At 40.8% G+C, this 72,089-nt stretch overlaps 1 protein-coding gene across 2 annotated transcripts; it reads left to right on the top strand.

Moving 5' to 3' along the window:
- Positions 1-26,254: 26,254 nt before the first annotated feature.
- Positions 26,255-48,784, top strand: samhd1 (SAM domain and HD domain 1). Of its 2 annotated transcripts, none has more exons than XM_024412348.2 (16): positions 26,255-27,185; positions 28,150-28,216; positions 28,388-28,457; positions 29,254-29,414; positions 30,752-30,867; positions 32,612-32,682; positions 32,837-33,016; positions 33,442-33,542; positions 42,673-42,781; positions 42,917-43,008; positions 46,157-46,272; positions 46,535-46,674; positions 46,786-46,881; positions 47,042-47,146; positions 47,243-47,380; positions 47,555-48,784. In XM_024412348.2, exons 1-16 carry the CDS (start codon positions 27,008-27,010, stop codon positions 47,699-47,701), a joined length of 1,887 nt encoding a protein of 628 aa, XP_024268116.1. In that variant the 5' UTR covers positions 26,255-27,007; the 3' UTR covers positions 47,702-48,784. The 2 variants fall into 2 exon arrangements, with proteins under 2 accessions (XP_024268116.1, XP_024268117.1); XM_024412349.2 differs by lacking the exon at positions 28,150-28,216 and adding an exon at positions 28,031-28,087 and having other exon boundaries at positions 27,060-27,185.
- Positions 48,785-72,089: the final 23,305 nt, after the last annotated feature.

The following is a 72,089-nucleotide window of genomic DNA, read 5'->3' on the forward strand; positions in this document are numbered from 1 at the left end:
TTGAGTGTGAGGTTATTTTCCTGACACCACACTCCGAGGGCCCTCACCTCCTCCCTGTAGGCCGTCTCGTCGTTGTTGGTAATCAAGCCTACCACTGTTGTGTCGTCCGCAAACTTGATGATTGAGTTGGAGGCGTGCGTGGCCACGCAGTCGTGGGTGAACAGGGAGTACAGGAGAGGGCTCAGAACGCACCCTTGTCGGGCCCCAGTGTTGAGGATCAGCGGGGAGGAGATGTTGTTGCCTACCCTCACCACCTGGGGGCGGCCCGTCAGGAAGTCCAGTACCCAGTTGCACAGGGTGGGGTCGAGACCCAGGGTCTCGAGCTTGATGACGAGCTTGGAGGGCACTATGGTGTTAAATGCCGAGCTGTAGTCGATGAACAGCATTCTCACATAGGTATTCCTCTTGTCCAGATGGGTTAGGGCTGTGTGCAGTGTGGTTGAGATTGCATCGTCTGTGGACCTATTTGGGCGGTAAGCAAATTGGAGTGGGTCTAGGGTGTCAGGTAGGGTGGAGGTGATATGGTCCTTGACTAGTCTCTCAAAGCACTTCATGATGACGGAAGTGAGTGCTACGGGGCGGTAGTCGTTTAGCTCAGTTACCTTAGCTTTCTTGGGAACAGGAACAATGGTGGCCCTCTTGAAGCATGTGGGAACAACAGACTGGGATAGGGATTGATTGAATATGTCCGTAAACACACCAGCCAGCTGGTCTGCGCATGCTCTGAGGGTGCGGCTGGGGATGCCGTCTGGGCCTGCAGCCTTGCGAGGGTTGACACGTTTAAATGTTTTCCTCACGTTGGCTGCAGTGAAGGTAAGCCCGCATCTTTCAGTTGCGGGCTGTGTCAGTGGCACTGTATTGTCCTCAAAGCGGGCAAAAAAGTTATCTAGTCTGCCTGGGAGCAAGACATCCTGGTCCGTGACTGGGCTGGTTTTCTTTTTGTACTCCGTGATTGACTGTAGACCCTGCCACATACCTCTTGTGTCTGAGCCGTTGAATTGAGATTCTACTTTGTCTCTATACTGACGCTTAGCTTGTTTGATTGCCTTGCGGAGGGAATAGTTACACTGTTTGTATTCAGTCATGTTTCCAGTCACCTTGCCCTGATTAAAAGCAGTGGTTCGGGCTTTCAGTTTCATGCGAATGCTGCCATCAATCCACGGTTTCTGGTTTGGGAATGTTTTAATCGTTGCTATGGGAACGACATCTTCAACGCACGTTCTAATGAACTCGCTCACCGAATCAGCGTATTCGTCAATGTTGTTGTCTGACGCAATACGAAACATATCCCAGTCCACGTGATGGAAGCAGTCTTGGAGTGTGGAATCAGATTGGTCGGACCAGCGTTGAACAGACCTCAGCGCGGGAGCTTCTTGTTTTAGTTTCTGTCTGTAGGCAGGGATCAACAAAATGGAGTCGTGGTCAGCTTTTACGAAAGGAGGGCGGGGCAGGGCCTTATATGCATCGCGGAAGTTAGAATAGCAGTGATCCAAGGTTTTTCCAGCCCTGGTTGCGCAATCGATATGCTGATAAAATTTAGGGAGTCTTGTTTTCAGATTAGCCTTGTTAAAATCCCCAGCTACAATGAATGCAGCCTCCGGATAAATGGATTCCAGTTTGCAAAGAGTCAAATAAAGTTCGTTCAGAGCCATCGATGTGTCTGCATGGGGGGGAATATATACGGCTGTGATTATAATCGAAGAGAATTCCCTTGGTAGATAATGCGGTCGACATTTGATTGTGAGGAATTCTAAATCAGGTGAACAGAAGGACTTGAGTACCTGTATGTTGTCATGATCACACCACGTCACGTTAGCCATGAAGCATACGCCCCCGCTCTTCTTACCAGAAAGATGTTTGTTTCTGTCTGCGCGATGCGTGGAGAAACCAGCTGGCTGCACCGATTCCGATAGCGTCTCTCCAGTGAGCCATGTTTCCGTGAAGCAAAGAACGTTACAGTCTCTGATGTCCCTCTGGAATGCTACCCTTGCTCGGATTTCATCAACCTTGTTGTCAAGAGACTGGACATTGGCGAGAAGAATGCTAGGGAGTGGTGCACGATGTGCCCGTCTCCGGAGTCTGACCAGAAGAACGCTCCGTTTCCCCCTTTTACGAAGTCGTTTTTTTGGGTCGCCGGCTGGGATCCATTCCGTTGTCCTGGGTGAAAGGCAGAAACCAGGATCCGCTTCGCGAAAGTCATATTCTTGGTCGTACTGATGGTGAGTTGACGCTGCTCTTATGTTCAGTAGTTCTTCTCGACTGTATGTAATGAAACCTAAGATGACCTGGGGTACTAATGTAAGAAATAACACGTAAAAAAAAACTAAAAACTGCATAGATTCCTAGGAACGCGAAGCGAGGCGGCCATCTCTGTCGGCGCCGGAAGTAAGATGTTGTCCTGTGTAGGGTGCTGTTTTTCAGATGGGATGTTAAACATGTTTCCTTACTCTCTGTGGTCCCCAAAGATCCCATAGCACTTATAGTAAGAGTAGGGGTGTTAACCCTGGTGTCTGCTCTCACACCATCATGGCCACCTAATCATCTCCAGCTTACAATTGGCTCATTTGTCCCTCTCTTCTCCCCTGTAACTATTCCCCAGGTTGGTGCTGTAAATTATAATGTGTTCTTAGTCAACTTACCTAATAAAAATGAAATGCTTATTTACCAACCTGAATGTATGATTATTGCTTTAAAATTGAAATCGCAATACAGCATGGATCATCAGCGCTGCAGATCTAGCCCAAAGTCTAACCCTGACTCTGACCCTGACTCTGACCCTGACTCTGACTCTGACTCTGACCCTAACTCTGACCCTGACTCTGACCCTGACTCTGACTCTGACCCTGACTCTGACCCTGACTCTGACCCTGACTCTGACCCTGACTCTGACCCTGATGAACTCAAATCAGTTCTATATCTTCTTGCCTAGTGTAATGCAATCAATTAAAATACATTGTTGCTCAGATCGACTACCTACCATGATGTCTGCAATGTGAATATTTCTCCAAAAAAAAAGAGATATCACATTTTGAAATGTGTGCTGTTCCTAGATGAAGTATGACCACAAGACCTTAGTATTACTTTCTGATACTGCATTTTTGCCTCAGGTCATGAGTAGAGAGTATTAAATGTGTCTCTTTGCTGTGGAAGGGTATGTCTGCTCTCCGGTGGATCTCAGCGGTACTCCTACTAAAACTGAGTACATCCTGAGTGAGTAAAAATATGTAAAAAAAAAAATATGTTAACATTTCAGTGTTACGGATTCCCCTGTGTTGGGGAATGGAGAGAAATGAAGAGGAACAATGCCACACCAGGCGCCATCAGTGGTACCAGCCCCCAGATTCACTCAACTAATTTCAGCAGAGGCTCCTCCAAGCCGTCGAGAGGGATGCAGCCAATCCTGATACTCACAGGAAGGAGGATGAAGAGACCCTCTTTGGCCTGAAGAGGTTGCCTCAGCAAAGAAGCAGTCAAGGTTAAAATTCATCAGATGCTTTTCAATGCCGAGTTCAATGGTATGTTTTTTTCTCCACAACACAGGTAGTGTCATAAGTATTGCGATAGTGAAGTAGGTAATTTTTACAGTATACTCATGTAGGCTAATTGATATTTCAGATCAAAGGATTAATATGAGGCCAATGTATAGCTGTTGTTTCTGGGTTAGAAAATATCCTAAAACAGTTTGCTTGTCTAAATATTTGCCTATATTCATAGAGTCATATTCATCTTTTGATCTGAAATACAAATTCCATGAGTAAACAGGAAAAATTACCAACTTTACCACACTGTTCCAATATTTACACCACTAACTACACTATACAAGCAGTATTTAGCTAACATAAATCTCACCTTCTATGGTGTTATATTATGTAATACTTGTATGTGTTGTTTTTCTCTTCCCTTCCAGAGATGGAGTGAATTTAGCCAACCAGCTCACAGGAAGGACAGGAAGAGGAGAGTAGTCTGGTTGTTATTTTGACCTTCTCCAATGGGTTTTGAGCGGGAGGTGAGGAGAGAGGACGCCAGAAATCAAGGAAATGCAACTGAGATTTTACAACCTTACTTATTCCGCGTCCTTGTTAGCAGATTCTCAATACTTAGGATAGCATTCATTAATAGCTGTACTTAGATTGCATGAAAATTGACTGAATTAAAACTGACACACTGGAAAATTCTGATGCGCTTGTTGTTCTTTTACAAGACTAAAGGTGAAATGTGTGTTTACCTGTATTGTGGCTACACATTTATTTTTAGTTTTTTCAGACACACACACCTCTCTTCCACTCCTCTCTGTACCTCAGATCTCCAGTGCACTGCCGTCTCTCTCGTTATGGCCATGTCTGAAGTTCCCCTACTATGTCTAGGCTTTATGAGTAGTCCCTGTATCTGTCTGCAGTTGTGACAAAAATACATGCTCTTGTTGTTCTCCTACAGATTACAGGTTACACATAAATGTTTGTATTTTCACATGCACATACACACACACACACACACACACACACACACACACACACACACACACACACACACACACACACACACACACACACACACACACACACGCCTTTCAATTGTTTTTATTTTTGTAACATTTTTACAACACACATAACTGCCATGTTCTGTCCTGTACTTGAATACCTTATTAAATTATGTTTTCATAGTCAGTTGTTTATTAATATCTCATTTAGAAATTAATCTGCGTATTTATTCCCTACACCTTTGCAGATCTAAGACAAGATCAAAGTAAAAACACATTCTCTTCCTAATAGTTTTTTTTCCCACCTGCATTTTGTCAGACCAGTGAAGATGGTGGTAAACTGCTCTGTTTGAATGGACCCTAGGTTTCCTTTTCCCATGTTATCATAGTATGTCGTATAACCTTAATTAGAGGTCCTGCTCACCTGATGTACCATGCCAGGTGTGTATAATACTGAAGTTAATGGGAGAGGTAAGGTGTGGTCTTTACTCCCAAATTTCACTTAAATATAACTTCCAAATGAAGAGAGACAAGGAGAAAAATGCTCTTTCACTCCACAGCATACTGCCATGGGATGAGAAGTAGGTGCTCAGCTTCTCCCTCACCTGGAGTGCCTGTCTGGGGGACTGGTTGGCACCTGCCCTGGTGACATCAGGTAGGTGACCATTTGGCGTGCCAGTCTCCATCCTGAGCAGCTCCTGGAATTGCCTCTGCAGTAGATGTGGAGAACACATGTGTCACGCAGGTGAAACAGTTTTTCTTCCTTCCCTCTCGCCCCTACCTGGGCTCGAACCAGGGACCCTCTGCACACATTGACAACAGCCACCCTCGAAGCATCGTTACCCATCTCTTCACAAATCCCACGGCCCTTGCAGAGCAAGGGAAAAAAACTACTTCAAGGTCTCAGAGCGAGTGAATCCCAAAGGCGCATTCAAAAACTAACCTTGCCCCGAATAAGGATTTAAAACCAACTTTGGGAAAAGTTATAGTCCAAATGAACATTCTGTAAAAGTACATCTCATGTCACATTGGGTCTATTAACTAGAGAACCCTTTAGCTAGCTAGGTTGCACATAAAATATATCTAATATCAATCAATTACGGTATCAAAGGCTTTACAAATTCACTAGAATTTAGCTTACCGGAGACAAATCACCAGGCGTTCAACAGGGTTAACTCCACTGCATGCTTTCTAGACTTCAACCATCTCTGGACCCACACAGACCTGCGCTTTCGGTGGTGCTGTACCCGGCCCAACAGCGCGATCAAAACCACTTTCCTCAACTGTTGGTCTCATTGTTGAAAGAGCCTACTCTGCTATCTTGACTATTTATTATTGCATTTCACTCCAAAACTATGCATTTTGGAGAGAAATTATATTATAGGCTCTCATAATACATTTTTAGATATCATCGACTAAATAGTATGTATTCAACTTGGCTAATAAATGAATAAAATATGTAAAGAACTTATGCAATCAAACTGTTTTTATTATGTAATTCCAGTTTGTTTACTGGATATGTGTGCAACAAAAATTCAACATTCACAATTTGCTGCTTTCTGTCAAGTGTACGTGTACAATTTGATGCATATGTAACAGGTGTAAAATATACTTTATGTATTTCACCGAAAATCCCTCATTTATTTTAATTTTATTTTAAGACGTATTAGATTACTTCCAAGAGTGAAATATTTGATTGTATTTATTTTCTAAATTGTGTTAATGCTGTGAAGTCATCAACCGGGAGCCATGCGTTTACTCCTCAGTTTGCTCAAAGCGTGATGAGGGGTTATGTATGCACATGTTCACAAGAAAGGACAAGCAAAAGTTATATCGTCACTGATTTAGTGTTGCATTACAGTTTCTAGGAATATATATTAATGTGAATGGGGATAATGTTCGAGTGCAACAACTAGACCAACTACCGTTAGTTTTGTTGCGGGAGAGTGTCTCTTTCAGGTGCAGACATCGTGAGTTTAAAAAATATATATTTTCTCACAGGTTTTCTGCACTGTCCTTTGTCTGGCAAATATACTTGTATGGAGTCCAGACGGCAGCATTGACTTTTGCCTTGTATTTGTATCCATTCCATGCAGGCATTAAAAGAGAGACAACCAGCAGAATTGTGTCCAGAACCTTGTCTTCCACCTACACCTTTCCAGAACACAATGCAGAAAGGTACCGGTACAGAACCTGTTACACATACATTTGATTTATCAAACGTATGCACCACACAGAACGCACTGTAACTCAACTCTGAAACCCCAGCGTTCCATTGGAAATTAATGTACTTCTGGTGTACCAAAACGCAAATAACACGGTGTGTTCGAAGCGTGGCGTAAAATAGAGGTCGCTTATATTTGTGACGCAGATCGCGCTGCAAGTCCTGCCTCTCCCATCTCCTCATTGGTTTAGAGAAGCAGGTACCCACGTGGCATCTCATTGGTTATACCCACGTGGGTGATTGAAAGACGAACTGTGTTGTCGGTCGTCGTGGTAATACCATGAACGTTTAGATGCCAATCACCATATAAGTTCAAAGAAGAAAGTACCCTGTTGACTCATCTGTAGGAAAGATGTGTTTCTCTTTTGGTCCATTCAACAACAGAGTGATACGAACATTGTTTCAGCAGGATGTTGTATCTATACCTTATGTCATGCCTTATTGGAATGGATTTATTTATAATATCTGTTGGAAAAAAGTTTGGATGTGGCCACACACATACCTACTTGTTAACAAAATTAAGGAAGTTTCCTTTAAAATGATTCATAAATATTATCCTGCCAACCACTATATGAAGAAGTTTAAGGAAAACATCAACTCAAATTGCTCATTTTGTAATGACCACCCAGAAACAGTGTTGCATTTTTTTGGCATTGTATTCATGTAAGAAAACTGTGGCAAGACATCAGTAGATTTATAATTGAACACATTTATGAAGATTTTACACTATTGTGGAGAGATTTACTGCTTGGATTCTTTACATACGATAGAAATAAGCTGAAACATTTTTATGTAATTAATTTCATTATTCTTTTGACCAAATTTCATATACACAAATGTAAATTTACTAACAAAAAAACACATTTTCTTACCCTACAAAAAGAAATTGAACTGTATTTTAAGACATTTGAAATACTCTACTAACAAAAAAGCTGTTAGAACTGTAAGTGTATGTATGTCCCTTATGGTCCTTGTGTAATTGTAATGTGATATTGTACCCCCTAGCTCGATTGTCCATTGTATGTAGTCTATATGTATTTGTGTTCCCTCGTGTACTTTCTGTGTTGATTTGTTGTTAATAAATAAAAAACTTTTTTTTTTAAAGTTCAAAGAAGAAAACGCCTGGAAGGAGGAGAGATGACTGGAAACGATTCGTTTGACTGTTTTATGTGTAGACGAATTGTCTGAGTGTAGGACCTTGTGCATTTCAGGTAAAATAACAACTCAATGTTTTATATCCCAGGACAAATTAGCTAGCATGTGCAAGCTATCTAGCTAAATTGCCACAAGTGTTTAATGTTTTTCGACCAGTCCCCAAGTTAAGGTTCAGAGTTTGTTTTGATATTTTAACCTGCGTGTTGTGATTGTGTTTGGTGTGGGGGGACAAAATAAATGTATGCACGAATGCAGCCGGTTTGGGTTCCATGTGAACAGTTTTCCATGTATGTCAATGTGGTTTGTAAACCAACCCGGATGTAATATAATTCTGGCCACATGTTGACTAAGTGTCGCCTCTCCACGCAGGACGTGGAGGGATGCTCACTCTCTCATCAGTAGCTCCCCACAATCAAAAACAGGACTAGGTGCATCACCTGTCACTGAGCTAACAAGCTAAAGTTAGCCACAGAAATGTTCGTTCAGCCTGTTAATTATTTCAGTCCGATTTGACTTATTTTACGAAGTCAGCATGGCATTAGCATAGTTTCTTTCGGCTTTTGATCTTAACATTGTTGCTGGATAGATACTTTGATAGCTAAAATGCTGGCACTGCTAGTTAGTTCATGCTAACGACGCTAACCTCACTCTAGTTCCCGAGAGAGAGCAGCGTATTGGTAAGTCAACTTTGCTTTCAAAGTTTGTAATCATCTGTAAAGTTTTTTACATGCAATCATACTAGCTAGTGTTAAAAAGCCTGTTGTCACATTCATTGGTTGTTTCTTTGGAGCTAGCTAACTAAGCTAACTAGGTGGATAATAAGGTGATGTACAGTAGGCTACAGTACCGTTACAGTGGGTGGGTATAATTTGTGGAACTTTCCAACAGGAATCTGTTCCAAAAACTTCGTAAATAACAAGGTTTCCAACAAACAACGCATACAAAGTTGTATTGCGGCCGAATAAGATACCGGGTAGGGAGTGGGCTATTTCATTAAGTGTTTAACTCACCACGTTTATTCCGAAAAATGTCTGTCCTCACTCTGGTAGCCTATGGACAAAATTAAGAATAAACTACGTGGTGAGTTGATGCCTATTCGTTCGCAAGGTTAATTGATCGTGCTACATTGTATGCATTATTTGTTGGCAACGGAAGTTTTTGGAACAGATCCCTGTTGGATCGTTCCACAAATTATACCCACCCTTACAGTATTACTGAATAATAAGCCTTGTCACTGCTAGTAGGCAAGTTGGTTGACATGGGGTGCAGTAGGCTACAGTACAACATTACTAAATGATAACAACGTAGCCTTGAAACCAGCCAGTAGTATGTTGATGGGGTAGGCTACTGTATACAGCAACAATAGCCTTCCAACTGTTTTCTTATTCGTTGGGTCCCTTGACAAAAGTATGTTATTTTTGACTTGGTAAAATAACCAAATGATTGTGTGCACTCTCACTAGATAGAATTGTGTGGATTGGTGGCAGATTTTCAAAAGAAAATAGACATAATCAATTCTCAATCAGATAAGATACACAGCGAACCCATATTGAATTTCATTCATAAATGTGGACACTAATTATTGTTAATATTCCAGTTTTCTAGGCCCTCCATTCCCAACCCTGAAGCCCCCTGTCCCCAGCCGGAAAGACCAGGAAAAGTGTTGGCTTCAGGTAAAACTTCCTATTTAGGAAATGTAAGACAACTCAATGTCATATTTAGATTTAGAGTTACTGACATGAATAGAAGCATATACACGCAATCTATCAAATGTATTTTATAAAGCCCCCTTTACATCAGTAGCTGTCACAAAGTGCTTATACAGATAGCCAGCCTAAAACCCCAAAGAGCAAGCAATGCAGATGTAGAAGCACCGTGGCTAGGAAAAACTCCATAGAAAGGCTCCTGCCTCTAGGAAGAAACTTAGAGAGGAGCCAGGCTCTGAGGGTGGCCAGTCCTCTTCTGGCAGTGCTGGTGGAGATTATAAAAGAGTACAGCCCTTTAGGCCAGATTGTTCTTCAAGATGTTTAAATGTTCATAGATGACCAGCAGTGTCAAATAATAATAATTACAGTGGTTATAGAGGGTGCAATAGTTCCATGTAGTCATGGCTGTTCCAGGACTGGAGTGGCACGCTGGAACTTCCAGAGGCTTGTAGACCTGAAGCAGTGTGATGTGGTCCAGGTAATTATCACACACACATATACACACTCAATCACTCACTCTGTTTTGTTGTATAATTATTTTAACTTAAGAAAATTGTTCCTCTCTTTTAGATCTTACACCCTATTAGCTCAACCATAGTCCTCACAGCTGCAGTCATCTGCCCCTGCATCTGCTACCCCGGCCACAACAGGTGATACAGGTAATTATCACATATATGTATACACACATGCACGCTCTCCCTCACTTGGGGCTCTATTCAATCACGTCTGCTTTAGTTGACCTCCACATAGCAGTTGTTTTGGCGGTGTCTGAGGTGAAACTGTGTTAGAGCATGTTAGAGTCCTTGTAAATAACAATTTGTTCTTAACTGGTTCCATATGTGTTATTTCACAGTTTTGATGTCTTCACTATTATTCTACAATGTAGAAAATAGTAAAAATAAAGAAAACCCCTGGAATAAGTAGGTGTGTCCAAACTTTTGACTGGTACTTATTTATTTTGATCCAAAGCCATGAATGAGTGAGTCACTCAGTTTTATGTAGGTGCCGGCTAAATGGCTGTGCCATCAACTTGATAATATATAACGGTATTTTGGAGGTTATTTAGTTTAAAAAAAACAACAACGAAAGTGAGCAATTGTAATCTGATTAAAGGCCAAAATAATATTTGTAAAGGCCAAAACATTTATTTCTGTTTTTAGAGGGAGAGAAACGCTGGGCCAATTGTGCGCCGCCCTATGGGACTACTAATCACGGTCGGATATGATGCATTATAATTATACTTAACTTAAAACCTAACTTAGAAATACATTTGACAATAGAATTCTCCCCCTACCCTCCATCTAGGCAAGTATATTGTCCAGCTACCTGCTAGAACAGCGGGAACGTTTCCCTAGTCATAGCCATTATTAGTGCAATGCCCCTTAGTGTTGCTCTGTGCTACCCAGTGTGGCGGGGTGGGGGTCCACCCCCCCTCCTCCCTTCCCCATGGGCTAGGTCTATCTTCTGTGCGCTGCTCTGTGGCCCATCCCGTGCCCCCTGCTCTCGTGCCTTGAACCTTGTGCTCTTTCAGTGGATACAGCTGGAGAACTGCAAGGCAATCAATCCCATTGTGCGTTTTTAAAATTTTTATAATCGCTTTGTTTAAATAATTACAATACTTTGGAGATTATTTTGTTTTTCAAATCATGTAAAATGAGCGAGGAAAAAGGCCATTCTTGAACATGGGGTGAAACATTGTTACTAATTTGTAAATAAAGCCAGTTTGTTATTTTGAATGATTTATTTCTGTTTTTAGAGGGAGAGAAACCAAACACCTACAGTCATCTCATGGGTCTCCCAGTCGAGGCCCGCACGGGTATTGAACCAGCCTCTGTAGCAACACAGCTTGTCTTAGACTGTTGCGCCACCCAGGCGCTGAACAACGTGACCGATCGGGAGTGGGCTACAGTAATATAGTGAGAGCAAAATTATCCTAATAAAATAATAAAAACCTGTGTAACAACAGTTTTAGTAAGTAATACTGAAGTCGTGCACAATTATCAGTTTCTATTTAGGTTTATGTTGCCCTTTCATTGTCAGTTAGAGACACAGTAGGACCCAAAAGCATAATCAGTGCTCTAACTCCCCCTTGTGGTGGTCTGGAGCAATGAAGTGGTGATGCAGGGTATCGTACTAAACCACACATTACCTCTAAGTACCACAGCATAATCACAAAACTTTTAGTGGAGCAACCACTGTATGCTCACTCTCACCAACAGATGTACACACAGACATGTTGTTGAGCTGTATATTTACTGTCACTCTTTCAGATCTGCCATGCACTCCACCCCTGCCTGACAGCCTCACCCAGAAGACACTGGGCCTATCAGGACTGACAAAGCAGAGATGGCAACAAGGTAAAACAATATGCACACACACACACACACATTCTACACAATGTAAATCATTTGGTGTTACTTGTTTTTTTAATGTTTACTCCGTTTTATTTTAGGATTGTAGATATCTACTCCTTCATATCCATTCTCAATATCTACATAATTACTCTAAATATCTATCAAATAAAAGTGTGATTGATAATATTGTAAAAGACTATGGCTTAATGTGTACAGTGAGGAAATTCTGTGTGCTTTTTTCTGAGTTGAAAAACATGCCTCCCTCACACACACACATTGGACACAATGTAAATACATTGTTTATTTTATGTATGTCCATTTTATTTGAGGATTGTGCGCATTAAAGTACCTTCACAGTTAAAGCAACAGTTTGGTTTATTGGATATTTCTCTGATTAAATATGTACAGGGTTCCCAGGAGTTGCAGGAAAATATGTTTATTGTCTTGCAAAAGTATTTATGTGCCAAGGCCATTCCCTGGCTACCCATCCACATCACTCAGGCCAAACAGATGTTTGTTCAACACAATGAATGTACACTACCGTTCAAAAGTTTAGGGTCACTTAGAAATGTCAGTTTTTGAAAGAAAAGCACATTTTATGTCCATTAAAATAACAAAATTGATCAGAAATACAGCGTAGACATTGTTAATGTTGTAAATGACTATTGTAGCTGGAAACAGCTGAATTTTTATGGAACCATCACTACTGTGTTCCAATGGCATGTTGTGTTAGCTAATCCAGGTTTATCATTTTAAAAGGCTAATTGATCATTAGAAAACCCTGTTGCAATTATGTTAGCACAGCTGAAAACTGATCTGATTAAAGAAGCAATACAACTGGCCTTTAGACTAGTTGAATATATACAGTTGAAGTCGGAAGTTTACATACACTTAGGTTGGAGTCATTAAAACTCATTTTTCAACCACTCCACAAATGTATTTTTAACCTCTTGGATCTACCCATCCCGGATCGGGAGAATTGTCATCAACTGACACTAATTAGCATAACGTAACGGACAAAACATCTTACTAGAAAATATTCATATTCATGAAATCACAAGTGAAATATATTCAAACACAGCTTAGCCTTTTGTTAATTACCCTGTCATCTCAGATTTTGAAAATATGCTTTACAGCCAAAGCAAGACAAGCATTTGTGTAAGTTTATCAATAGCCTAGCATAGCATTATGGCTAGCTAGCAGCAGGCAATCTGGTCATGAAAATCAGAAAAGCAATCAAATTAAATTGTTTACCTTTGATGAGCTTCGGATGTTTTCACTCACGAGACTCCCAGTTAGATAGCAAATGTTCCTTTTTTCCAGAAAAATTATTTTTGTAGCCAAAAATAGCTCCATTAGTTCTTCACTTTGGCTGAGAAAACGCCCGGAAATTGCGGTCACGACAACGCCAAAAAATATTCAAAATTAGCTCCATAATATCGACAGAAACATGGCAAATGTTGTTTATAATCAATCCTCAAGGTGTTTTTCAAATATCTATTCAATAATATATCAACCGGGACAGAGCTTTTTTCAGTAAGACCGGGTGGAAAAATGGCTACCTCTGTCTTTTGCGTGAGAAATACACAAAGAGCCATCAGGTGGACACTGACGAAATGTTGTTGTACACGCTCATTTTTCAAAATAAAAGCCTGAAACTATGTCTTGTGATACTAGACACATTAAGGAATCCATAGAAAAAGGAATCTCGTTGATATCCCATTCACTGCTCAATAGGGAGGGACTCTTATTTAGAAACCGCTGCGTTCCTGCTTGGATTTTTCTCATTCTTTTGCCAGCAATATCAGTTCTGTTATACTCACAGACAATATCTTTACAGTTTTGGAAACGTTAGAGTGTTTTCTATCCTAAGCTGTCAGTTATATGCATATTCTATTTTCTGGTCCTGAAAAATAGCCCGTTTACTTTGGGAACGTTATTTTTCCCCCCCAAATAATGACCCCTAGATTCAACAAGTTTTTAACAAACTATAGTTTTGGCAAGTCGGTTAGGACATTACTTTGTGCATGACCCCCATTCATTTTTCCAACAATTGTTTACAGACAGATTATTTCACTTAATCACAATTCCAGTGGTTCAGAAGTTTACATACACTAAGTTGACCGTGCCTTTAAACAGCTTGTAAAATTCCAGAAAATGATGTAATGGCTTTAGAAGCTTCTGATAGGCTAATTGACATAATTTGAGTCAATTGGAGGTGTAACCTGTGGGTGTATTTTAAGGCCTACCTTCAAACTCAATGCCCCTGCTTGACATCATGGGAAAATCAAAAGAAATCAGCCAAGACCTCAGAATAAAAATTGTAGACCTCCACAAGTCTGGTTTATCCTTGGGAGCAATTTCCAAATGCCTGGAGGTACCACGTTCATCTGTACAAGCAATAGTACGCAAGTATAAACACCATGGGACCATGCAGCCATCATACCGCTCAGGAAGGAGATGCGTTCTGTCTCCTAGAGATGAAAGTACTTTGGTGTTAAAAATGCAAGTCAATCCCAGAACAACAGCAAAGGACCTTGTGTAGATGCTGGAGGAACAGGTACAAACGTATCTATATCCACAGTAAAACGTGTCCTATATCGACATAACCTGAAAGGCCGTTCAGCAAGGAAGAAGCCATTGCTCCAAAACTGCCATAAAAAAGCCAGACTACAGTTTGCAACTGCACATGGGGACAAAGATCTTACTTTTTGGAGAAATGTCCTCTGGTCTGATGAAGCAAAAATATAACTGTTTGGCCATAATGACCATCGTTATGTTTGGAGGAAAAAGGGAAGGCTTGCAAGCCGACGTACACCATCCCAACCGCTTGGTCGCAAATGGGTCTTCCAAATGGACAATGACCCCAGGCATACTTCCAAAGTTGTGGCAAAATGGCTTAAGGGCAACAAAGTCAAGCTATTGGAGTGGTCATCACAAAGCCCTGACCTCAATCCCATAGAAATTTTGTGGGCGGAACTGAAAAAGCGTGTGCGAGCAAGGAGGCCTACAAACCTGACTCAGTTACACCAGCTCTGTCAGGAGGAATGTGCCCAAATTCACCCAACTTATTGTGGGAAGCTTGTGGAAGGCTACCCAAAATGTTTGACCCGAGTTAAACAATTTAAAGGCAATGCTACCAAATACTAATTGAGTGTATGTAATCTTCTGACCCACGGGGAATGTGATGAAAGAAATAAAAGCTGAAATAAATCATTCTCTCTACTATTATTCTGACATTTCACATTCTTAAAATAAAGTGGTGATTCTACCTGTCCTAAGACAGGAAATTGTTACTAGGATTAAATGTCAGGAATTGTGAAAAACTGAGTTGAAATGTATTTGGCTAAGGTGTATGTAAACTTCCGACTTCAACTGTATATCTGGAGCATCAGCATTTGTGGGTTCGATTTCAGGCTCAAAATGGCTAGACACAAATACATTTCTTCTGAAACTCAGCGGTCTGTTCTTGTTCTGAGAAATGGGAGGCCCCGGTGCACAACTGAGCAAGAGGACGATTACACTAGAGTGTCTAGTTTGAGAAACAGACGCCTCGCTAGTCCTCAACTGGCAGCTTAATTTAATATTACCCGCTAAACACCAGTCAACATCAACAGTGAAGAGGCGACTCTGGGATGCTGGCCTTCTAGGCAGAGTTCCTCTGTCCAGTGTTTGTTCTTTTGCCCATTTATTCTTTCATTTGTATTGGCCAGTCTGAGATATGGCTTTTTCTTTGCAACTCTGCCCACCCTGACTGGGTCCAGCACCCCACAGTATGACTTGTTATATTGTTATATAAAGACCTAACTGGGTCCAACACCCCACAGTATGACTTGTTATATTGTTATATAAAGACCTGACTGGGTCCAACACCCCACAGTATGACTTGTTATATAAAGACCTGACTGGGTCCAACACCCCACAGTATGACTTGTTATATAAAGACCTGACTGGTTCCAGCACCCCACAGTATGACTTGTTATATAAAGACCTGACTGGGTCCATCACCCCACAGTATGACTTGTTATATAAAGACCTGACTGGGTCCATCACCCCACAGTATGACTTGTTCACCCCACAGTATGACTTGTTCCATATTGTTATATAAAGACCTGACTGGGTCCAACACCCCACAGTATGACTTGTTATATAAAGACCTGACTGGGTCCATCACCCCACAGTATGACTTGTTATATAAAGACCTGACTGGGTCCATCACCCCACAGTATGACTTGTTATATTGTTATATAAAGACCTGACTGGGTCCATCACCCCACAGTATGACTTGTTATATAAAGACCTGACTGGGTCCATCACCCCACAGTATGACTTGTTATATAAAGACCTGACTGGGTCCAGCACCCCACAGTATGACTTGTTATATAAAGACCTGACTGGGTCCAACACCCCACAGTATGACTTGTTATATAAAGACCTGACTGGGTCCATCACCCCACAGTATGACTTGTTATATAAAGACCTGACTGGGTCCAACACCCCACAGTATGACTTGTTATATAAAGACCTGACTGGGTCCAGCACCCCACAGTATGACTTGTTATATAAAGACCTGACTGGGTCCAGCACCCCACAGTATGACTTGTTATATAAAGACCTGACTGGGTCCAGCACCCCACAGTATGACTTGTTATATAAAGACCTGACTGGGTCCAGCACCCCACAGTATGACTTGTTATATTGTTATATAAAGACCTGACTGGGTCCAACACCCCACAGTATGACTTGTTATATAAAGACCTGACTGGGTCCAGCACCCCACAGTATGACTTGTTATATTGTTATATAAAGACCTGACTGGGTCCAGCACCCCACAGTATGACTTGTTATATAAAGACCTGACTGGGTCCAGCACCCCACAGTATGACTTGTTATATAAAGACCTGACTGGGTCCAGCACCCCACAGTATGACTTGTTATATTGTTATATAAAGACCTGACTGGGTCCAACACCCCACAGTATGACTTGTTATATAAAGACCTGACTGGGTCCAGCACCCCACAGTATGACTTGTTATATAAAGACCTGACTGGGTCCAGCACCCCACAGTATGACTTGTTATATTGTTATATAAGACCTGACTGGGTCCAGCACCCCACAGTATGACTTGTTATATAAAGACCTGACTGGGTCCAGCACCCCACAGTATGACTTGTTATATAAAGACCTGACTGGGTCCAGCACCCCACAGTATGACTTGTTATATAAAGACCTGACTGGGTCCAGCACCCCACAGTATGACTTGTTATATTGTTATATAAATACCTGACTGGGTCCTACACACCACGGTATGACTTGTTATATAATGACCTGACTAGGTCCAGCACCCCACAGTATGACTTGTTATATAAAGACCTGACTGAGTCCAGCACCCCACGGTATACTTGTTGGGCTGCATGATGAGTAACCTTGCTTGAGACCTTGTGGTAGACCGGGTTAGAGAGACCTGGGTTACAATCCAGTCTCTGCCCAGATGGGGCTAAAAGTGTAACAGAGGCTGGTTTGGTAATTTGGTGAACCGCGCTTGTATGTTGTGTAATTTTGTGTGGGACCTGAAGATTGCATTGCTCCCCGAGATAAAGACGAAGATTACATCTTGGAATTGTTTTGCAGTTGTGCCTTGCTCAAGGGCACAACAGCAGGAGATGTAATCTAGAATTAGATACCAGCAACCCTCCATTTGCCAGTTCACATCCACCAGATTTGTCCAAATAGACCCAGGATTCAAACCAGCAACCCTCGGGTATTTGGGCCGCCCGTCTAACTTCTAGGCTACATAGTTCACTAGGGTAAAAATAGTCTCCGGTCCATTACTCCCTGTATATACTGTAGCTTCATTCTTGTGTATTTTTTCTTTTTGTGTTACTATTTATTTGTATTAATTTTTTACTCTGCTTCATTAGGAAGTGCTCGTCAGCAAGCATTTAGCGGTGAAGTCGAGACGCGCTGTATTCGGCGCATGTGAGAAATAAAATGCGATGTGATTTGAACTAAGTTGATTACACCAGCAACTTTCTAGCTCACACCCGCCAGATTTTTCCTGTCAGTCCTTGGATTCAAAATGGCAACGCTCCATTTACTGGCCTGCCACTTTAACCTCTTTAGGTAAAAAAGGTTTATAAACACATAAGCATGGTTTACAGAACCACCCATTTCACTTCCTCACACATACCTATCCAGGTCACGGCACCAACGGGACAAACTAGTTTCTAACCTAGGTCTCCTGCAGGCCACAAAATGCTGTTACCCTACTAAGTTTAAGCATATGCATTAGATCAGGGATTACTTTCATACACCAGCAATCTTATATAATCCCTGATCGAAAAAAAAGAAGGAAAATAATAACATTGTGTGCAGGATTCAATCCTCACAATCCAATTCCATGTATTCAAAATAAATACTGGTCTGCTCATAGTTTTTTAGACTTTCCATCGACAAGCATAAACACAATCCCTAATATAAATAAGGAATGGTGAATACAGCGGAGGAACACAACAGATATGAATGTATCGGCCTCAACCACACCAAAGCAAAGCTCTGTAATGGAAGGCCACAATGTTGGAAGATGAAGACTTAGAGATGCTCTATCTCTTCCTGCATGCATTTGAAATTCAAACTTATAGTGTATTCATGGTTAAAAAATACTTCTAAAATGTTTAATTTCCACTTTAAAATGTCCGACTTGATTTGCCCTAACAAAAAATGTATCAACCCCTAAAGAATGTCCATGAATTATAATCGAATAGAGCAAGAAGGCCCTCACACTGTTAAAGGGATCATCGTTTCGGATCAAAACGTTGTCAATAAAGCGGTGCATTGGGAGTTTTAAGGGAAGTGATACCGAGGTGGGGCTTATTTCGGACATTAGATTCCTTTCAAGGAACCATTTCACATCTAAAGTGCTACAAGCAGTATGTAAGGCTTTGAGAACGCCATGACAGCGGAAGTGGAGCTAAAGAGAGAGAGGGAGAGTAGAGTCCACTGTAGACAAGCAGTTGGGTCTGGGAGTTATTTTAACCGGCACAGTTTTAGTGTCGGTTGCTTTGATGGTTACTGAACCATGTAAAGACGATAGATTGACTATTAGCATAGAATGGGTTGCTAAATATGAAGACACGAGAATGCATTGGGGTAAAGTCAATGCTAATGCCTCGGATAATAGACAGGTCACTAATGACAGAGGTATCAAATCAAATCAAATTTATTTATATAGCCCTTCGTACATCAGCTGATATCTCAAAGTGCTGTACAGAAACCCAGCCTAAAACCCCAAACAGCAAGCAATGCAGGTGTAGAAGCACGGTGGCTAGGAAAAACTCCCTAGAAAGGTATGGCGATATGGGTTGAGCCAATTGATAACAGAACTAGCACATTGGATGTAGGTTGTTCTGAACAGGGTGTGGTTTTATTACAGACAGGAGTGTGGAAAGAACATAATAATACTGAGAGTTTAGAGAACAAAACTAGATTTACTCTGTTGCCACAGATGGACGCCATGTGCCAGGATTATAGATCAGCTGATGCACAGTCGATAACTTTCAGACTAATGCTACCAGAACTCAAAACATTTCAGGAAGTTGATAGCATAGACAAATCAAATCAAATCAAATTTTATTTGTCACATACACATGGTTAGCAGATGTTAATGCGAGTGTAGCGAAATGCTTGTGCTTCCAGTTCCGACAATGCAGTAATAACGAACAAGTAATCTAACTAACAACTCCAAAAAACTACTGTCTTATACACAGTGTAAGGGGATAAAGAATATGTACATAAGGATATATGAATGAGTGATGGTACAGAGCAGCATAGGCAAGATACAGTAGATGATATCGAGTACAGTATATACATATGAGATGAGTATGTAAACCAAGTGGCATAGTTAAAGTGGCTAGTGATACATGTATTACATAAGGATGCAGTCGATGATATAGAGTACAGTATCTACGTATGCATATGAGATGAATAATGTAGGGTAAGTAACATTATATAAGGTAGCATTGTTTAAAGTGGCTAGTGATATATTTACATCATTTCCCATCAATTCCCATTATTAAAGTGGCTGGAGTAGAGTCAGTGTCATTGACAGTGTGTTGGCAGTAGCCACTCAATGTTAGTGGTGGCTGTTTAACAGTCTGATGGCCTTGAGATAGAAGCTGTTTTTCAGTCTCTCGGTCCCAGCTTTGATGCACCTGTACTGACCTCGCCTTCTGGATGACAGCGGGGTGAACAGGCAGTGGCTCGGGTGGTTGATGTCCTTGATGATCTTTATGGCCTTCCTGTAGCATCGGGTGGTGTAGGTGTCCTGGAGGGTAGGTAGTTTGCCCCCGGTGATGCGTTGTGCAGACCTCACTACCCTCTGGAGAGCCTTACGGTTGGGGGCGGTGCAGTTGCCATACCAGGCGGTGATACAGCCCGCCAGGATGCTCTCGATTGTGCATCTGTAGAAGTTTGTGAGTGCTTTTGGTGACAAGCCGAATTTCTTCAGCCTCCTGAGGTTGAAGAGGCGCTGCTGCGCCTTCCTCACGATGCTGTCTGTGTGAGTGGACCAATTCAGTTTGTCTGTGATGTGTATGCCGAGGAACTTAAAACTTTCTACCCTCTCCACTACTGTTCCATCGATGTGGATGGGGGGGTGTTCCCTCTGCTGTTTCCTGAAGTCCACAATCATCTCCTTAGTTTTGTTGACGTTGAGTGTGAGGTTATTTTCCTGACAACACAATCATTGCTGACGATGGAGCAGCAAAGGATAGTGTGGGGGAAGTGCTATCTCGTAAAATAAGGTTTTATTCACCAGTAATGCCCTTTAGTACAGCAACTAGGGGAGTGAAGCTGTCAGGGAGAGTTTTAGACACCAGTAGAACACGAACCTGGGGAAAGATAGCTTGTTGGGGTAATTATATTCAGGACAACATCCTAAGAGGGGAATATGAGAACCAAAGGTCTAGGTCATTTGACACCATTCGACATGCACATGGTTATTCTTGTAACTGTTATGGCCAACTATGGTTACACCTCTTGGGTCTTTTCCAGAACAGGGGTGTCCCTTTAAGAGGAGTCAGCAGGATGACATGTATTGGTTAGCAGCATACCACCCTGCATACCACTGCTGGCTTGCTTCTGAAGCTAAGCAGGGTTGGTCCTGGTCAGTCCCTGGATGGGAGACCAGATGCTGCTGGAAGTGGTGTTGGAGGGCCAGTAGGAGGCACTCTTTCCTTTGGTCTAAAAAATATCCCAATGCCCTAGGGCAGTGATTGGAGACACTTCCCTGTGTAAGGTGCTGTCTTTCGGATGGGACGTTAAATGGGTGTCCTGACTCTCTGAGGTCATTAAAGATCCCATGTCACTTATTGTAAGAGTAGGGGTGTTAACCCTGGTGTCCTGGCTAAATTCCCAATCTGGCCCTCAAACCATCATGGTCACCTAATAATCCCCAGTTTACAATTGGATCATTCATCCCGCTCCTCACCTGTAACTATTCCCCAGGCCGTTGCTGCAAATGAGAATGTGTTCTCAGTCAACATACCTGGTAAAATAAAATAAAAAGGTCTGCCAAGGTCTGTTGCTATGGTCCTACATGCATGAAACTATTGACTCTACAGGTTGCATGTCCTAATATGAAGGCAATATGATAACGGTGGCTAAATGCCAGAGGTGATGAGCCATTAAGAGGAGTTACTATGAGTATGACGTAAGGAGGATAAATGTATAGACTAGACTATAGACTGGAAGGCAGTTGTATTCATGATCCAGCTCAGCTTTTATTATGAAGTAATACAGTCTATTTGAACTTGCTCCGGTATTTGTGAAATATGATTGACTGAATATTTCCACGACAGTACTAGAGTCTCTGGGGAACGATACCACTCCTCTATGTATGTTGGTACAGGAAATAGCTCGTAAGAAAGGGAAGACAGCAAGTTGTGTTCAATATAGAGACTATTATGAAGATTAATTGAACGTTACACCTACCCAGAGCATGGTGAAAGTAGCAGAGATAGTGTTGTATTTTCAGACACTGTTGTCAACTTTCAGTAATGACTTTGTCACAGAAGACATAACACTTGAAAGAATAGCCACAGATCCCTGTATACAGGAGGCCACATCACCAGAAGGACTAGCTGTGATAATAGCATCACATCTCCTGCAGAGTGTGATTAAGAAACACATGACTCAGAGTTTTGGATACTCTTCCAAAGCCACTAATCTCTCCCCCATTTCTGACAGCTAGTAAACACCACTAATCTCTTCCCCATTTCTGATACACTTCCTGCAGAGTGTGATTAAGATACATGTGACTCAGAGTTTTGTACGGTTGTACAGCTAGTGAACACCACTAATCTCTCCCATTTCTAACAGCTAGTAAACACCACTAATCTCTCCTCCATTTCTAACAGCTAGTAAACACCACTAATCTCTCCTCCATTTCTAACAGCTAGTAAACACCACTAATCTCTCCTCCATTTCTAACAGCTAGTAAACATCACTAATCTCTCCTCCATTTCTAACAGCTAGTAAACACCACTAATCTCTCCTCCATTTCTAACAGCTAGTAAACACCACTAATCTCTCCTCCATTTCTGACAGCTAGTAAACACCACTTATCTCTCCCATTTCTGATAGCTAGTAAACACCACTAATCTCTCCTCTATTTCTGACAGCTAGTAAACACCACTAATCTCTCCTCCATTTCTGACAGCTAGTAAACACCACTAATCTCTCCTCCATTTCTGACAGCTAGTAAACACCACTTATCTCTCCCATTTCTGATAGCTAGTAAACACCACTAATCTCTCCTCTATTTCTAACAGCTAGTAAACACTTGTCATACCTCCCAGAAGATTGGGACTGTGTGACAATAAACGGAAAGTGTCTGAAGGTGGCTGCTTACCAACCGTTGGGACACACAGTCTACACCGTAACAAGGGTGTTCACAAACGGGTGGGGGGTAGATCTGCCTTGGGATGAGAGATTTGTACCTAACTTGATGACAGGAAGTATTATCCACAGGTTCCAACTGTGGCAGAACACAGGAGGCCATTGGAGGTGGCTAAGGACCAGGGAATGAACTGGGAGACAGGTAGGGAGTATCTGACAGGTTCAGTCCTAGACCAGAAATCCACAGAGATAATAGAGCAGGAGACAGGTAGGGAGTATCTGACAGGTTCAGTCCTAGACCAGAAAACCACGGAGATAATAGAGCAGGAGACAGCTAGGGAGTATCTGACAGGTTCAGTCCTAGACCAGTAAACCACGGAGATAATAGAGCAGGAAAGCTATTCTCACGGCAGTCGCTGTAGGGACAGTAACAGAAGGAGCAGTGCTAGTAGCAAAGGATGCTCTATTAACTGCAATGAACTGGACTACAGTGCAAATGAGGGGTATTGTGAAATATGGGTCAGGAGCCGTGTTAGTAATAGCGGGGGTTACTTTGGTGATATTGTTGGGATAGCATGTACATTGATGTTAAAACAAATACACAGTGTTGAGTTACCTCAAGATGAGGTAAAACTGATTAAAGCTACTGCACGAATATATCGGGTGGCTATGGAGGAAGATGATGGGGAGCAAAGGGAGAATGACATGGCTTGGGAACACCTCTTGGATCCTGTAGTCTGACGGGGAAGACTGGGTGAAAGCATGAGGAGGCGTTTAAGGGCATTCATTTTTGCCAACTTCGGCAGAAAAGTATCCTGAAGGCAAAGTCAGGCTAAGAGAGCGTGGGAATTGTCATGTTATCAAACTTTGCGTTGTCATCCATATATAATTGTGCATATATTTTAATATATATATATTAAGGGTAGCAAGTTTTAAGTTCCTCGGCATACACATCACAGACAAACTGAATTGGTCCACTCACACAGACAGCATCGTGAGGAAGGCGCAGCAGCGCCTCTTCAACCTCAGGAGGCTAAAGAAATTCACCAAAAGCACTCTCAAACTTCTACAGATGCACAATCGAGAGCATCCTGGCGGGCTGTATCACCGCCTGGTATGGCAACTGCACCGCCCTCAACCGTAAGGCTCTCCAGAGGGTAGTGAGGTCTGCACAACGCATCACCGGGGGCAAACTACCTGCCCTCCAGGACACCTACACCACCCGATGCTACAGGAAGGCCATAAAGATCATCAAGGACATCAACCACCCGAGCCACTGCCTGTTCACCCCGCTGTCATCCAGAAGGCGAGGTCAGTACAGGTGCATCAAAGCTGGGACCGAGAGACTGAAAAACAGCTTCTATCTCAAGGCCATCAGACTGTTAAACAGCCACCACTAACATTGAGTGGCTACTGCCAACACACTGTCAATGACACTGACTCTACTCCAGCCACTTTAATAATGGGAATTGATGGGAAATGATGTAAATATATCACTAGCCACTTTAAACAATGCTACCTTATATAATGTTACTTACCCTACATTATTCATCTCATATGCATACGTAGATACTGTACTCTATATCATCGACTGCATCCTTATGTAATACATGTATCACTAGCCACTTTAACTATGCCACTTGGTTTACATACTCATCTCATATGTATATACTGTACTCGATATCATCTACTGTATCTTGCCTATGCTGCTCTGTACCATCACTCATTCATATATCCTTATGTACATATTCTTTATCCCCTTACACTGTGTATAAGACAGTAGTTTTTTGGAATTGTTAGTTAGATTACTTGTTCGTTATTACTGCATTGTCGGAACTAGAAGCACAAGCATTTCGCTACACTCGCATTAACATCTGCTAACCATGTGTATGTGACAAATAAAATTAGATTTGATTTGATATATATTTTAATTCTCCTTTTTTCTCCCCAATTTCATGGTATCCAATTGTTAGTAGTTACTGTCTTGTCTCATCGCTACAACTCCCGCACGGCTTCGGGAGAGGCGAAGGTCGAGAGCCATGCATCCTCCAAAACACAACCCAACCAAGCCGCACTGCTTCTTAACACAGCGCGCATCCCACCTGGAAGCCAGCCGCACCAATGTGTAGGAGGAAACACCGTACACCTGGCGACCTGGTCAGCGTGCACTGCGCCCGGCCCATCACAGGAGTCGCTAGTGCGCGATGAGACAAGGATATCCCTGCCGGCCAAACCCTCCCTAACCCGGACGCCGCTAGGCCAATTGTGCGGCGCCCATGGGCCTCCCGGTCGCGGCCGGCTGCGACAGAGCCTGGGCTCGAACCCAGAGATAATTGTGCATATCTTAACACGGTATTAATGCTGTTATGTTTGTGTCTTTTCTGTTGCTTTCCAAATCTTGTGCTATTACTCTCTTAGGAACCAGGAGGAGAAATTGGAGAAACTAAAAGCCTCTCCAGCTGACATGGAGCAAGCCAGCAGATTCAGCTGGAATGGCATTTTGTTGTATGATGAGATGGAAATACATTTGTGTATGGTGTGATAATAGAACAGATTCCATAAGTCTCTGAGTTTGTAAACCTAACCTTGTTATCATTGTTAGTTCATTTATTATTTTTTATTTTTTTGTGCATGTCTTGTTATCATTGTTAGTTCATTTATAAGTAATTTCCAAGTTTATGTACGTTGAACATTAGGAAGCTATTGTTCCAGGCTGTGGCCTGTTAGATTCTGGTTTAAACTTGAACATTGTTATACTCAGAAGCGTAGTATATAAAGGAGTAAAAGAGAGTGGTTTTTACATCAGAAGTTAATGGTATCTGTAGAAGACAGATGCCTGTGAAATTGGGAGATGGGTGGAGATCTTTAGTCAGGTCAGTTTCCCTTAACTAGCTAATGTTAGCTGGCTGGCTCGTTATGTGACGTGTGTAATACTACACGTTGTTTACCTAGCTAGCTACATGTCTTAAACTAAAGTGTACAGCACCCATTGAATATGGCTGGTGTCAGTAAACATCTGCAAAAAAGCGTAATGAAATTGTTGCCAGCAGAGCTGGTTAGGCAGTGTTCATGTTATCCAGAGGTAAATAAATCATCAGTCAGAGCTCAAATGTGCACTCCGAGAGCGAAACGAAATGGGTGGGGCTAAAGCTTAAGAGGTTGTGAACAATGCTGAATGGATACTCCCTAGCTGCATTGTCGGAACTAGAAGCACAAGCATTTCGCTACACTCGCATTAACATCTGCTAACCATGTGTATGTGACAAATAAAATTATTTGATTTGATTTGATGTAGACAAAGAAGTGCTCTTCACTAGATACCAAAACATTCAAAGGTCATTTTATCAAATGTGAGTTTACAAGTTGATCAACTTTCAAAGCAGAATTATCCAATATAAAAAACACAATTAAAAAATTTGCTACATAAGACCGAATCCAGGTCGTGAGTCACAAATGACTCAAATTGAGTAACAATAAATCATTTTGGAGAAATAATATGAATTGGCATATTAGGCATAACACAATTTTACCTTTTAAGATACCCAAATATAGTTTTCGTTATCCTAATTTTGTTTTGTTTTCTGATTGTTTCAGTGCATGCATTCAACAAGGGCATGAGACGAAGGAATGTGGTGTATCAGTGGAGAAAGTTTTGTGTATATGCTTTGGGGGTGCTCATGGGGCTGGAGATCGGAGGTGTCCGGTGAGAGAAAGGCAGGTTGATGTTGCCAGGGTCAGAGTAGTACAGAAAGTGCCATATGCTGAAGCAGTGAAGAGAGTGGTAGAGGAAGATGGGTACAGGGTGAGGGATCATGATAGGATAAGGAGGCAGAGATCAATAGAGTGGGAGAGGAATACATATGTGCTTCAGTAAAGTGGGTTTCTTAGCATTCATAGTCATGGTTAACTGTATTACAAGGTTTTACTGCATAATATTTATTTTAAATAGTAAAATGGGGAGAGTTTAGTGAGGGCTAATAGTTGGCAGCGTCATTTTCCTTTTTCCCAATTTTGTATTAGCGGAAGTTCATCTCGGTAGGCTGTGACTGGCCCCACACTCCAATGCAGTAGGTGGCAGTGTATGCGCCTTAAAGTTGGCTACGATCCGCCAACCCAATCCCAAAGAAGAAGGTGTGGTTTACTACGAGAGCGCTGTTTTATTGTGTTACCGGCATTCTTCTATTACCGATCAATATGGATAGGCGAAAGCGCTCCAGAGAAGATTTACCGACAGCGGACCATTTCAATACCCCGGAGGAGAGAGTTTATGCCGGGCTGTCGCTGGACGGGGACTTAAGGCAGTGGAGTGTCGAGGACACTTGCAGATACCTGCGTCTGGAAGGGCTCGGGATATGGGAGGAGAAATTCAGAGGTTCGATTGTTGTGATCACTGTTTTGCATGTCTTCACTAACTAGCTACATATACATGATCTTTGACTGACCAAGCCAATGTGGCTTGTAACAGTAAACTAAACTGCAGAGAAAGTGACTGGGTCAGCAGCAGAGGAATTGCTAGCCCACTAGATCAGCTGTTGTTGGTTAAAATCAAATTGTATTAGTCACATGCGCCGAAGACAACAGGTGTAGTAGACCTTACAGTGAAATGCTGAATACAACAGGTGTAGTAGACCTTACAGTGAAATGCTGAATACAACAGGTGTAGTACATCTTACAGTGAAATGCTGAATACAACAGGTGTAGGTCTTACAGTGAAATGCTGAATACAACAGGTGTAGGTCTTACAGTGAAATTCTGAATACAACAGGTGTAGTAGATCTTACAGTGAAATGCTGAGTACAACAGGTGTAGTAGACCTTACAGTGAAATGCTGAATACAACAGGTGTAGTAGATCTTAGTGAAATTCTGAATACAACAGGTGTAGTAGACCTTATAGTGAAATGCTGAATACAACAGGTGTAGGTCTTACAGTGAAATTCTGAATACAACAGGTGTAGTAGATCTTACAGTGAAATGCTGAGTACAACAGGTGTAGTAGACCTTACAGTGAAATGCTGAATACAACAGGTGTAGTAGATCTTAGTGAAATTCTGAATACAACAGGTGTAGTAGATCTTACAGTGAAATGCTGAGTACAACAGGTGTAGTAGATCTTACAGTGAAATGCTGAGTACAACAGGTGTAGGTCTTACAGTGAAATGCTGAATACAACAGGTGTCCACTAACCCTCTCCTTACTTTCTCTCTGGTATCTGTTAGTGCCCAGCATCAAGGTTGTTCCAGCCAAATAACTGATTCTATCTAATGAAGAGGAAGGTTGGTAGACTTGCACACAGGAAAGATGATCTGTCCTTTTTGTTTGGTTTTTCCCCACACAGAGCATCAGATAACAGGAGTGGGGTTACGATACCTTACAGAGACACATCTGGAGAATATGGGCATAGGGTATGTGTGGTGTGGTTTCGGTATGGGGTGTGGTCATTTCGGTGTGTCAATCTAATGTGCACTTTCTAATTTTGGTGTATTTGTTGTGACAGATTTCTCTTAGTCAATTTCTTGAGGATTGTGATGTTCTGATTTTGGTGTCATGATTATGAACGGACTCTCTCTCCTCAGGCCTCTTGGCACACGGCTGCAGATTCTGCACTGCCTGAGGAAGCTGTGGCAGATTGCAGCAGAGACCAAGGTAACGCAATAGAGGTTTTAGAGGCCCTCTTGGCTGCAGAGACCAAGTGTTGCTCTTTTAAACTGAATTTTCTGAAATTCTACACATTTTACTATGGGGCAGAAATACAATTTTAAAGTTTAAAGCTAGTTTCCAGCTATTCTATGTATTTGTCATTGGGCTGAGAGAAAAGTTGCAGTTTCAAGGTTAATATCCTGCAATTCTACACATTTTGCCATGGGGCTGAGTTAACATTATGCCTTGTTCTTATGCTATCTGAGTGACTCAAACATTATAACAAAATCAATGGAGGCCCCATGACGTCTTAGATTCTCCCTGATTTGTCTAGTTTTTATTTTGGTGATTGTTTGTTCTTAAATGTGATCTTATTAAAAAACAATATGGCTCCACTGTCTTTTCTACTTACTTTATATCTGGTTTTAGTCCTTTAGGTTTACACTGAAAACGTTTGACCCGGAAATGATTTAGCAAAAGGGGAAACATTGACTTTGAGCTCACGTTGAGAGGCTGATGGACAGGGAGACAATGCATGGGAGAGAAAATCACCTCAACCACATTGTACTTCATTTTTATTTTATTTATTTATTATTGTGAAAGAAGTAAAACACCAGTAATAGCTGTTTTTTTTTCATGTTCTCTATTCCCTGTTTTATAATGTTTTTAAATTTTATTGCAAGAGTAATGACCCTACTCTAACCACGGCCACATAACTAGAGCTGCACCCTTTTCTATTCCAGAGAGGGAAAAATAGAGGAAGAGGAGTATCAACAATAAGATATATTATTGTCTCCTGTAGGTGTTTAATGACCCCATCCATGGCCATGTAGAGATGCATCCTCTGCTGGTCCGTATCATCGACACCCCTCAGTTCCAGAGGCTCCGCCACATTAAGCAGCTGGGAGGAACATACTTTGTCTTCCCTGGAGCCTCCCACAACCGCTTCGAACACTCCATAGGGTATGTAGGAGTTTGTAAGTATGCACTAGCATAGAGTACAAGTGTGGGTGCCTGAGCACTTCATAGGTTAAAGGTGTGTGGGCTTGACCTATATAGGGTGTGTACACCTTTTTAAATCCAAGATGTGGAGTGTACATGCGCAAATTGGCATTTAGTCTTTGTGGTTTTAGAGGACCTACCCTGCATTCAAAGTGTGTGTGGTGTCAGGAAAATAACCTCACACTCAACGTCAGCAAAACAAAGGAGATGATTGTGGACTTCAGGAAACAGCAGAGGGAGCAGCCCCCTATCCACATCGACGGGACAATAGTGGAGAAGGTGGAAAGTTTTTTTAAGTTCCTCGGCGTACACATCATGGACAAACTGAATTGGTCCACCCACACAGACAGCTTGGTGAAGAAGGTGCAACAGTGCCTCTTCAACCTCAGGAGGCTGAAGATATTTGGCTTATCCCCAAAAACACTCACAAACATTTACAGATGCACAATCGAGAGCATCGTGTCGGGCTGTATCACCGCAACTGCTTCGCCCACAACCGTAAGGCTCTCCAGAGGGTAGTGAGGTCTGCACAACGCATCACCAGGGGCAAACTACCTGCCCTCCAGGACACCTACACCACCCGATGTCACAGGAAGGCCATAAAGATCATCAAGGACAACAACCACCCGAGCCACTGCCTGTTCACCCCGCTATTACTGCATTGTCGGAACTAGAAGCACAAGCATTTCGCTACACTCGCATTAACATCTGCTAACCATGTGTATGTGACAAATAAAATTTGATTTGATTTGAAGGCGAGGTCAGTACAGGTGCATCAAAGCTGGGACCGAGAGACTGAAAAACAGCTTCTATCTCAAGGCCATCAGACTTAACCAGCCACCACTAACATTGAGTGGCTGCTGCCACTTTAAACAATGCCACTTTATAGAATGTTTACATACCCTACATTACTCATCTCATATGTATATACTGTACTCTATACCATCTACTGCATCTTGCCTATGCCGCACGGCCATCGCTCATCCATATATTTATATGTACATATTCTTATTAATTCCTTTACACTTGAGTTTAAAAGGTAGTAGTTGTGAAATTGTTAGATTACTTGTTAGATATTACTGAATGGTCGGAACTAGAAGCACAAGCATTTTGCTACACTCGCATTAAAATCTGTTAACCATGTGTATGTGACAAATAAGATTTGATTTCAAAAGCCACAATAGAAACTGTCCTGGTTCTTTTTCAGCCCCTAGCCCCTTCCTTAAGCTCCCAGTTCCCAGTGGTTACCTAGCAGGTTTCCTGAGTTGTAAAATGGTTGTTGTGGTCGTGTGTTTTAGGGTAGGCTACCTGGCAGGTTCGCTGGTCCAGGAGTTGAATGAGAGACAACCAGAGCTCTTCATCTCTCGTAGAGACATATTGTGTGTCCAGATCGCCGGTCTCTGTCACGACCTGGGTGAGTCTCTCACACACACCACACACACATTATATATATATATATATATACACACACACACACAGTGCCTTGCGAAAGTATTTGAACTTTGCGACCTTTTGCCACATTTCAGGCTTCAAACATAAAGATATAAAACTGTATTTTTTTTGTGAAGAATCAACAACAAGTGGGACACAGTCATGAAGTGGAACGACATTTATTGGATATTTCAAACTTTTTTTAACAAATCAAAAACTGAAAAATTGGGCGTGCAAAATTATTCAGCCCCCTTAAGTTAATATTTTGTAGCGCCACCTTTTGCTGCGATTACAGCTTTAAGTCGCTTGGGGTATGTCTCTATCAGTTTTGCACATCGAGAGACTGAAATTTTTTCCCATTCCTCCTCGCAAAGCAGCTCGAGCTCAGTGAGGTTGGATGGAGAGCATTTGTGAACAGCAGTTTTCAGTTCTTTCCACAGATTCTCGATTGGATTCAGGTCTGGACTTTGACTTGGCCATTCTAACACCTGGATATGTTTATTTTTTAACCATTCCATTGTAGATTTTGCTTTATGTTTTGGATCATTGTCTTGTTGGAAGACATCTCCGTCCCAGTCTTAGGTCTTTTGCAGACTCCATCAGGTTTTCTTCCAGAATGGTCCTGTATTTGGCTCCATCCATCTTCCCATTAATTTTAACCATCTTCCCTGTCCCTGCTGAAGAAAAGCAGGCCCAAACCATGATGCTGCCACCACCATGTTTGACAGTGAGGATGGTGTGTTCAGGGTGATGAGCTGTGTTGCTTTTACACCAAACATAACGTTTTGCATTGTTGCCAAAAAGTTCAATTTTGGTTTCATCTGACCAGAGCACCGTCTTCCACATGTTTGGTGTGTCTCTCAGGTGGCTTGTGGCAAACCTTAAACTACACTTTTTATGGATATCTTTAAGAAATGGCTTTCTTCTTGCCACTCTTCCATAAAGGCCAGATTTGTGCAATATACGACTGATTGTTGTCCTATGGACAGAGTCTCCCACCTCAGCTGTAGATCTCTGCAGTTCATCCAGAGTGATCATGGGCGTCTTGGCTGCATCTCTGATCAGTCTTCTCCTTGTATGAGCTGAAAGTTTAGAGGGACGGGCAGGTCTTGGTAGATTTGCAGTGGTCTGATACTCCTTCCATTTCAATATTATCGCTTGCACAGTGCTCCTTGGGATGTTTAAAGCTTGGGAAATCTTTTTGTATCCAAATCCGGCTTTAAACTTCTTCACAACAGTATCTCGGACCTGCCTGGTGTGTTCCTTGTTCTTCATGATGCTCTCTGCGCTTTTAACGGACCTCTGAGACTATCACAGTGCAGGTGCATTTATACGGAGACTTGATTACACACAGGTGGATTGTATTTATCATCATTAGTCATTTAGGTCAACATTGGATCATTCAGAGATCCTCACTGAACTTCTGGAGAGAGTTTGCTGCACTGAAAGTAAAGGGGCTGAATAATTTTGCACGCCCAATTTTTCAGTTTTTGATTTCTTAAAAAAGTTTAAAATAGCCAATAAATGTCGTTCCACTTCATGATTGTGTCCCACTTGTTGTTGATTCTTCTCAAAAAAATACAGTTTTATATCTTTATGTTTGAAGCCTGAAATGTGGCAAAAGGTCGCAAAGTTCAAGGGGGCCGAATACTTTCGCAAGGCACTGTATATACACACTTTTTTTACAATCTTACTTTCTCATAAATGTGATATCTCTCACTCTCCAGGTCATGGTCCTTTCTCCCATATGTTTGATGGGATGTTCATCCCCAAAGTGCGTCCAGAATCTAAGTGGAATGTAAGACCTTTCTTTCCTCATCCTCACTCGTTTCCTCCTTTTTCGCTCTGTTTACATGTCTGTGCTGTTGTTTGTGTCAATATCTTCCTGTGTGTGCTCAAACATGTGCAGGTCACCTGTATTTGTGTGTACGCTCACTTTGTGTGTGTTACAGCACGAGGAGGCGTCCCTGGCCATGTTTGACCACCTGGTGTGTGAGAATGCCTTGGAGCCGGCGATGAAGGAGCATGGCCTGGTCCTTCCTGATGACCTGGTCTTCATCAAGGAGCAGATTGCTGGACCACAGAACACTGTCCCCCTCAGCCAGGGACTAAGTCAGCCAGCCAGTGAGCCGGTTAGTCAGTCAATCAACCAATTTAAGAATCATGGAGGTGTGGGTTCGTTTCCCACTTCTGACACCAATGGTAACGGAGACCACCCTAGTGGTGGAAGTTTCGGTGAAGAAGCCCAAACATGACGGTAACAAAACAGAAAATATAAATTGGGGGTAAACTGAATAAATCAACACCTGAAAGCCACTCTGACCCTTGTTGCCTCCTCAATGAAACCTTCACCGCTAGGGCGGTAAATGTTACAATCATCAATCAACATTAATCAGTCAACAAACATCAATCAATATTACTTCATGAATATTATTTATTTATGCTTTCTAGCATTTCATTGTCTATGGGTTGAATTTAAACTAATTTGATCTAATTTGGAGTTTCATGCCCGGATGTCTGTCTGTCTAGTCTGAGTCTGTTCTTTTTCCCTCCACAGTGGCCATATAAGGGCCGACCAGAGGAGAAGTCCTTCCTCTATGAGATTGTGGCCAACAAAAGGAACGGCATCGATGTAGACAAGTGGGACTACTTCGCCAGGTGAGTCCCCCAGTTGGAGTTTATCCCTTTTAGAAACTATGATCAATTACTGGAGTAATCTATATTAGAGATCTAACAATACATAGGAACATTGGAGTATATTAGGAAAATAGTATGGGTAACTTTTCTTAAATAATCTTCAGGGCCTAAAATGAACACCTGCCAAATACGGGTATATTTTGGCATTGGCAGGTAAGATGTTTATTTCACCAGCCACATTGGTGGGTGGTCAGGGCTTCACAGTGAGAGCATTTCACTTGCATTTGTGAATAAAAAGTATGATCACATTTATAGCAAAATAAATGCTGCTGTTTTGTAGCCAAATAACTAAGAATCCTATATAGCCTATTCCACCTTGCGCTTCAAATCAAATCAAATTTTATTTGTCACATACACATGGTTAGCAGATGTTAATGCGAGTGTAGCGAAATGCTTGTGCTTCTAGTTCCGACAATGCAGTAATAACGAGCAAGTAGTCTAACTAACAATTCCAAAAAAAACTACTGTCATACACAGTGTAAGGGGATAAAGAATATGTACATAAGGATATATGAATGAGTGATGGTACAGAGCGGCATAGGCAAGATACAGTAGATGATATCGAGTACAGTATATACATATGAGATAAGTATGTAAACCAAGTGGCATAGTTAAAGTGGCTAGTGATACATGTATTACATAAGGATGCAGTCGATGATATAGAGTACAGTATCAACGTATGCATATGAGATGAACAATGTAGGGTAAGTAACATTATATAAGGTAGCATTGTTTAAAGTGGCTAGTGATATATTTACATCATTTCCCATCGATTCCCATGATTAAAGTGGCTGGAGTAGAGTCAGTGTCATTGACAGTGTGTTGGCAGTAGCCACTCAATGTTAGTGGTGGCTGTTTAACAGTCTGATGGCCTTGAGATAGAAGCTGTTTTTCAGTCTCTCGGTCCCAGCTTTGATGCACCTGTACTGACCTCGCCTTCTGGATGGCAGCGGGGTGAACAGGCAGTGGCTCGGGTGGTTGATGTCCTTGATGATCTTTATGGCCTTCCTGTAGCATCGGGTGGTGTAGGTGTCCTGGAGGGCAGGTAGTTTGCCCCCGGTGATGCGTTGTGCAGACCTCACTACCCTCTGGAGAGCCTTACGGTTGAGGGCGGTGCAGTTGCCATACCAGGCGGTGATACAGCCCGCCAGGATGCTCTCGATTGTGCATCTGTAGAAGTTTGTGAGTGCTTTTGGAGACAAGCCGAATTTCTTCAGCCTCCTGAGGTTGAAGAGGCGCTGCTGCGCCTTCCTCACGATGCTGTCTGTGTGAGTGGACCAATTCAGTTTGTCTGTGATGTGTATGCCGAGGAACTTAAAACTTGCTACCCTCTCCACTACTGTTCCATCGATGTGGATGGGGGTGTTCCCTCTGCTGTTTCCTGAAGTCCACAATCATCTCCTTAGTTTTGTTGACGTTGAGTGTGAGGTTATTTTCCTGACACCACACTCCGAGGGCCCTCACCTCCTCCCTGTAGGCCGTCTCGTCGTTGTTGGTAATCAAGCCTACCACTGTTGTGTCGTCCGCAAACTTGATGATTGAGTTGGAGGCGTGCATGGCCACGCAGTCGTGGGTGAACAGGGAGTACAGGAGAGGGCTCAGAACGCACCCTTGTGGGGCCCCAGTGTTGAGGATCAGCGGGGAGGAGATGTTGTTGCCTACCCTCACCACCTGGGGGCGGCCCGTCAGGAAGTCCAGTACCCAGTTGCACAGGGCGGGGTCGAGACCCAGGGTCTCGAGCTTGATGACGAGCTTGGAGGGTACTATGGTGTTGAATGCCGAGCTGTAGTCGATGAACAGCATTCTCACATAGTTATTCCTCTTGTCCAGATGGGTTAGGGCAGTGTGCAGTGTGGTTGAGATTGCATCGTCTGTGGACCTATTTGGGCGGTAAGCAAATTGGAGTGGGTCAAGGGTGTCAGGTAGGGTGGAGGTGATATGGTCCTTGACTAGTCTCTCAAAGCACTTCATGATGACGGATGTGAGTGCTACGGGCGGTAGTCGTTTAGCTCAGTTACCTTAGCTTTCTTGGGAACAGGAACAATGGTGGCCCTCTTGAAGCATGTGGGAACAGCAGACTGGTATAGGGATTGATTGAATATGTCCGTAAACACACCGGCCAGCTGGTCTGCGCATGCTCTGAGGGCGCGGCTGGGGATGCCGTCTGGGCCTGCAGCCTTGCGAGGGTTAACACGTTTAAATGTCTTACTCACTTCGGCTGCAGTGAAGGAGAGACCGCATGTTTCCGTTGCAGGCCGTGTCAGTGGCACTGTATTGTCCTCAAAGCGGGCAAAAAGTTAATTAGTCTGCCTGGGAGCAAGACATCCTGGTCCGTGACTGGGCTGGGTTTCTTCCTGTAGTCCGTGATTGACTGTAGACCCTGCCACATACCTCTTGTGTCTGAGCCGTTGAATTGAGATTCTACTTTGTCTCTGTACTGGCGCTTAGCTTGTTTGATAGCCTTGCGGAGGGAATAGCTGCACTGTTTGTATTCAGCCATGTTACCAGACACCTTGCCCTGATTAAAAGCAGTGGTTTGTGCCTTCAGTTTCACACGAATGCTGCCATCAATCCACGGTTTCTGGTTAGGGAATGTTTTAATCGTTGCTATGGGAACGACATCTTCAACGCACGTTCTAATGAACTCGCACACCGTATCAGCGTATTCGTCAATGTTGTTGTCTGACGCAATACGAAACATCTCCCAGTCCACGTGATGGAAGCAGTCTTGGAGTGTGGAGTCAGCTTGGTTGGACCAGCGTTGGACAGACCTCAGCGTGGGAGCTTCTTGTTTTAGTTTCTGTCTGTAGGCAGGGATCAACAAAATGGAGTCGTGGTCAGCTTTTCCGAAAGGGGGGCGGGGCAGGGCCTTATATGCGTCGCGGAAGTTAGAGTAACAATGATCCAGGGTCTTTCCACCCCTGGTTGCGCAATCGATATGCTGATAAAATTTAGGGAGTCTTGTTTTCAGATTAGCCTTGTTAAAATCCCCAGCTACAATGAATGCAGCCTCCGGATAAATCGTTTCCAGTTTGCAGAGAGTTAAATAAAGTTCGTTCAGAGCCATCGATGTGTCTGCTTGGGGGATATATACGGCTGTGATTATAATCGAAGAGAATTCTCTTGGTAGATAATGCGGTCTACATTTGATTGTGAGGAATTCTAAATCAGGTGAACAGAAGGATTTGAGTTCCTGTATGTTTCTTTCATCACACCATGTCACGTTGGCCATAAGACATACGCCCCCGCCCCTCTTCTTACCAGAAAGATGTTTGTTTCTGTCGGCGCGATGCGTGGAGAAACCCGCTGGCTGCACCGCTTCGGATTGCGTCTCTCCAGTTAGCCATGTTTCCGTGAAGCAGAGAACGTTACAGTCTCTGATGTCCCTCTGGAATGCTACCCTTGCTCGGATTTCATCAACCTTGTTGTCAAGAGACTGGACATTGGCAAGAAGAATGCTAGGGAGTGGTGCACGATGTGCCCGTCTCCGGAGTCTGACCAGAAGACCGCTTCGTTTCCCTCTTTTTCTGAGTCGTTTTTTTTTTTGGTCGCTGCATGTGATCCACTCGGTTACACTGGTTGTAAGGCAGAACACAGGATCCGCGTCGCGAAAAACATATTCTTGGTCGTACTGATGGTGAGTTGACGCTGATCTTATATTCAGTAGTTCTTGTCGGCTGTATGTAAAGAAACCTAAGATGACCTGGGGTACTAGTGTAAGAAATAACACGTAAAAAAACAAAAAACTATAGTTTCCCACTGTCTGGCTATAATGTGCGCATTTGAATAGCTGAGTGAAATATATATTTTCAGAAGCGCTGCTCACAGGCATAAAACTATAAAAGTTGGTCTAATTTACTTGAAACTAAAGTCTCCTGAAGTGAGACTTTGTCCTTGTGTTTCTTGTCTATTTACATTGTTTTGTTCACAAGCTAGGTTGTTTCTCTATGTTTGACTTTCAACTGCTAGGGAAGAGAAGACAAATCTTCTACTCGTCAGACTCAATCTCATAGGCACTAACATGACTCGAGTCATGCTACCACGGTAACCTCCCGCCCTTAAAGGGGCAGGTGAATTTTTTTGTCTCATCGGTGATATTTTGGTTAAAAGATTCAGGTCACAAAAAAAATGAAATTAACTTGTTGACGCACCCCATCCCGGTAGCGGGATAATTGTCATCAGCAACGCTGAATAGCATAGCACAGTCAAATAATATTACTGAAAAATATTCATATTCATGAAATCACAAGTGCAATATTGCAAAACACAGCTTAGCCTTTTGTTAATCCACCTGTCGGCTCAGATTTAGAAATTATGCTTTACAGTGAAAGCAATCCAAGCGTTTGTAAGTTTATCGTTCGCATGACAAAACATGAAGTACACTTAGTATCAGGTAGCTTGGTCATGAAAATCAGAAAAGCAACCAAATTATTTGTTTACCTTTGATCTTCGGATGTTTTCACTCACGAGACTCCCAGTTACACAACAAATGTTCCTTTTGTTCCATAAAGATTATTTTTATATACCTCCGTTTGTTTGTCGCGTTATGTTCAGAAATCCACAACGCAGACGAAAATTCCAAATAATATCCATAATGTCCACAGAAACATGTCAAACGTTTTTTATAATCAATCCTCAGGTTGTTTTTAAAATATATATTCGATAATATATTAACCGGGAGTGTAGGTTTTTGAAAAGGACCGGGAGTAACAATGGCCTCTTTACTCTGTTACGCAAAACTCATTCTGAGAGCCCCCACCTATCCACTTACGAAATGTGATCTCTCTCGCTAATTTTTCAAAATAAAAGCCTGAAACTATGTCTAAAGACTGTGGACACCTTAGGGAAGCCATGGAAAAAGGAATCTGGTTGATATCCCTTTAAATGGAGGATAGGCATGTATAGGAACAGAGAGGTTTCAAAATAAGAGGCACTTCCTGATTGGATTTTCCTCAGGTTTTCACCTGCAATATCAGTTCTGTTATACTCACAGACAATATTTTGACAGTTTTGGAAACTTTAGAGTATTTTCTATACTAATCGGAAAATTATATGCATATTCTAGTTTCTGGGGCTGAGAAATAGGCTGTTTCAAATGGGTACGTTTTTGCCAAAAACGAAAATACTCAGAATACTTCAGAAACATTACAAAGCATGCTCATCTCTTTTGTTGGTGTAATTGGTGTAATTTTAGCGTAAAAAAATATTTTTGCTGGTAAAAACGTTTTTTTTTGTCAAATGCGCCAAATAGACCTTATAGTGAAATGCTTACTTACAAGCCCTTAACCAACAATACTTTAAGAAGTTGACATGAATGACATGAAGTCTTAGGTAAAAAATAGATAAGTAGAAAATAAAAGTAACAAATAAACAGCAGCAGTAAAATAACAAGCAATGCTTTTTACAGGGGGTGCCGGTACAATGTGTGGGGGCACCGGTTAGTCAAAGTAATTGAGGTATTATGTACATGTAGGTAGAGTTAAAGTGACTATGTATAGATTATAAATGGAGAGTAGCAGTGTAAAAGAGGGGTCTGGGTAGCCCTTTGATTAGCTGTTCAGGAGTCTTATGGCTTGTTAAGTTGTTAAGTTAAGCTGTTAAGAAACCTTTTGGACCTAGATCTGGCGCTCCGGTACCGCTTGCCGTGCAGTAGCAGAGAGAACAGTCTATGACTAGGGTGGCTGGAGTCTTTGACCATTTTTAGGGCCTTCCTTTGGCACCGCCTGATATAGAGGTCCTGCATGGCAGGAAGCTTGGCCCCAGTGATGTACTGAACTGTACGCACTACCCTCTGTAGCACCTTGCAGTCGGAGGCCGAGCAGTTGCCATACCAGGCAGTGATGCAACCAGTGATGCAACCATGCTCTCGATGGTGCAGCTGTAGAACCATTTGAGAATCTGGGGACCCATGCCAAATCTTCTCAATCTCCTGCCTGCTTCACAACTGTCTTAGTGTGTTTAGACCATGATAGTTTGTTGGTGATGTTGACACCAAGGAATTTGAAGCTCTCAACCTGTTCCACTACAGCCTCGTCGATGAGAATGGGGGCGTACCTGGTCCTCCTTTTCCTGTAGTCCACACTCATCTCCTTTGTCTTGATCACGTTGAGGAAAAGGTTGTTGTCCTGGCACCACACGGCCAGGTCTCTGACCTCCTCTCTATAGGCGGTCTCATCGTTGTCGGTGATCAGGCCTATCACTGGTGTCATCGGCAAACTTAATGATGGTGTTGGAGTCATGCTTGGCCACGCAGTCATGAGTGAACAGGGAGTACAGGAGGGGACTGAGCACGCCCCCCTGAGGGGCCCCCGTGTTGAGGATCAGAGTGGCAGATGTGTTGTTCCGTACCCTTACCACCTGACGGGGCGACCCGTCAGGAAGTCCAGGATCCAGTTGCAGAGGGAGGTGTTTAGTCCCAGGGTCCTTAGCTTAGTGATAAACTTCGAGGGCACTATGGTGTTGAACGCTGAGCTGTAGTCAATGAATAGCATTCTCACATACACTACCCTTCAAAAGTTTGGGGTCACTTAAAACCAATTTTTTTGTCCTTCAAAATAACATCAAATTGATCAGTGTAGACATTGTTAATGTTGTAAATGACTATTGTAGCTTGAAAAAGCGGATTTCTTATGGAGTATCTACATAGGCGTACAGAGGCCCATTATCAGCAACAATCACTCCAGTGTTACAATAGCACGTTGTGTTAGCTAATCCAAGTTTATCATTTGAAAAGGCTAATTGATCATTAGAAAACCTTTTGCAATTATATTAGCACAGCTGAAAACTGTTGTTCTGATTTAAAGAAGCAATAAAACTGGTCTTCTTTAGACTAGTTGAGTATCTGGAGTATCAGCATTTGTGGGTTTAATTACAGGTTCAAAATGGCCAGAAACAAAGACCTTTCTTCTGAAACTCATCAGTCTATTCTTGTTCTGAGAAATGAAGGCTATTCCATGCAAGAAATTGCCAAGAAACTGAAGATCTCATACAACGCTGTGTACTACACCCTTCACAGAACAGCGTAAACTGGCTCTATCCAGAATAGATAGAGGAGTGGGAGACCCCAGTGCACAACTGAGCAAGAGGACAAGTACATTAGAGTCTCTTGTTTGAGAAACAGATGACTCACAAGTCCTCAACTGACAGCTTCATTAAATATTAACTGCAAAACACCAGTCTCAACATCAACAGTGAAGAGGCGACTCCGGGACGCTGGCCTTCTAGGCAGAGTTGCAAAGAAAAAGCCATATGCACATTGCAAAGAAAAAGCCAATACACATTGCCTGTGAGCATCAGAGGTGAACCAGTTGCTTACATAGCTCGAGCAAGACATTCATCAGCATTTCTCTGACTACTTTCCTCCATTGAGTCAAATAAACTTATGATTCCAGGAGGACCATGAGCTGTTGCTATTGATAAGGTGTCTGATTCATCATCTCCACCTCGAATTGTCCGAGGTTGCTTGTTGTGAGCGCTGAGGGAACTTTATGCACTTGGCCTGATGATTCTGCATCTTTGTTGCATTCTTCACATATTATTAGGCACAGTATTTGCAAATGTACACAGCTTGTCCTTCTGCAGTGAAATGTCTCCACACATCAGATAGTGCCTGTGGCATTTTCCTGTAAAGATTAGAAAAAAATGAGTAAAGGAAACAACAAATACAATTCCATATACAGATAAATAGTTAAGTAGTTAGATTAAACAACTAATTTGTCAGGTAAATGTTTTAAAATGAAACCTGTATGAAAACAGGTGAATTAACACTCCTCAGTTAACAGGCTCAAGCAAGCTAAAACCCACATAGTAGCAAAAACTCACTAGCAGAAATTGTTAACAAGTTAGAAATGATTTAAACACACTTTGCTGTAGGCTACTGTTTACTAGTTAACAAAGTATTTATGTCATAAAATATATTCACCCCACCCAGTATTGTCATCCAAACTTACCAGAAAGCATGTAGTCCTTGGCTCAGACAGTGTAGTAGTGTGGGCTCAATAGCATCTCATTAGTGTGCAAGATCTTGATAATCAGCTGTACATGTGATGGAAGAATGCACTGTGCATGCAGAGGGTTGCAATTCCATTGAATTGGGGATAGTTTAACAAAAATATGCCACAAGACCTAGAATTGCCTAATGTGTATCCCATACAAAAGGTTCACTGTTATAAGAACTTTTTTTTTATGAAAAAAAATTCCCAAATTCCCGGGCTTAACTTCCAATGGAAAATTTTCCAGGAAAGTTTCCGACCCTTGCAACCCTAGTCTCTACACCATTTCACATTTTGCTACATAAGACCGAATCCTGGTTGTGAGTCACATATATGTTCTTCTTCACTTCATCTAAACTGACCTCTGCCTAAATTGCTCACTCTTCTCTAACTCACGGCTGTCATGATCACTTGTACCAGACTGTGTCTCTTCTCCTCCCATAGGATCTCTGATGGCTAACAATAACATATCCTGACAGAATGTAAACCTTATACGTTCCCCTCTCTCCCTCGGTGACATGAATAATAAGTATATTTCATATCTAAAAGTCAGATTTCATCGAAATAAATCCCCCTTGTGACAGGAAATGGACGCTTGTGTGCAACAGGGAGTAGCATTTGAATGGAAGCTTCACACAAAAAATGGGTTAAATTAAATGGGTTAAAATCTTGCTGGAAGTGACAGGGTTGGTGTAGGGACGTGTCAAAATGCAGAATTTTAGCACTTTAGCAAGCCTTTATTCATATAAAATCTGATGAATTGAATTCTCCATGTGGTCTATATTAAAGGGAACTTCAATTAATATAACAGGCTTTAAAATTCCAATATTGACACAATTTCTGCTTAATAATACAAGACACTCATTTTGTGGAACTACCATTTCATTGTAGAGCAAAGGAAATGCATAAACATTTACATTTTGTTTAGTGAGATCCTTTTTTTAAAACTTAAATGACAACAGGAACATTGAAAATTATTTTTATTTTATTAATAAAAAATAAAAACATTTTAACATAATGGATACATCAAAAACAGTATCACAGGTAAAGGAAAACCCAGACAAAACCAACAGAGACTCCCTCACTTTCTCACCCCACAGGGACTGCTTCCACCTGGGTATCCAAAATAACTTTGACTACCGTCGCTTTCTCAAGTTTGCCCGTGTGTGTGAGGTGAACGGGAAGAAGCACATCTGCACCCGAGACAAGGTAAATGCTTCTGCTTGGCCCTCAGTTACACCTCCTATTCATTCCCTTCATTTATGTTTTCATTCAACTTATGGTAAAGTAGTTAGGGAGTAGCCTAGTTTAGTGGTGATATCCATGTGTGTTGTCCACATACAGGAAGTGGGTAATCTGTATGACATGTTCCACACACGCAACTGCCTGCATAGAAGGGCCTACCAGCACAAGGTGGGCAACATCATAGAGACAATGTAAGTACTCTCACCTCAACAGGTGTTTAATACTGGTAACTGCCAAGATAGAGGAAACACCAACATAGTATCTTAATAGCGTGTTGGGCAACTACGAGCCAGAACAGCTTCAATGCACCTTGTCATAGTTTCTAAGTGTCTGGAAGTCAATTGGAGGGATGCGACACCATTCTTCCACAATAAATTCTATCATTTGTTGTTTTGTTGATTGTGGTAGAATCTCCCATAAGTGTTCAATTGGGTTGAGATCTGGTGACTGAGACTGCCATGGCATATGGTTTACATCGTGTTCATGCTCATCAAACCATTCAGTGACCACTCATGCCCTGTGTGTGGGGGCATTTGTATTTATTATGGATCCAAGGCGGTGGCTACTCTTCCTGGGGTCCGGCAAAATTAAGGCAGTTATACAATTTAAAAAAGATTACAATACATTCGTTACAGAATTCACAACACACAAAGTGTGCCCTTAGGACTTTACCACATATCTACAACGAAAACCATAGAACCATGACTACATGGAACTCTATTCCACAGTACTACATAGAACCATGACTACATGGAACTCTATTCCACAGTACTACATAGAACCATGACTACATGGAACTCTATTCCACATCAGGTGACTGATACAAGCAGTAAAATTAGATTTAAAAAGCAGATAAAAACACACCTTATGGAACAGCGAGGACTGAAGTAACACAAACATAGGCGCCTACACAGGCATGATAACGTACACACACATACACATGGATGTTAGTACTGTGGAATAGAGTTCCATAGTCTGTTCTGGATTTGGGGACTATGAAGGGACCTCTGGTGGCATGTCTTGTGGGGTATGCATGGGTGTCTGAGCTGTGTGCTCATTTGAGGCTGGTAACTCTAAATGAACTTATCCTCTGGGTCTTCCTTTCCTGTGGCAGTCCTCATGAGAGCCAGTTTGGTTTTTGCGACTGCTGGAGTGCTGCATCAGATGACCTGTCAAAGTTGTTGACATTTTCCATATTGACTGACCTTCATTTCTTAAAGTAATGATGGACTGTCGTGTCTCTTTGCTTATTTGAGCTGTTCTTGCAATAATATGGACTTGGTATTTTACCAAAAAGGGCTATCTTCTGTATACCAACCCTACCTTGTCACACCACATCTGATCGGCTCAAACGCATTAAGGAGGAAAGAAATCCCACAAATGAACTTTTAACAAGGCACAACTTTTATTTGAAATGCATTCCAGGTGACTACTGTTAGGTTCTAATTTTTCAGAGTAAGTAACTCACGGACACTAGAGAAGCTTAACCAAGGTTAATTCTCCCCAAAGGGTCTTTACAGCTGTAATTCAGACACAGACATGTCTTCCCCCGTGGTGGATTCATACCCCACTTTGGATGGAGTCTCCTTCTTATCTCTAAACATTGCCTCATTCTTGCTAAGCAGGGAACTAAGTGACATGAGCCTTAAATGGTTTCTCCCCTTATCAGTACTGTCACATGCAGTTGGTTTCCCTGAACTCAACCCCTCCCAAGCTTCATTATGAACCCCTCCCAAGCTTCATTATGGCCCCCTCCCAAGCTTCATTATGGCCCCTCCCAAGCTTCATTATGGCCCCCTCCCAAGCTTCATTATGGCCCCCTCCCAAGCTTCATTATGGCCCCCTCCCAAGCTTCATTATGGCCCCCTCCCAAGCTTCATTATGGCCCCCTCCCAAGCTTCATTATGGCCCCCTCCCAAGCTTCATTGGCCCCTCCCAAGCTTCATTACGGCCCCCTCCCTCATGTCTCATTACGGCCCCCCTCCTCATGTCTCATTACGGCCCCTCTTCCCTCATGTCTCATTGGCCCCTCTTCCTCATGTCTCATTACGGCCCCTCTTCCCTCATGTCTCATTACGGCCCCTCTTCCCTCATGTCTCATTACGGCCCTCTTGCCTCATGTCTCATTACGGGCCCTCTTCCTCATGTCTCATTACGGCCCCTCTTGCCTCATGTCTCATTACGGGCCCTCTTCCCTCATGTCTCATTACGGGCCCTCTTGCCTCATGTCTCATTACGGGCCCTCTTGCCTCATGTCTCATTACGGGCCCTCTTGCCTCATGTCTCATTACGGGCCCTCTTCCCTCATGTCTCATTACGGGCCCTCTTGCCTCATGTCTCTTCCTCATGTCTCATTACGGGCCCTCTTGCCTCATGTCTCATTACGGGCCCTCTTGCCTCATGTCTCATTACGGGCCCTCTTGCCTCATGTCTCATTACGGGCCCTCTTGCCTCATGTCTCATTACGGGCCCTCTTCCCTCCTCATACGGGCCCTCTCTCATTACGGGCCCTCTTGCCTCATGTCTCATTACGGGCCCTCTTGCCTCATGTCTCATTACGGGCCCTCTTGCCTCATGTCTCATTACGGGCCCTCTTCCCTCATGTCTCATTACGGGCCCTCATGTCTCATTACGGGCCCTCTTCCCTCATGTCTCATTACGGGCCCTCATGTCTTACGGGCCCTCATGTCTCATTACGGGCCTCATGTCTCATTACGGGCCCTCATGTCTCATTACGGGCCCTCATGTCTCATTACGGGCCCTCATGTCTCATTACGGGCCCTCTTCCCTCATGTCTCATTACGGGCCCTCTTCCCTCATGTCTCATACGGGCCCTCTTCCCTCATGTCTCATTACGGGCCCTCTTCCCTCATGTCTCATTACGGGCCCTCTTCCCTCATGTCTCATTACGGGCCCTCTTCCCTCATGTCTCATTATGGCCGCCCACCCACCCCTCATGTCTCATTATGGCCGCCCACCCACCCCTCATGTCTCATTATGGGCCCTCTTCCCTCATGTCTCATTATGCCCCTCTTCCCTCATGTCTCATTATGGCCGCCCACCCACCCCTCATGTCTCATCAAGGCTAGTTTGAAAAATCGCAAATATAAAATATATTTTGATTTGTTTAACATGTCTTAATGTTGATGTCTTCATTATCATTCTACAAAGTAGAATACAAAGGAAAAACCCTGGAATGAGTAGGTGTACAAACTTTCCCCTAGTATCTGTGTTATTTCCTATATTTTATACATTCATACAGGTTCTCAGAAATTGATTTTTTTCTGCTGTATTTTATATGTTCAAAATGAGATGTTATATTGTCTTGTCTTTTTTCAGGATCACAGAGGCCTTTTTAAAGGCAGACCCCCACATCCAGATACAAGGTTCAGGGGGAAAGATGTTCACCATCTCCACAGCAATAGACAACATGGAGGCCTACACTAAACTCACAGGTCCATTCAACCCCATAGAAATATAAAGTGTAGAATGGCTCTGGTCTGTTCTACTTACTCTCAAACCTCTGGTTGTCTGGGTTTTATGCCAGGCATCAAGGCTGTCCAAACAGGCTGGGTTTTCCATACCTGTTTTTTTGTGTGGCACATTGCTGTCCATTATAATTACTGCTGGGTTTGGTTTGCATGATTACCTCTCATCTTCCCACACTCCTTATCACCTTGTCTCTCCCCTCTCCCTCTCTCCTCCTTTCCCCTGTAGACCATGTGTTTGAGCAGATTCTGTACTCGTCATCCTCTGAGCTGGCTGAGGCCAGAGAGATCCTCCAAAACATCACCTGCAGACGCCTCTACAAGTGTGTGGGACAGACTCAGGCTGAGAAGCGAATGGAGGTTTCACAGGTGTGTGTGCGTGTGTTTTGGAGAGAGGATATCCTTCCATGGCATACTAGCGGAGCTTTCTACGAGATTCATATTATGTACCTCTCACACCCGCGTCTTCTCTTCCCCCAGGAAAAGCTCCTGGACTGGGCAGGCTGTGTGGCGAGGTCCAGGCCTCAGAATGACCTTCAAAATGTTACTCTGCAGCCAGGGGACTTTGTTGTCAATGTGAGTGTCCAGTCTTTTCACCTCAATCAGGGAACTGATTGAAAACATTTTACCATAGCCCCCCCCTTTCTATAGGTAACCCTTTGTTACCAGTTGTTCTGTTGAACATAGGTATCTCTTTGTAAGTCCATCTCTCCCCCTCTCTCTTTCTCTCTATCAGATCATCAACATGGACTGGGGTATGAAGGAGAAGAACCCCATCGACAAAGTGCGCTTCTACTGTAAGAACGACCCAACCAAAGCTTACCGGATCCGCAAGGACCAGGTCACTACTTCAATTACGTATTTTTATTTTATTTTTTATTATCCAATCATTTTTGGAGCTTGGAAACATGATATTAGGCAATTGTTGTTCCTGTAGGTGTCCAAGCTGCTGCCAGAACGGTTTGCTGAGCAGCTTATCAGGGTCTACTGTAAGAAGACCGATGAGAGGACCATGGAGGCAGCTAAGAAGAACTTTGTCCAGTGGTGCATGGATATGAACTTCTCCAAACCTCAGGTCAGGAGGCCTCTCTCTTTCATTTATATATAATTTTATCTCAAGTTGTTAGCGTTTTTACGTTGACAGTGCAAGGCTAAGCCATCACTATCTTACCTGCACAACACACAGTATTTTCCCTATGTTTAAAATGTACGCTGCTATCCCTGTGTGTTTGTGATCACATTTATTTAGGATGGAGACGTGATCGCACCAGAGCTCACCCCTCTTAAGGCAAGCTGGGCACACAACAATGACAGTGATGAAGAGGATAGCCAGGGAGGAAGAGGCTGGGATGCAGTCAATGGTGGACAAGAGAAGGCAAAGACCAGACTCTTTTAAGAGGAAGATGACAAACGAGAGAGTATCCTTCTGTTTACGGCAGTAGTTACCAATCATGGTCTTTGAGGGCCACAGGGTATGCAAGGTTTTGTTCCAACCCAGCACTAACACACCTGGTTCAGCTGATCTATGTCATTAAGAAGAACTGACTAGCTGAATGAGGTGTGTTCATGATGGGTTGTAACAAAAGCATGCACACCCTGTTGCTCCCTAGGACCATGGGTCGGTGACCGCCACCTCAAGAAAATGTGAGTCAGACTTTCCGAAGAAGTAGCTTTAATCAGGGTTCTGTTCACTCTGATTCAGTTTTGCCAGGGATTAGATCATGTAGTTTATTTTTAAATTGACTTTTTATGTTTTATTTCAAGCATACATTTTAGGTTTGGATATCTTAACGTTATGCTATTTCATGGTAAGAGAAGTGTGGGGAGTATGTGAGTATACATACCTGTTCTCCCAGGCTATGCATGTTGATGTATGTCACTATCAGACATGAATCTTTCCTATAGCCAAGCAACAACTATTACATATTTATCCATCCTGGTGAAAGTTACTCTTTGGACAATCATGCTGCTTTACCTTGTAATACTCCCAAAGCTGAATGTGTACTTATCCTTGGTGTTATATTTGATCCACATGCAAACAAACAGGTAGCCATTGTTTGTGTTTCAGGGCATTGTCTTTCTTTTATGCATGGTTTCTACGCTGTTTTAGTTTTTATATACCCACCTACCATAGTTAGCCTGGTCATGCATACCTACAGTATGTAGGCAAAAGTAGGAGTTGACTAAAGCACATACAGATCAGGGTACAATATAACTTAATTAAGTTCCGAAAAGCCACCACTTTAACTGACAAACAATGTTATCATATTATCTTTTTCATCCATGTACCCTACTGAGGCAAGTAGGTAAGCAGCTATCTGTCTAGTGTTTGGTATCATTTGGGAGTCTCGTTATGTTATCTTCATTTAAACAATGTTTACCCTAAAGTCTGCCTCGAGATGAGCCCACAGCTGTTGATCAGACATGTTTGTTGATTTAAGTTATGCACTTTGTTTTAAATAAAGAATATAATTTTGAATGAAAGACTAATTGGGGGAGAGTCTCACCATTTGAAGGGTTTTGTAATACAGAATGTAACTGGCCACATCTGCGAAATTACAACCCTCTTCTCTGCCTGGCTATCTGTTCTGTTTCCTAACAACTTTGTGTAGAAGACAGCTCTGGGGGGGGTCTATGGTAAACGGCTTGAGTCGTTCACGTTAGGATGGAATCCATAGTATAACCTGTTGTGAGAGGGTCAGTGCTATCCGGGTTCCTTGGGACATTCCTACCCTAAACCTTAACCCTTACCTTAACAATGCTTCTCGCTCTATATGCCTATTTGGAAGTTGATAACTTGGTAGCCTATAGACAGAAGAGTCTTCTCTTTTCAGCAGGATCCATTTGCTTTCCAACCTGCGATTGTATTTTAAATATAGCGAAGCCCTGTTGTAGCTGCATCACTGACAGATTTTCTGCATGTTCCCAACTTGTAGGCATGCCTTGTGATTGGGCTACACACAATCCACAGCTATTTTTTTTTAAATAAGCTATTGATCCTCTGTGGCTATATTATAGGCCTACTCCTGGTGTAGTAATCTGAATGATTTCATTTCTTTCTGAACAGACAGAAGTAATTCACTTTGGCAAATGTATTTTAATGTATCGGGTGCTGCTCCAACTCAAGCACCCTTCCTGTGGGGCTATGATTCTATAAGGAAATAAATGATTAAGTCCAACTGCTGGAGAGAAGAGTTGCTCGTCTCTATCAGAGCAGAGAGTGAGGGAGATGATAGAAACTGAATCTCCTAGTTCTCTCACCACAGCAATGGCCACTCCTTGATCTATATAGGCTACAAACCATAGGCTAAACCTGGGCTGACCCAACACTAATCAATTCTTAGAATATCAGGCATGGTTTTTAGGGGGCATGAGAATTACAGACTCAACTTGGAATTAACTCTAATAGCCCTTATTAGAATAAACATTTTGTAAAAAATAAACATGCCAGGAGAGGCAAATCCTGGCAAATGGTTTCCGGAATGAATCAGTCCAAAACTGGGAGGTGCTGGATCCTGTTCTGGGAGGTGCTGGATCCTGTTCTGGGAAGATCCAGCAAAAATGAAGCGCTGCTTCGGCTGCCTAGGCTAGTTTGCGCCTGGTTCGCGCCTAGTTCGTGCGAAGGTGAAACGTACACTCCTGTAGATCTGACATAATTGGGTCGTAAAACTTGCCAGTCAATCAGAAATGCAAGTTGAAGCATTTCAGGCATTTTTGAAAGTGAGGACAATCCTTGTCCTGCAATGGAAAAAAAAATGTATAGTTGAAAAAAATGATTTAGAAAGTAATAGGCATTTTGAATTAAACGTGTAGAGTGGAGCTTATAGTTACGTGATGACATCTTACCTTCAACAATATTCAGCAGTCATGTTTTCGAAAAACACAGTTTCCATCATTTTTCGCAATAAAGTTTGACAAAAGAAAAATCGACCCCCGACGAATGGATAAAATGTTGTCTTTCAAAAACCTCCTAGATCTGCTGTTTCCATTACACGTTCCAACAATTTTTTTTTGCGACAGCTTTTGTAGAATAAATCTGGGTCAATGGAAACCTGCCTACAGACTACAAAAACAAAGATCTGCTGTAGACAAAGGGATTTTTTTCCCAATACTGGAGGGCAAGAAAGAGAAAGTTCTCTCTAAATTTATGACCTAGTGTTAAGGTGTCAAGACTGGCACAGTCCCCCTTCCCCTCTTCTGTGGGAGAGAGGAGGTCTGGCTATCTTCAAACATTTGCCTAGCTGATGGGTCTTTTGATCCACTGTCAGGAGAGTCATGACAGTCCCCTCTGGTGGGTTCAACCTTGGAAGGATTCTGCAAGTTGCAACCCACCATAAAAAGGACCACGGAATGTCCCGGTTGTGGATCACCATTGCGGTCCCCCTCTGGTGGTTTACCCTGGTAGGTATTCAGAAGGAGCAGGCCACCACAAGAATGGGCAGGGGATGTCCGGGTTGCAAATCGCCGTTCCGTACCTGTCGCCTAGACTAGTAGATCTGGACAGTAATTTAGGAATAGAGCCATAAACAAGTTCCCCATACAACCATCAGTTAGTGCCACAACGCCACACATTTGGGGAAGATATGTAAGCACTTATTTTGTGAGTGTGTGTGCGTTAACATCTGCCTAAGTGTCAAAAGAAAACTGAACAAAAATGAAAAAAATCATAAACAAAAGATATACAAAATATAGTTACCACATGTTAATCCTCTAATGGGACTGTATTCTATATATGTCCACGGTCTTGGCTAAATGACTATCATGGCATTGTGTCTAATGTCATGTCCAGGGCGTTCCTACATAGCGGTGTGTTGCTTAGAGCGCCATCCTAAGTTGATAAGTATACAGCTGTAAGGCACCAGCTTCAGGCAGTCTACAGGGATGACCCATGGACCTCTGGGGAGAAACTGGTGAGTACGGTAGCTGAAGAGTCAAAGGCCTCAGGATACATTTTCAACTTTACCAAGACTGGTATTTTGCTCGGATCCTTAACTGATTTTTGTCCTCTGGCGTCCTTGGGTAGACAGAGGGAGTCTGGAAGGACATCAAGGAATCTTTGTGTTGTCTGTGAATTTATAGCACAACTTTTGATGTTCCTTGGTTGGGGTCTGAGCAGATTTTTTGTTGCAATTGCAAACATAATAAAATGGTGGTCCGATAGTCCAGGATTATGAGGAAAAACATTAAGATCCACAACATTTATTCCATGGGACTAAACTAGGTCCAGAGTATGACTGTGACAGTGAGTAGGTCCAGAGACATGTTGGACAAAACCCACTGAGTCGATGATGGCTCCGAAAGCCTTTTGGAGTGGGTCTTTGGACTTTTCCATGTGAATATTAACGTCACCAAAGATTAGAATATTATCTGCTATGACTACAAGGTCCGATAGGAATTCAGGGAACTCAATGAGGAACGCTGTATATGGCCCAGGAGGCCTGTAAACAGTAGCTATAAAAAGTGATTGAGTAGGCTGCATACATTTCATGGCTAGAAGCTCAAAAGACGTAAATGTTAGCAACACCCCCGCCTTTGCGGGATGCATGGGGGATATGGTCACTAGTGTAGCCAGGAGGTGAGGCCTCATTTAACACAGTAAATTCATCAGGCTTAAGCCATGTTTCAGTCAGGCCAATGACATCAAGATTATGATCAGTGATTAGTTCATTGACTATAATTGCCTTTGAAGTAAGGGATCTAACATTAAGTAGCCCTATTTTGAGATGTGAGGTATCATGATCTCTTTCAATAATGACAGGAATGGAGGAGGTCTTTATCCTAGTGAGATTGCTAAGGCAAACACCGCCATGTTAAGTTTTGCCCAACCTAGGTCGAGGCACAGACACAGTCTCAATGGGGATAGCTGAGCTGACTACACTGACTGTGCTAGTGGCAGACTCCACTATACTGGCAGGCTGGCTAACAGCCTGCTGCCTGGCCTGCACCCTATTTCATTGTGGAGCTAGAGGAGTTAGAGCCCTGTCTATGTTGGTAGATGCGTTGAGAGCACCCCTCCAGCTAGGATGGAGTCCGTCACTCCTCAGCAGGTCAGGCTTGATCCTGTTTGTGGGTGAGTCCCAGAAAGAGGGCCAATTATCTACAAATTCTATCTTTTGGGAGGGGCAGAAAACAGCTTTCAACCAGCGATTGAGTTGTGAGACTCTGCTGTAGAGCTCATCACTTCCCCTAACTGGGAGGGGGCCAGAGACAATTACTCGATGCCGACACATCTTACTAGCTGATTTACACGCTGAAGCTATGTTGCGCTTGGTGATCTCTGACTGATTCATCCTAACATCGTTGGTGCCGATGTGGATAACAATATCTCTATACTCTCTACCGTCACCAGTTTTAGCTTTAGTCAGCACCATCTTCAGATTAGCATTAACGTCGGTAGCCCTGCCCCCTGGTAAACAGTGTATGATCGCTGGATAATTCGTTTTAAGTCTAATACTGCAGGTAATGGAGTCGCCAATGACTAGAGTTTTCAATTTGTCAGAGCTAATGGTGGGAAGCTTCGGCGTCTCAGACCCTGTAACGGGAGGAGTAGAGACAAGAGAAGGCTCGGCCTCTGACTCCGACTCATTGCTTAATGGGGAAAACCGGTTGAAAGTTTCATTCTTGTCGGCTGAATGAGCGACATCGGTTGAGCATTCCTACAGCATTTCCCTACAGAAACCGTGAGAAAGTTGTCAGGCTGCGTGGACCGTGTGAGGGGATTTATACTAACGTTACTATCTGTACTTACTGGTGGCACGGACGCTGTTTCATCCTTTCCTACACTGAAATTACCCTTGCCTAACGATTGCGTCTGAAGCTGGGCTTGTAGCACAGCTATCCTCGCCGTAAGGCGATCGTTCTCCTGTATATTATGAGTACAGCGACTGCAATTAGAAGGCATCATGATAATGTTACTACTTAGCTTCAGCTGTTGGAGGTCCTGAAGAACCACGTCCAGATAAAGCATCATGTTAATGTTACTAATTGCTTCGGCTGTTGGAGGTCCTGACGAACCATGTCCAGATAAGCGCCCGGAGTGAAAAAGTTGAATGAAAAAAAAGTTGAGGGAAAAAACAAAAAATATAAACGGTAATTAAAAAGTAAAAACCGTGAAGTTGTCAGGTAGCAAAGTAAGGTTGGTAGCAAAGCGCACAGCAGCACGTAAACAACTCTGCAAGTTGTGACCGGAAATGGCGTCAAAATCAGAGATCTACTGTCTCTATATTATGACAGACCATCTAGATCTACTGTCTCTATTATATTATGACAGACAAGCTAGATCAACTGTATCTATTATATTATGACAGACTAGCTAGATCTACTGTCTCTATTATATTATGACAGACCAGCTAGATCTACTGTCTCTATTATATTATGACAGACTAGCTAGATCTACTGTCTCTATTATATTATGACAGATCAGCTAGATCGACTGTATCTATTATATTATGACAGACCAGCTAGATCTACTGTCTCTATGTCTCTGTTATATTATGACAGACCAGCTAGATCTCCTGTCTCTATTATATTATGACAGACCAGCTAGATCTACTGTCTCTACTATATTATGACAGACCAGCTAGATCTACTGTCTCTTTGATAATATGACAGACCAGCAAGATCTGTCTCTATTATATTATGACAGACCAGCTATATTTACTTTCTCTATTATATTATGACAGACCAGCTAGATCTACTGTCTCTATCTTTTGACAGACCAGCTAGATCTACTGTCTCTATAATAATATGACAGACCAGCTAGATCTACTGTCTCTGTAATATGACAGATCAGCTAGATCTACTGTCTCTATTATATTTTGACAGACCAGCTATATCTACTGTCTCTGTAATATGACAGACCAGCTAGATCTACTCTCTATATTATAATATGACAGACCAGCTAGATCTACTGTCTCTATTATATTATGACAGACCAGCTAGATCTACTGTCTCTATTATAAAATGACAGACCAGCTAGATCTACTGTCTCTGTAATATGACAGACCAGCTAGATCTACTGTCTCTATTATATTATGACAGACCAGCTAGATCTACTGTCTCTATTATAATATGACAGACCAGCTAGATCTACTGTCTCTATTTCATTATGACAGACCAGCTAGATCTACTCTCTCTATTACAATATGACAGACCAGCTAGATCTACTGTCTCTATTATATTATGACAGACCAGCTACATTTACTGTCTCTATTAAATTATGACAGACCAGCAAGATCTACTGTCTCTATTATAAAATGACAGACCAGCTAAATCTACTGTCTCTGTAATATGACAGACCAGCTAGATCTACTGTCTCTATTATAATATGACAGACCAGCAAGATCTCCTGTCTCTATTATATTATGACAGACCAGCTAGATCTACTGTCTCTATTATAATATGACAGACCAGCTAGATCTACTGTCTCTATTATATTATGACAGACCAGCTAGATCTACTGTCTCTATTATATTATGACAGACCAGCTAGATCTACTGTCTCTATTATATTATGACAGACCAGCTAGATCTACTGTCTCTATTATATTGTGACAGACCAGCTAGATCTACTGTCTCTATTATAATATGACAGACCAGCTAGATCTACTGTCTCTACTGTCTCTATATATATGACAGACCAGCTAGATCTACTGTCTCTATTATATTATGACAGACCAGCTAGATCTACTGTCTCTATTATATTATGACAGACCAGCAAGATCTACTGTCTCTATTATATTATGACAGACCAGCTAGATCTACTGTCTCTATTATATTATGACAGACCAGCTAGATCTACTGTCTCTATTATATTATGACAGACCAGCTAGATCTACTGTCTCTATTATATTATGACAGACCAGCTAGATCTACTGTCTCTATTATATTATGACAGACCAGCTAGATCTACTGTCTCTCTGTTATATTATGACAGACCAGCTAGATCTACTGTCTCTATTATATTATGACAGACCAGCTAGATCTACTGTCTCTACTATATTATGACAGACCAGCTAGATCTACTGTCTCTTTGATAATATGACAGACCAGCTAGATCTACTGTCTCTATTATATTATGACAGACCAGCTAGATTTACTGTCTCTATTATATTATGACAGACCAGCTAGATCTACTTTCTCTATTATATTATGACAGACCAGCTAGATCTACTGTCTCTATAATAATATGACAGACCAGCTAGATCTACTGTCTCTGTAATATGACAGATCAGCTAGATCTACTGTCTCTATTATATTTTGACAGACCAGCTATATCTACTGTCTCTGTAATATGACAGACCAGCTAGATCTACTCTCTATATTATAATATGACAGACCAGCTAGATCTACTGTCTCTATTATATTATGACAGACCAGCTAGATCTACTGTCTCTATTATAATATGACAGACCAGCTAGATCTACTGTCTCTATTATAATATGACAGACCAGCTAGATCTACTGTCTCTATTATATTATGACAGACCAGCTAGATCTACTGTCTCTATTATAATATGACAGACCAGCTAGATCTACTGTCTCTATTATATTATGACAGACCAGCTAGATCTACTGTCTCTATTACAATATGACAGACCAGCTAGATCTACTGTCTCTATTATATTATGACAGACCAGCTAGATCTACTGTCTCTATTATATTATGACAGACCAGCTAGATCTACTGTCTCTATTATAATATGACAGACCAGCTAGATCTACTGTCTCTATTATAATATGACAGACCAGCTAGATCTACTGTCTCTATTATAATATGACAGACCAGCTAGATCTACTGTCTCTATTATATTATGACAGACCAGCTAGATCTACTGTCTCTATTATAATATGACAGACCAGCTAGATCTACTGTCTATTATATTATATTATGACAGACCAGCTAGATCTACTGTCTCTATTATATTATGACAGACCAGCTAGATCTACTGTCTCTATTATATTATGACAGACCAGCTAGATCTACTGTCTCTATTATATTATGACAGACCAGCTAGATCTACTGTCTCTATTATATTATGACAGACCAGCTAGATCTACTGTCTCTATTATAATATGACAGACCAGCTAGATCTACTGTCTCTATTATATTATGACAGACCAGCTAGATCTATCTACTGTCTCTATTATATATGACAGACCAGCTATGACAGACCAGCTAGATCTACTGTCTCTATTATATTATGACAGACCAGCTAGATCTACTGTCTCTATTATATTATGACAGACCAGCTAGATCTACTGTCTCTATTATATTATGACAGACCAGCTAGATCTACTGTCTCTATTATATTATGACAGACCAGCTAGATCTACTGTCTCTATTATATTATGACAGACCAGCTAGATCTACTGTCTCTATATTATGACAGACCAGCTAGATCTACTGTCTCTATTATATTATGACAGACCAGCTAGATCTACTGTCTCTATTATATTATGACAGACCAGCTAGATCTACTGTCTCTATTATAATATGACAGACCAGCTAGATCTACTGTCTCTATTATATTATGACAGACCAGCTATATTTACTTTCTCTATTATATTATGACAGACCAGCTAGATATACTGTCTCTATCTTTTGACAGACCAGCTAGATCTACTGTCTCTATAATAATATGACAGACCAGCTAGATCTACTGTCTCTGTAATATGACAGATCAGCTAGATCTACTGTCTCTATTATATTTTGACAGACCAGCTATATCTACTGTCTCTATAATATGACAGACCAGCTAGATCTACTGTCTCTATTATAATATGACAGACCAGCTAGATCTACTGTCTCTATTATATTATGACAGACCAGCTAGATCTACTGTCTCTATTATAAAATGACAGACCAGCTAGATCTACTGTCTCTATTATAATATGACAGACCAGCTAGATCTACTGTCTCTATTATGACAGACCATTATGACAGACCAGCTAGATCTACTGTCTCTATTAATATGACAGACCAGCTAGATCTACTGTCTCTATTATATTATGACAGACCAGCTAGATCTACTGTCTCTATTATAATTATGACAGACCAGCTAGATCTACTGTCTCTATTATAATTATGACAGACCAGCTAGATCTACTGTCTCTATTATAATATGACAGACCAGCTAGATCTACTGTCTCTATTATATTATGACAGACCAGCTAGATCTACTGTCTCTATTATAATATGACAGACCAGCTAGATCTACTGTCTCTATTATATATGACAGACCAGCTAGATCTACTGTCTCTATTATATTATGACAGACCAGCTAGATCTACTGTCTCTATTATAATATGACAGACCAGCTAGATCTACTGTCTCTATTATATTATGACAGACCAGCTAGATCTACTGTCTCTATTATATTATGACAGACCAGCTAGATCTACTGTCTCTATTATATTATGACAGACCAGCTAGATCTACTGTCTCTATTATAATATGACAGACCAGCTAGATCTACTGTCTCTATTATAATATGACAGACCAGCTAGATCTACTGTCTCTATTATATTATGACAGACCAGCTAGATCTACTGTCTCTATTATATTATGACAGACCAGCTAGATCTACTGTCTCTATTATAATATGACAGACCAGCTAGATCTACTGTCTCTATTATATTATGACAGACCAGCTAGATCTACTGTCTCTATTATATTATGACAGACCAGCTAGATCTACTGTCTCTATTATATTATGACAGACCAGCTAGATCTACTGTCTCTATTATATTATGACAGACCAGCTAGATCTACTGTCTCTATTATATTATGACAGACCAGCTAGATCTACTGTCTCTATTATATTATGACAGACCAGCTAGATCTACTGTCTCTATTATATTATGACAGACCAGCTAGATCTACTGTCTCTATTATATTATGACAGACCAGCTAGATCTACTCTCTCTATTATAATATGACTGACCAGCTAGATCTACTGTCTCTATTATAATATGACAGACCAGCTAGATCTTCTGTCAAAATTATATTACGACAGACCAGCTAGATCTACTGTCTCTATTATAATATGACAGACCAGCTTGATCTACTGTCTCTGTAATATGACAGACCAGCTAGATCTACTGTCTCTATTATATTATGACAGACCAGCTAGATCTACTGTATCTATTATATTATGACAGACTAGCTAGATCTACTGTCTCTATTATATTATGACAGATCAGCTAGATCGACTGTATCTATTATATTATGACAGACCAGCTAGATCTACTGTCTCTATGTCTCTGTTATATTATGACAGACCAGCTAGATCTCCTGTCTCTATTATATTATGACAGACCAGCTAGATCTACTGTCTCTATTATATTATGACAGACCAGCTAGATCTACTGTCTCTTTATAATATGACAGACCAGCAAGATCTACTGTCTCTATTATATTATGACAGACCAGCTAGATCTACTGTCTCTATTATATTATGACAGACCAGCTAGATCTACTGTCTCTATTATATTATGACAGACCAGCTAGATCTACTGTCTCTATTATAATATGACAGACCAGCTAGATCTACTGTCTCTTATAATATGACAGACCAGCTAGATCTACTGTCTCTATTATATTTTGACAGACCAGCTAGATCTACTGTCTCTTATAATATGACAGACCAGCTAGATCTACTGTCTCTATTATAATATGACAGACCAGCTAGATCTACTGTCTCTATTATATTATGACAGACCAGCTAGATCTACTGTCTCTATTATATTATGACAGACCAGCTAGATCTACTGTCTCTATTATAATATGACAGACCAGCTAGATCTACTGTCTCTATTATAATATGACAGACCAGCTAGATCTACTGTCTCTATTATAATATGACAGACCAGCTAGATCTACTGTCTCTATTATAATATGAAAGACCAGCTAGATCTACTGTCTCTATTATTTTATGACAGATCAGCTAGATCTACTCTCTCTATCATATTATGACAGACCAGCTAGATCTACTGTCTCTATTATAAAATGACAGACCAGCTAGATCTACTGTCTCTATTTTAATATGAAAGACCAGCTAGATCTACTGTCTCTTTTATATTATGACAGACAGCTAGATCTACAGTCTCCATTACAATATGACAGACCAGCTAGATCTACTGTCTCTATTATATTATGACAGACCAGCTAGATCTACTGTCTCTATTATATTATGACAGACCAGCTAGATCTACTGTCTCTATTATACTATGACAGACCAGCTAGATCTAATGTCTCTATTAATATGACAGACCAGCTAGATCTACTGTCTCTATATTATGACAGACCAGCTAGATCTACTGTCTCTATTATATTATGACAGACCAGCTACATTTACTGTCTCTATTATAAAATGACAGACCAGCTAAATCTACTGTCTCTGTAATATGACAGACCAGCTAGATCTATTGTCTCTATTATAATATGACAGACCAGCAAGATCTACTGTCTCTATTATATTATGACAGACCAGCTAGATCTACTGTCTCTATTATATTATGACAGACCAGCTAGATCTAGTAATATGACAGACCAGCTAGATCTACTGTCTCTATTCTACTATGACAGACCAGCTAGATTTACTGTCTCTATTATATTATGACAGACCAGCTAGATCTACTGTCTCTATTATATTATGACAGACCAGCTAGATCTACTGTCTCTATTATATTATGACAGACCAGCTAGATCTACTGTCTCTATTATAATATGACAGACCAGCTAGATCTACTGTCTCTACTATATTATGACAGACCAGCTAGATCTACTGTCTCTATTATATTATGACAGACCAGCAAGATCTACTGTCTCTATTATATTATGACAGACCAGCTAGATCTACTGTCTCTATTTCATTATGACAGACCAGCTAGATCTACTCTCTCTATTATAATATGACAGACCAGCTAGATCTACTGTCTCTATTATAATATGACAGACCAGCTAGATCTTCTGTCACAATTATATTATGACAGACCAGCTAGATCTACTGTCTCTATTATAATATGACAGACCAGCTAGATCTACTGTCTCTATTATATTATGACAGACCAGCTAGATCTACTGTCTCTATTATATTATGACAGACCAGCTAGATCTACTGTCTCTATTATATTATGACAGACCAGCTAGATCTACTGTCTCTATTATAATATGACAGACCAGCTAGATCTACTGTATCTATTATATTATGACAGACCAGCTAGATCTACTGTCTCTATTATAATATGACAGACCAGCTAGATCTACTGTCTCTGTAATATGACAGACCAGCTAGATCTACTGTCTCTATTATATTATGACAGACCAGCTAGATCGACTATCTCTATTATATTATGACATACCTGCTCGATCTACAGTCTCTATTATAATATGACAGACCAGCTAGATCTACTGTCTCTATTATATTATGACAGACCAGCTAGATCTACTGTCTCTATTATATTATGACAGACCAGCTAGATCTACTGTCTCTATTATATTATGCCAGACCAGCTAGATCTACTGTTTCTATTATATTATGGCAGACCAGCTAGATCTATACTCATTATTATATTATGACAAGACCAGCTAGATCTACTGTCTCTATTATATTATGACAAACCAGCTAGATCTACTGTCTCTATTATATTATGACAGACCAGCTAGATCTACTGTCTCTTTTATAATATGACAGACCAGCTAGATCTACAGTCTCTTTTATACTATGACAGACTAGCTCGATATACTGTCTCTATTATATTATGAAAGACCAGCTAGATCTACTGTCTCTACAATATTATGACAGACAGCTAGCTATGACAGACCAGCTAGATCTACTGTCTCTATTATATTATGACAGACCAGCTAGATCTACTGTCTCTATTATATTATGACAGACCAGCTAGATCTACTGTCTCTATTATAATATGACAGACCAGCTAGATCTACTGTCTCTATTATATTATGACAGACCAGCTAGATCTACTGTCTCTATTATAATATGACAGACCAGCTAGATCTACTGTCTCAATTATAGTATGACAGACCAGCTAGATCTACTGTCTTTATTTTATTATGGCAGACCAGCTAGATCTACTCTCTCTATTATAATATGACAGACCAGCTAGATCTACTGTCTCTATTATATTTTGACAGACCAGCTAGATCTACTGTCTCTATTATAATATGACAGACCAGCTAGATCTACTGTCTCTATTAATATGACAGACCAGCTAGATCTACTGTCTCTATTTTATTATGACAGACCAGCTCAGATCTACTGTCTCTATTATATTATGACAGACCAGCTAGATCTACTGTCTCCATTATAATATGACAGACCAGCTAGATCTACTGTCTCTATTATATTATGACAGACCAGCTAGATCTACTGTCTCTATTATAAAATGACAGACCAGCTAGATCTACTGTCTCTGTAATATGACAGACCAGCTAGATCTACTGTCTCTATTATATTATGACAGACCAGCTAGATCTACTGTCTCTATTATAATATGACAGACCAGCTAGATCTACTGTCTCTATTATATTATGACAGACCAGCTACATTTACTGTCTCTATTAAATTATGACAGACCAGCAAGATCTACTGTCTCTATTATAAAATGACAGACCAGCTAAATCTACTGTCTCTGTAATATGACAGACCAGCTAGATCTACTGTCTCTATTATAATATGACAGACCAGCTAGATCTACTGTCTCTATTATATTATGACAGACCAGCTAGATCTACTGTCTCTATTATAATATGACAGACCAGCTAGATCTACTGTCTCTATTATATTATGACAGACCAGCTAGATCTACTGTCTCTATTATATTATGACAGACCAGCTAGATCTACTGTCTCTATTATAATATGACAGACCAGCTAGATCTACTGTCTCTATTTTATTATGACAGACCAGCTAGATCTACTGTCTCTATTTTATTATGACAGACCAGCTCAATCTACTCTCTCTATTATATTATGACAGACCTGCTAGATCTACTCTCTCTATTATAATATGACAGACCAGCTAGATCTACTGTCTCTATTATAATATGACAGACCAGCTAGATCTACTGTCTCTATTATATTATGACAGACCAGCTAGATCTACTGTCTCTATTATATTATGAAAGACCAGCTAGATCTACTGTCTCTATTATAATATGACAGACCAGCTAGATCTACTGTCTCTATTATATTATGACAGACCAGCTAGATCTACTGTCTCTATTATATTATGAAAGACCAGCTAGATCTACTGTCTCCATTATAATATGACAGACCAGCTAGATCTACTGTCTCTATTATATTATGACAGACCAGCTAGATCTACTTTCACAATTATATTATGACAGACCAGCTAGATCTACTGTCTCTATTATATTATGACAGACCAGCTAGATCTACTGTCTCTATTATATTATGACAGACCAGCTAGATCTACTGTCTCTATTATATTATGACAGACCAGCTAGATCTACTGTCTCTATTATATTATGAAAGACCAGCTAGATCTACTGTCTCTATTATAATATGACAGACCAGCTAGATCTACTGTCTCTATTATATTATGACAGACCAGCTAGATCTACTGTCTCTATTATATTATGACAGACCAGCTAGATCTACTGTCTCTATTATATTATGACAGACCAGCTAGATCTACTGTCTCTATTATAATATGACAGACCAGCTAGATCTACTGTCTCTATTATATTATGACAGACCAGCTAGATCTACTGTCGCTATTATAATATGACAGACCAGCTAGACCTACTGTCACAATTATAGTATGACAGACCAGCTAGATCTACTGTCTTTATTTTATTATGACAGACCAGCTAGATCTACTGTCTCTATTATAATATGACAGACCAGCTAGATCTACTGTCTCTATTATATTTTGACAGACCAGCAAGATCTACTGTCTCTATTATAATATGACAGACCAGCTAGATCTACTGTCTCTGTAATATGACAGACCAGCTAGATCTACTGTCTCTATTTTATTATGACAGACCAGCTAGATCTACTCTCTCTATTATATTATGACAGACCAGCTAGATCTACTGTCTCTATTATATTATGACAGACCAGCTAGATCTACTGTCTCTATTATATTATGACAGACCAGCTAGATCTACTGTCTCTATTATATTATGACAGACCAGCTAGATCTACTGTCTCTTAATTATGACAGACCAGCTAGATCTACTGTCTCTATTATATTATGACAGACCAGCTAGATCTACTGTCTCTATTATAATATGACAGACCAGCTAGATCTACTGTCTCTATTATATTATGACAGACCAGCTAGATCTACTGTCTCTATTAATATGACAGACCAGCTAGATCTACTGTCTCTATTATATTATGACAGACCAGCTAGATCTACTGTCTCTATTATATTATGACAGACCAGCAAGATCTACTGTCTCTATTATAATATGACAGACCAGCTAGATCTACTGTCTCTATTATATATGACAGACCAGCTAGATCTACTGTCTCTATTATATTATGACAGACCAGCTAGATCTACTGTCTCTATTATATTATGACAGACCAGCTAGATCTACTGTCTCTATTATATTATGACAGACCAGCTAGATCTACTGTCTCTATTATATTATGACAGACCAGCTAGATCTACTGTCTCTATTATATTATGACAGACCAGCTAGATCTACTGTCTCTATTATATTATGACAGACCAGCTAGATCTACTGTCTCTATTATATTATGACAGACCAGCTAGATCTACTGTCTCTATTATATTATGACAGACCAGCTAGATCTACTGTCTCTATTATAATATGACAGACCAGCTAGATCTACTGTCTCTATTATAATATGACAGACCAGCTAGATCTACTGTCTCTATTATATTATGACAGACCAGCTAGATCTACTGTCTCTATTATATTATGACAGACCAGCTAGATCTACTGTCTCTATTATAATATGACAGACCAGCTAGATCTACTGTCTCTATTATATATGACAGACCAGCTAGATCTACTGTCTCTATTATATTATGACAGACCAGCTAGATCTACTGTCTCTATTATATTATGACAGACCAGCTAGATCTACTGTCTCTATTATAATATGACAGACCAGCTAGATCTACTGTCTCTATTATATTATGACAGACCAGCTAGATCTACTGTCTCTATTATATTATGACAGACCAGCTAGATCTACTGTCTCTATTATATTATGACAGACCAGCTAGATCTACTGTCTCTATTATATTATGACAGACCAGCTAGATCTACTGTCTCTATTATATTATGACAGACCAGCTAGATCTACTGTCTCTATTATAATATGACAGACCAGCTAGATCTACTGTCTCTATTATATATGACAGACCAGCTAGATCTACTGTCTCTATTATATTATGACAGACCAGCTAGATCTACTGTCTCTATTATATTATGACAGACCAGCTAGATCTACTGTCTCTATTATATTATGACAGACCAGCTAGATCTACTGTCTCTATTATATTATGACAGACCAGCTAGATCTACTGTCTCTATTATATTATGACAGACCAGCTAGATCTACTGTCTCTATTATATTATGACAGACCAGCTAGATCTACTGTCTCTATTATATTATGACAGACCAGCTAGATCTACTGTCTCTATTATATTATGACAGACCAGCTAGATCTACTGTCTCTATTATATTATGACAGACCAGCTAGATCTACTGTCTCTATTATATTATGACAGTCCAGCTAGATCTACTGTCTCTATTATAATATGACAGACCAGCTAGATCTACTGTCTCTATTATATTATGACAGACCAGCTAGATCTACTGTCGCTATTATAATATGACAGACCAGCTAGACCTACTGTCACAATTATAGTATGACAGACCAGATAGATCTACTGTCTTTATTTTATTATGGCAGACCAGCTAGATCTACTCTCTCTATTATAATATGACAGACCAGCTAGATCTACTGTCTCTATTATATTTTGACAGACCAGCAAGATCTACTGTCTCTATTATAATATGACAGACCAGCTAGATCTACTGTCTCTGTAATATGACAGACCAGCTAGATCTACTGTCTCTATTTTATTATGACAGACCAGCTCAATCTACTCTCTCTATTATATTATGACAGACCTGCTAGATCTACTCTCTCTATTATAATATGACAGACCAGCTAGATCTACTGTCTCTATTATATTTTGACAGACCAGCAAGATCTACTGTCTCTATTATAATATGACAGACCAGCTAGATCTACTGTCTCTGTAATATGACAGACCAGCTAGATCTACTGTCTCTATTATATTATGACAGACCAGCTAGATCTACTGTCTCTATTATAATATGACAGACCAGCTAGATCTACTGTCTCTATTTCATTATGACAGACCAGCTAGATCTACTGTCTCTATTATAATATGACAGACCAGCTAGATCTACTGTCTCTATTATATTATGACAGACCAGCTAGATCTACTGTCTCTATTATATTATGACAGACCAGCTAGATCTACTGTCTCTATTATAAATGACAGACCAGCTAGATCTACTGTCTCTATTAATATGACAGACCAGCTAGATCTACTGTCTCTATTATAATATGACAGACCAGCTAGATCTACTGTCTCTATTATATTATGACAGACCAGCTAGATCTACTGTCTCTATTATAATATGACAGACCAGCTAGATCTACTGTCTCTATTATATTATGACAGACCAGCTAGATCTACTGTCTCTATTATATTATGACAGACCAGCTAGATCTACTGTCTCTATTATATTATGACAGACCAGCTAGATCTACTGTCTCTATTATATTATGACAGACCAGCTAGATCTACTGTCTCTATTATAATATGACAGACCAGCTAGATCTACTGTCTCTATTATATTATGACAGACCAGCTAGATCTACTGTCTCTATTTATTATGACAGACCAGCTAGATCTACTGTCTCTATTATATTATGACAGACCAGCTAGATCTACTGTCTCTATTATATTATGACAGACCAGCTAGATCTACTGTCTCTATTATATTATGACAGACCAGCTAGATCTACTGTCTCTATTATATTATGACAGACCAGCTAGATCTACTGTCTCTATTATATTATGACAGACCAGCTAGATCTACTGTCTCTATTATATTATGACAGACCAGCTAGATCTACTGTCTCTATTATATTATGACAGACCAGCTAGATCTACTGTCTCTATTATATTATGACAGACCAGCTAGATCTACTGTCTCTATTATATTATGACAGACCAGCTAGATCTACTGTCTCTATTATAATATGACAGACCAGCTAGATCTACTGTCTCTATTATATTATGACAGACCAGCTAGATCTACTGTCTCTATTATATTATGACAGACCAGCTAGATCTACTGTCTCTATTATAATATGACAGACCAGCTAGATCTACTGTCTCTATTATAATATGACAGACCAGCTAGATCTACTGTCTCTATTATATTATGACAGACCAGCTAGATCTACTGTCTCTATTATATTATGACAGACCAGCTAGATCTACTGTCTCTATTATAATATGACAGACCAGCTAGATCTACTGTCTCTATTATATTATGACAGACCAGCTAGATCTACTGTCTCTATTATAATATGACAGACCAGCTAGATCTACTGTCTCTATTATATTATGACAGACCAGCTAGATCTACTGTCTCTATTATAATATGACAGACCAGCTAGATCTACTGTCTCTATTATAATATGACAGACCAGCTAGATCTACTGTCTCTATTATATTATGACAGACCAGCTAGATCTACTGTCTCTATTATATTATGACAGACCAGCTAGATCTACTGTCTCTATTATATTATGACAGACCAGCTAGATCTACTGTCTCTATTATATTATGACAGACCAGCTAGATCTACTGTCTCTATTATAATATGACAGACCAGCTAGATCTACTGTCTCTATTATATTATGACAGACCAGCTAGATCTACTGTCTCTATTATATTATGACAGACCAGCTAGATCTACTGTCTCTATTATAATATGACAGACCAGCTAGATCTACTGTCTCTATTATATTATGACAGACCAGCTAGATCTACTGTCTCTATTATATTATGACAGACCAGCTAGATCTACTGTCTCTATTATATTATGACAGCCCAGCTAGATTAACTGTCTCTATTATATTATGACAGACCAGCTAGATCTACAGTCTCTATTATAAGATGATAGACCAGCTAGATCTACTGTCTTTATTATATTATGACAGACCAGCTAGATCTACTGTCTCTATTATAATATGACAGACCAGCTAGATCTACTGTCTCTATTATATTATGACAGACCAGCTAGATCTACTGTCTCTATTATATTATGACAGTCCAGCTAGATCTACTGTCTCTATTATAATATGACAGACCAGCTAGATCTACTGTCTCTATTATATTATGACAGACCAGCAAGATCTACTGTCTCTATTATAATATGACAGACCAGCTAGATCTACTGTCTCTGTAATATGACAGACCAGCTAGATCTACTGTCTCTATTTTATTATGACAGACCAGCTAGATCTACTGTCTCTATTATATTATGACAGACCAGCTAGATCTACTGTCTCTATTATAATATGACAGACCAGCTAGATCTACTGTCTCTATTATATTATGACAGACCAGCAAGATCTACTGTCTCTATTATAATATGACAGACCAGCTAGATCTACTGTCTTTATTACAATATGACAGACCAGCTAGATCTACTGTCTCTATTATATTATGACAGACCAGCTAGATCTACTGTCTCTATTATATTATGACAGACCAGCTAGATCTACTGTCTCTATTTATTATGACAGACCAGCTAGATCTACTGTCTATATTATAAACTGACAGACCAGCTAGACCTACTGTCTCTATTATAATATGACAGACCAGCTAGATCTACTGTCTCTATTATATTATGACAGACCAGCAAGATCTACAGTCTCTATTATAAAATGACAGACCAGCTAAATCTACTGTCTCTGTAATATGACAGACCAGCTAGATCTACTGTCTCTATTATATTATGACAGACCAGCTAGATCTACTGTCTCTATTATATTATGACAGACCAGCTAGATCTACTGTCTCTATTATAATATGACAGACCAGCTAGATCTACTGTCTCTATTATATTATGACAGACCAGCTAGATCTACTGTCTCTATTTTATTATGACAGACCAGCTAGATCTACTGTCTCTATTATATTATGACAGACCAGCTAGATCTACTGTCTCTATTTTATTATGACAGACCAGCTAGATCTACTCTCTCTATTATAATATGACAGACCAGCTAGATCTACTGTCTCTATTATATTATGACAGACCAGCTAGATCTACTGTCTCTATTATAATATGACAGACCAGCTAGATCTACTGTCTCTATTATATTATGACAGACCAGCTAGATCTACTGTCTCTATTATATTATGACAGACCAGCTAGATCTACTGTCTCTATTATATTATGACAGACCAGCTAGATCTACTGTCTCTATTATAATATGACAGACCAGCTAGATCTACTGTCTCTATTATATTATGACAGACCAGCTAGATCTACTGTCTCTATTATATTATGACAGACCAGCTAGATCTACTGTCTCTATTATAATATGACAGACCAGCTAGATCTACTGTCTCTATTATATTATGACAGACCAGCTAGATCTACTGTCTCTATTATATTATGACAGACCAGCTAGATCTACTGTCTCTATTATAATATGACAGACCAGCTAGATCTACTGTCTCTATTATATTATGACAGACCAGCTAGATCTACTGTCTCTATTATAATATGACAGACCAGCTAGATCTACTGTCTCTATTATAATATGACAGACCAGCTAGATCTACTGTCTCTATTATATTATGACAGACCAGCTAGATCTACTGTCTCTATTATATTATGACAGACCAGCTAGATCTACTGTCTCTATTATATTATGACAGACCAGCTAGATCTACTGTCTCTATTATATTATGACAGACCAGCTAGATCTACTGTCTCTATTATATTATGACAGACCAGCTAGATCTACTGTCTCTATTATATTATGACAGACCAGCTAGATCTACTGTCTCTATTATATTATGACAGACCAGCTAGATCTACTGTCTCTATTATATTATGACAGACCAGCTAGATCTACTGTCTCTATTATATTATGACAGACCAGCTAGATCTACTGTCTCTATTATAATATGACAGACCAGCTAGATCTACTGTCTCTATTATATTATGACAGACCAGCTAGATCTACTGTCTCTATTATAATTATGACAGACCAGCTAGATCTACTGTCTCTATTATAATATGACAGACCAGCTAGATCTACTGTCTCTATTATATTATGACAGACCAGCTAGATCTACTGTCTCTATTATAATATGACAGACCAGCTAGATCTACTGTCTCTATTATATTATGACAGACCAGCTAGATCTACTGTCTCTATTATAATATGACAGACCAGCTAGATCTACTGTCTCTATTATATTATGACAGACCAGCTAGATCTACTGTCTCTATTATATTATGACAGACCAGCTAGATTTACTGTCTCTATTATATTATGACAGACCAGCTAGATCTACTGTCTCTATTATATTATGACAGACCAGCTAGATCTACTGTCTCTATTATAATATGACAGACCAGCTAGATCTTCTGTCAAAATTATATTACGACAGACCAGCTAGATCTACTGTCTCTATTATAATATGACAGACCAGCTTGATCTACTGTCTCTGTAATATGACAGACCAGCTAGATCTACTGTCTCTATTATATTATGACAGACCAGCTAGATCTACTGTATCTATTATATTATGACAGACCAGCTAGATCTCGTGTCTCTATTATAATATGACAGACCAGCTAGATCTACTGTATCTATTATATTATGACAGACCAGCTAGATCTACTGTCTCTATTATAATATGACAGACCAGCTAGATCTACTGTCTCTGTAATATGACAGACCAGCTAGATCTACTGTCTCTATTATATTATGACAGACCAGCTAGATCTACTGTCTCTATTATATTATGACAGACCAGCTAGATCTACTGTCTCTATTATAATATGACAGACCAGCTAGATCTACTGTCTCTATTATATATGACAGACCAGCTAGATCTACTGTCGCTATTATAATATGACAGACCAGCTAGACCTACTGTCACTATTATAATATGACAGACCAGCTAGATCTACTGTCTCTATTATATTATGACAGACCAGCTAGATCTACTGTCTCTATTATATTATGACAGACCAGCTAGATCTACTGTCTCTATTATATTATGAAAGACCAGCTAGATCTACTGTCTCCATTATAATATGACAGACCAGCTAGATCTACTGTCTCTATTATATTATGACAGACCAGCTAGATCTACTGTCTCTATTATATTATGACAGACCAGCTAGATCTACTGTCTCTATTATATTATGACAGACCAGCTAGATCTACTGTCTCTATTATATTATGACAGACCAGCTAGATCTACTGTCTCTATTATATTATGACAGACCAGCTAGATCTACTGTCTCTATTATAATATGACAGACCAGCTAGATCTACTGTCTCTATTATATTATGACAGACCAGCTAGATCTACTGTCTCTATTATATTATGACAGACCAGCTAGATCTACTGTCTCTATTATAATATGACAGACCAGCTAGATCTACTGTCTCTATTATATTATGACAGACCAGCTAGATCTACTGTCTCTATTATAATATGACAGACCAGCTAGACCTACTGTCACAATTATAGTATGACAGACCAGCTAGATCTACTGTCTTTATTATATTATGACAGACCAGCTAGATGTACTGTCTCTATTACAATATGACAGCCCAGCTAGATCTAATGTCTCTATTATATTATGACAGACCAGCTAGATCTACTATCTCTATTATAATATGACAGACCAGCTAGACCTACTGTCACAATTAATATGACAAACCAGCTAGATCTACTGTCTCTATTATATTATGACAGACCAGCTAGATCTACTGTCTCTATTATATTATGACAGACCAGCTAGATCTACTGTCTCTATTATATTATGACAGACCAGCTAGATCTACTGTCTCTATTATATTTTGACAGACCAGCAAGATCTACTGTCTCTATTATAATATGACAGACCAGCTAGATCTACTGTCTCTATTAATATGACAGACCAGCTAGATCTACTGTCTCTGACAGACCAGCTATCTACTGTCGCTATTATAATATGACAGACCAGCTAGATCTACTGTCTCTATTATAATATGACAGACCAGCTAGATCTACTGTCTCTATTATATTATGACAGACCAGCTAGATCTACTGTCTCTATTATAATATGACAGACCAGCTAGATCTACTGTCTCTATTATATTATGACAGACCAGCTAGATCTACTGTCTCTATTATATTATGACAGACCAGCTAGATCTACTGTCTCTATTATATTATGACAGACCAGCTAGATCTACTGTCTCTATTATATAATATGACAGACCAGCTAGATCTACTGTCTCTATTATATTATGACAGACCAGCTAGATCTACTGTCTCTATTATATTATGACAGACCAGCTAGATCTACTGTCTCTATATTATGACAGACCAGCTAGATCTACTGTCTCTATTATATTATGACAGACCAGCTAGATCTACTCTCTCTATTATAATAT

Source organism: Oncorhynchus tshawytscha, linkage group LG28, assembly GCF_018296145.1.
Source record: "Oncorhynchus tshawytscha isolate Ot180627B linkage group LG28, Otsh_v2.0, whole genome shotgun sequence".
Lineage (NCBI taxonomy): Eukaryota > Metazoa > Chordata > Actinopteri > Salmoniformes > Salmonidae > Oncorhynchus > Oncorhynchus tshawytscha.

Bases quoted from the DNA above. Each gene is read 5' to 3' on its own strand.
- samhd1 (XM_024412348.2), top strand. From the start codon at position 27,008: ATGGATAGGCGAAAGCGCTCCAGAGAAGATTTACCGACAGCGGACCAT. The intron at 28,217-28,387 runs GTATGTGTGGTG...CTCTCTCCTCAG, and splicing joins CTGGAGAATATGGGCATAGG to GCCTCTTGGCACACGGCTGC. The intron at 28,458-29,253 runs GTAACGCAATAG...TGTCTCCTGTAG, and splicing joins AGATTGCAGCAGAGACCAAG to GTGTTTAATGACCCCATCCA.